This window comes from Adiantum capillus-veneris, chromosome 27 (genome assembly GCF_014529385.1).
Source record: "Adiantum capillus-veneris isolate H3 chromosome 27, ASM1452938v2, whole genome shotgun sequence".
Taxonomy (NCBI): domain Eukaryota; kingdom Viridiplantae; phylum Streptophyta; class Polypodiopsida; order Polypodiales; family Pteridaceae; genus Adiantum; species Adiantum capillus-veneris.
The window spans coordinates 102421393-102493481 of NC_140957.1; the positions used below are offsets into that span (position 1 = coordinate 102421393).

General features: G+C 41.9%; 1 protein-coding gene across 1 annotated transcript; it reads right to left on the minus strand.

Moving 5' to 3' along the window:
• Positions 1 to 38020: 38020 nt before the first annotated feature.
• Positions 38021 to 38631, minus strand: LOC147422472 (uncharacterized). Its single transcript, XM_086503466.1, has 2 exons — positions 38464 to 38631; positions 38021 to 38107 (listed from the first exon to the last, which is right to left on the minus strand). The coding sequence occupies exons 1-2, from the start codon at positions 38629 to 38631 to the stop codon at positions 38021 to 38023; spliced, it is 255 nt and encodes an 84-aa protein (XP_086359592.1).
• Positions 38632 to 72089: the final 33458 nt, after the last annotated feature.

The window sequence follows — 72089 nt, forward strand, 5'->3', positions numbered from 1 at the left end:
TAGGGGGATTCCATGACATTGACCATTTGCTAAGAGAGTTTGCTGAGGAATTCTCAAAACGAGGGATTAAGCACAATACGGTCTCACAAATATATGCTTTTAAACAGAGAGAACACGAAAAAGTGAAGGAAGCTTCACTTCGCTTCAAACAATACATTGAGAGATGTCCAGTACGTGAACGACCACAAGATGACAGACTATCTGTTCTCTTTATTGAGGGACTGAGGAACGACACTCTCAAGAAGGACTTGCACTTGAAAGCTTGTACAAGTTTCGAGCAAGTAACGAGAGAGGCATTGTACTTAGTGGATAACTGTACGGTTTATGGAGAGGTGTCAGCGGATACAGATTTTGCATCCAGTAGCTCCTCCTCCGTAGCGAGCGAGACTACCACTAAAAAGAATGTTCAAACAACAACCATGCCAAATGTAGAGCAAATGATAGAAGATGCTCTAAAAAGGATGGCACCATACCAAAAACCATTGCCAAAAACACTGAAATGGTGTGCTATTGAACAAAAATGGACAAATCATCCAACAGAGGAGTGCTATTACAACAAAGGGTATGTAAGGGAGCGCCAGTATGCACCTCCTGCTCAATTAGCACCACCTCAGATACATCCAGTACCTCGATACCCAACGGGAAATGTACCAGGACCTATGGGGATAGAAAGACCGCAACCGGTATTGGGACAACAACCACCTTTACCAGGAGCAAGACCAGTGGGCATTAGATATGCACCAACCTTAGAGAATCAGGAAGAACAAGCCTTAGTGCCTGTTCAAGCCTATTATGAAGAATTGGGTGCACACATGTTTCCGACAGTGTATTACCCACCAGAAGAACCAAAACAACCAGAACCATGGGGCATGATTGGGAATGTTGGAACACCAACAGTTACAAGTGCTTCTGATGAAGAGAGATACAATATGGACGCAAGAACCTTGATGTTCATAGCTCATGGAGGGTTAGCAGGACAGAGACCATCCTATCCACAAAGGACGAATCAAATGGGACCAAGACCAGCATTAGGACCCTGTTACAAGTGTGGAGGTGACCATCTGATGAATGTTTGCCCACATACGGAAATCATTAGAATCAACGCTTATTGCACTGAGTGTGGGGTTACTCACTTCATTGAGGATTGTTCAAAGAATCCAAACAAAGTGCAAAAGACGACATTGAATATGCTAGAAACTATTCCTACCAGCAGTGGGTCTGAAAATGAAACTCTGATACCAACGCAAGTTGTTACTAGAGCTCAAGCTAAGAAAACCACTAGAGAACCTGAGAATGGAAAGTTAGCGACTGAAGTGGTTAGTCAAGGACCGCGGAGTCAGAAAAACACATGGAAAGCTAGAAAAGCACGCATGAAGTTGAGAAAAGAACGTGAAGACGCTATTCTAGCTGAGGAACTAAAGCAAACTAAAGCTAGATTAGAAAAACTTGAGAGTCAAAACGGGAAACGAGAGATGAGCCCGGAAAGAACGAAACAAAAGAGTATCAAAGAAACAACGAGCTTAAGCTCAGGGGGATCAGTGCTAGTCGACAAAGTACACGAACCATTGGACGCACTGATGAGAGCTTACGAAGCTAGGTTAAAGAACAACCAAACACAAGAACAGAGGTGGATGACATACCCAAACGCGGAATTGGAAAAGCAGAGACTTGAAATGTGCCAGAGAATGATCGAGACTGCACAAGCCTTATTAGAACCACCAAAAGAAACAATGAATTGTGGGAAGGAAAACCCAATTCAGCAAGAGACTATCGTTTCACGGGTAGCTGAAAAGACTCCCAGTGCACAAAAGCCTGAAAATACACAAAAGGATGACCGCATAGTATTGAACACAACCGATCAGGAGATAGAGAGTTTTCATCCAGTCATACAGAGAATTTACGGAAAAGATGAGGATTACAATGAATTTTGGAAACAAGTGAGAGAGGCAAACTTTGCAAACGAGCTAAGTTGCCAAGCTAATCAGACAAATTGGGAAAAGGACATCAGGAATCCTCCCATAGTGGAATTTGAGGCAGGATCTCAAGTGGACTTGGATCTGCAATCTTACTGGGGAGATGGGGGCTCTGTTAGAACAATGGAGAGCAAACCTCATTCACTGAAATACCTTACCTTCATACTTAGGAGAGTATGAAGCAAAATCCGAGATTAGAGCACTTCCCTCACGAAGAATCTCATCAGAAAAAGTCATGGACTCGCAAGGATTGATAGAGATTTTGTCAACACCAGTGACATGCACTATCACTCTAGCTGAGCTTTTGAGGCTAAGACCACATATGTGGACCACTGTAGGAAAATGCTTGGAGAAATTCGGGATAAAAGATCCAACATCGAGATTGCAAGAGAGCATAGAGGAGCTGAGCAAAGCACAAAAGAACGCTAAGCCTGTACCCTTAAACAAGGTCGGAGAGTATTGCGAAGGTGAAGAGGGGAATACAACCTTACCAGTTGAATTCCAAGGAGTGAAGACGATGGCAATACTAGACAGCGGAGCTGGGGTAGCCATTGCTACAAAAGAAATCTGGAAAAAATGGGGGAAACCAGCAATAAGGAAGACTAGGTTGAAACTCCAATTAGCAGATGGACACATGGAGAAACCTATGGGGTTATTAGAGAAAGTTGTAGTGACTTCTTGCGGCATTGAATACGAACATACTTTTGCTATTGTCGATTTTGCCAAGGAGAATAACTATGATATCATATTGGGAAGACCATTCATGAGACAGTTGAAAATGGTCCAAGATTGGGGCTACGATCACATATACTTGAGAAATATGGAAACCACTACACGTGTGAACCTGAAAGACCATAGCTACAAAGATGTGAACCGAACACCGGTAGAGGAGTTTGATTCAGCTACTTTGGCGGGATCCGAATTTCCAGCTTGGTTAGGTAAACCCAAGGAGTTATGGATGTGTGGAGCTTCGAAATGTGGAAGTCTGAAACGAGAAGAATGTGTTTTAGAAAGGGCTATCGAAGACGAAACTTATGTAGGAGAACCCTTTCCAGAGGACACGTTTGAACCATTAGAATGGACACACATTCTAGCAACCCTAGATGTTTGTGCAATTCCGGATGGTCCCACAACGAAATTTTGCGACAAGGACGGGTACGACGTGGTTCCGTATTTCATGTTGAGAACTGTACTCGAAAAAGAAACTGAAAAGAACGATACACTGGAAAAGGAAGATGAAGAAGAGGTGTTTCACGACATTCCCAATCATCCAGAGTGGGGAAATGAAGCAGACAACGAGTCAACGGACAATTCAAGCGGAAACGAAGAAACTATAACGGATGTCCGATTTTATGATTTTCCGAACCAAACTAAACAACGCCAGAAACACTATAGAGCAAAGAAAAAAACAAAAGGGGTTAGAACCAATCCGATGCCTAGAATAAGAGGAAAAAATCAATTCCTAATGCTAGTAAAGGCTGAAGATTGTGTTAAGGATAAGATTTCTGGAAGAATGAGAGGCAGTGATCAAAAGAGCTTACGAAAAGACAAAAGAGGCTCAAGAAATCAAGTTCAAAATAATGGAACGAAAACTGAAACAGAAAAATCAGAAAAGAACAAGCCCAACAGAGAATACACGGAGTCCAAGTTAGAACGTAGAAACAAGTACCGAGAGCTCAAGAAAACTCTGAAGGAAGTTTGGACGACAGAAATTGAGAGTGGAGAGGACAAAAACGCCAAAATCAAGGAAAACATGGATGTTCCCTCTCACTATAGGAAATTCACAATAGAGGATAGGAAGGTGATATTAACCCCACCTATTCGAGAGAGGAAGGAGAACGAATCTTATGACGGACCGGAGGATGCAAAAAAAGTTGATTTAGCAGCTCCAGGTGAGACGCCTAGACCGGTGTACATAGCCACAGATTTGTCTCCAAGCGAGGAAGAGAGACTTTTGAGTCTTCTCAGAGAGTACAGGGATGTGTTTGCATGGTCTTATAAGGACTTAAAGGTAGCTGACCCATCGATATGCCAACACTCAATCCCACTGAAACAAGACGCAAAGCCTAGCAGACAGAGACCATACACATATAATGATACTTTTGCTAAGCGAATCAAGGAAGAGATAGATAAGCTAATGGAAGCTGAATTCATATACGAGATTGAACACACCGATTGGGTATCTCCGATTGTGGTAGTACCTAAGAAGAACGGAAAACTCCGAGTGTGTGTCAACTTAAAGAAAGTGAATGCTGCAACAATCAGGGACAATTATCCCCTGCCGATAACTGATCATGTTCTAGAGCGTGTATCAGGGAAAACAGCATACTCCTTTCTTGATGGTTTTTCAGGATATAACCAGCTAGCCATAGCACTGGAAGATCAACATAAAACAGCTTTTGCAACGGAGTGGGGAATTTATGCTTATCGGGTTATGCCTTTTGGTCTAACCAATGCTCCCGCAACCTTCCAGAGGCTGATGACGCATGCTTTCAAAGAATACTTAAGGTTGTTTCTCGAAATATACATGGATGACTTATGTGTACATTCTCTACTGAGAGATGAGCATCTAGAACACCTAAGAAAAGTATTTGAGAAATGTAGGACATATCGCATTTGTCTCAATCCTGAGAAATGTGTGTTTATGGTCCGACAGGGCAGAATTCTGGGACATATTGTCTCACAAAACGGAATATCCACGGATTTAGAGAAGATAAAAGTTATAGTGGATATGCCTAGACCAACCAATGCGAAACAAGTACAGAGCTTTATGGGACATTGTGGATATTATAGACGATTCATTTACATGTACGCTATAATAGGCCAACCACTTTACAGGCTAATAGTGAACTTTGAATGGACAGAGGAGTGTGAGGAATCGTTCAAGAAATTGAAAGAGGCACTCATTACTGCTCCAGTCTTGAAATCACCAGATTGGGAGAAGATATTCCATGTGCACATAGATGCTTCTGCATATGCAATAGGATGCATTCTGGCTCAGCCAGAAGAAGGAAACATGGATTTTCCTATCTGTTACGCCAGTCGACAGCTCAACCATGCAGAGAAGAATTACACCACAACAGAGCGAGAAGGATTAGGAATGATCTATGCTGTGAAGAAATTTCGGCATTATCTTCTAGCCAACAAGTTTGTGTTTTTTACGGATCACCAAGCCTTGCTCTACCTAGTGAATAAACCATGCAATACCGGGAGAATAGTGAGATGGTTCATTATCTTACTGGAATTCGACTTCACGGTAGTAGTAAAGAAAGGAAAAACACATCTTAGAGCTGATCATCTTTCGCGATTGACGAATGGAGAAGACCCTATAGGAGTAGATGACGACATGCCAGACGCGTACTTGTTCAACATAGAAATGATACCGAGGTGGTCTCAAAATGTCGTTAACCTATTAACCTATGGAGGAGAGTTCGATAGAAGAGAATACAACCTGAAACATATTGCTATTCAGCAATCCAAGAATCTTCAATTGGTTGCAGGAAGGTTGTATCAATTGGGAAATGATCATGTTTTACGACTATGCATCAATCCTGAGGAATATAGTATATATCTGTGCGAAGCACATGTTCAGGAATGTGCATTTCATTGTTCAAGAAGGAACACATATAGGAATTTGTTACAATTGGGAGTCTATTGGCCAGGAATGAAAGAAAGCGTACATGAATATGTCACTGTATGTATTGTATGTTCATCAAAACCGCCAGCCGAGTATTCGACATTATATCAGATAATGATCGCTCCAGAATGGAGTCAGTATATTGTTGAATATCTCACAAATAGAACTTTCCCAGAAGGAACGTCAAAAGCTCGTCAGAAATCTGTAGAGACAGAAGCTAGAGATTACGCTTTAATAGGAGATCAACTCTATAAGAGAGGTAAAGACAACCAGCTTAGGATTTGCGCATCAGAGTCTGAGTATGTGATAATCCTGGAGCAAGCTCATGGAGGAGTAGGTGGAGGCCATTTCTCAGGTGATAAGACAGCAAAACTTGTCTTAGCCGCAGGAATATGGTGGCCAACATTACATATGGACGCTGAGGAATACGTTAAACGGTGTGATGACTGTCAGCGGACCAAAGTACCACTTAAAAGAGATGATATGCCGCTTAGACCAATGATGGGGGCAAGAGCTTTTGCAAAATGGGGGATTGATTATGTCGGACCCATTTCACCTCCTGCATATAAGACTCATGCACAATACATCATTGTGGCTACAGACTATCTAACAAAGTGGGTCGAAGCAAAGGCAACTCAAAAAGCAGATGCCAGGACCACGGCACAATTTCTGTATGAATACGTCTTTGTACGATATGGATTGCCAATAGAAATTGTGAGTGATCGAGGCACACATTTCATAAATGAAGTGATAAAGATCCTTCTAGATGAATTCATGGTAATCCATAGGAAATCAGCCCCGTATCATCCACAAGCAAACGGACAAGCTGAAGCAACAAACAAAACCATATGCACGGTCCTCACGAAGATTGTATCTGAGTCGAGAACTGACTGGGACCAAAAGTTGCATTCAACATTATGGGCATATAGGGTGGCATATAAAACATCAATAGGAACGACCCCATATAACATGGTTTTTGGGCTAAATGCTATCTTGCCAATAGAATTCTTGATTTCAACCTTAAGGGTGGCTAAGGATCTAGAGTGGACAGGGCACGAGCTCTCTGATAGAATAGATGACCTGGAAAAGCTAGATGAGCTTCGCCTAAAAGCAGTAGCTTCCATCTACGCTCAAAAAGGCGACAAAAGGAATTTTTTGATAGGCATGTGCGGACTAAAGAGTTTAAAGTTGGGGACTATGTCCTAGTTTACACTCTGAAACAGCATGCTAAGAAGCTTAAAAAGCGAGGGATGGGACCTCTGGTGATTAAAGATCTATCACCAAGTGGAGCCGTCAAGCTTGCTACATTAGACGGAGAAAAAATGCCCAATTGGATTAGTGGATGCAGAGTGAAAAAGTATCTGTTGCCGCTAACACAAGACATGCTTCTCAAAATACATCAAGAAAAGCTGCGTGTCCAGAAAAAGAAAAAGATTGAGGAGGAAGCGCAAGCCGAGGCGAAGGAAAGAATGGAGAAAAGAAGACTACTACGTCAGAAACAGCGCAATGAAGGAGCAATACAAATAAACGCAGTCAGTATAACAGAAATGGGGAATGACAAAGAAGAACCCATCATTGAATGCAAAGTAGGGACCAACCAAATCAAAGCCAGAGCACTATTGGATTCAGGAGCTCAAGCTAACCTACTTTCACTCAGTTTGTATAGACAATTGACAAATGACACTAAACTACAAACTGCCAAACAAGAGTTAAAGAGTTACTCTGAGAATTCAATCAAAACTGTCGGATGCACAGTTTTACATATACAGATTAACCAATATGTGTATCCTCATATGTTTTACGTGGTTGAAGACCAAGCTACACAACATCCATTATTGCTAGGACAACCATGGCAGAAGCAATACAATGCAATGATTGACTGGAGTTCTAAATCAGTGCTTATCAAATACGAAGGTGAAAGTCAATCAGTTAAGTTCACCAAAGGAGAAGAGCCAACTCCAAAGGACGAATCCAAAGACAAAGATAAACAACAACCAGAGAAAAAGAAGAAGCAATGGCAACCAAAAGTTTCTATACAACCGGATTACTCTTCGACGAGGAATCTCAACAGGGATAAGGAAGACAAGCAATAATATAACAGCTCAACCTTGGAAAAAAACGGAGTCAAAGTTGGTATGGAGACCAAAAAAGGCTGTGCCAGAGAACACAAAGGTGGAAAACAGAGTCTTCAATACCAGACAACAGAGTGATCCCCGACAATCAAGGACAGTGAAACAGATCTGGATTCCAAAGAAGTTCATGACGGCACAAAGCTACAGCAAGCAAATTTGGATCCCAAAGATTTGTAAACAGGAACTCCCTTCGATACAATCAACGGAAACTCGTAGGTATTTCAAGGCGAGGAAATCAACACACAGAACAAAGCAGGTTTGGGTCGCAAAGAGTTTGTGGCAAGCACAAGCAAAGCGGAAGAGGATTTGGATTGTAAAAAAAGACAACAAGATAACGAAGAATCCATCTACTGATTCTACTACCGAAGTGCCAAAACCAACCCAAAACCCGACCACCAATCCTTCAATCAGACAAAGAGCAGCTTTATTGGAAAGACTGTTGTATCATCGCTCTACAATTGCATTGGGAACTGATGACCAAAACAACTACAATGCTTCACCCACAGACACTTCATAGTCGTCCGGGAGGACTCAGACTAGGAGGGGGGGAGGTATACAGGAGCTACAAAGCAGCTACAAGCGGAAAAAACAAAAAAAAAACAAAAATTATATTACAAGGACAGTGTCTTACATGATTTTGCAATTTTTTATGTTTGATTGTGGATATTGATAATATTTATGCCCTTATATACCTTGTTTTGCAACAAGAAGAGATCAAATGATGAATTTGGGTCTCTAGATGTGTAAATATCACTAAATAAGAGTGTTTTTGGAGCTAAAAAGTGGAAAAAAAGTGGTAATCCAAGTCCAGAAATCACAAAGAAGTGTATATTCATATACACAGGGTTACCAGCTATTTATCGTGTGTGTTTGGAATTTTTTGGCTTCAATTTGCTATTTTTCTTTATTTTTTATGATTTTCTTAATAAAAATAAAAGAAAAATAAAAAAGCAGGTGAAATGAGATCGGAAAAAAGAAAAGAATAGACGGTGATGATCCTCATGACAAGGGCAACCCAGGATAAAAATTGGGTACAATTCTGAAAAAGTTGCGGAAAGCCCGAAATGACAGAATTTTGGCAAAGTGGACAGATTTCTCAGAAACAGGTCAAACGGAGTCCAAATTGAGAAATTTCAAATCCTAAAGTGCATTTCACGACGAGATAGGAGCACATGTCAAATTTGGTAACAAGTGATCCGGGAAGCCCGAAGTTAAGTATTTTTCACTTCACTATCAAGCTCATTTCCACTATTACCTTCTTGGAGAGAGCAAAGAGCACACAGGAGCATCCGACCTTCTACCGCCTTCTACGACTGCTACGAGAGCTCAGAGGACACCAGACATGAGAGGTAGACTCGTTGCCATAAGCTTTTGATGCTTATCGTTAACTTTTGTCGCGAAAACTCACCAAAACCAAGAAACAAGAGCAGACGGGGAATGGGGAAGAACGCTAGGTAGGGGCACAACCGCCTAACCAAACCTTGCAAGAACTTAGAGGTGGGTTACCCTAGTATAGGAGATGAGTTTCTAGCACTCAAAGCTCGAGAAAGAACGACTGGAAAAACCCTAGGTCAACAGAGCCTGCAAGAGGCCAACAGAAAAAAAGTTGTCGGAACGACACAAAACTTCTCAGGAAGCTTAACAACATCGAGGGCAATGCAACCATGGAGTATCTCCGGGTTTGGATCACCAAAAGTAGGTCGGAACAACCGATTCGGCGGCGGACACACAAAGCGTCATTTTGGCATAACGGCTAAAATTGACGACCGAATGAGATGAAACTTCACGAGCAGTTTCAACTATACATGGATGACTTATGTTTGCAAGCAAAACCCAAAAGAAAGCTGATTCACTTACCGATGGTGAAAAAGACGCTTTCGGGCAACCAAATGGAGAAAGATGGAGAACGGGGAGCCAAAGTCAAAAGTCCAACCAACTGGATGGCTTCACAACATATCCAATGAGCTGGAAATGCAACTCTCGAGAAGAAAAGTTGAAGAAATTCAACTCCAAGGCAAATAGACGACTTCGGAGACTGAAATGCCTATAAGGAGGCTTTTTAGCTAAACTGATGACTTTTTAAGTTGAAAACTAGTTATCAGGGCTTAGGGCACTAGCACAAAGCATTCTTTGCACAAAAAGACCAACATTTCAAGAAAAGACATCATACGCGTATGATGTCTCACAGCATGATTTTCACATCCATTTCAACATTTGAGTGCATAGCCTCATTCCACATATTAATCACATCCTATGAACCAAGTATCATGAGAATTGGAGTTAGAAAACCCAAGGAAAGCCAAAAAGACGCAAAGTAGGCCAAAAAATTGATTTTTGGTCCTAATTTTGTCAAAATAACTCCAAACTCATTGAAACTTTGTAGGATTGTTGATTAACACATCTACAAGCTATCTGGAACCAAAAAGCACCATTTTGACACAAAAGACATCATACGCGTATGATGTCTATTTGCACTTACAGAGCAAAAAATGCTCATTTGTCATCATACATCCATTATATATATCTAATACATGCTACATATGAAGTTTGGAACCATTTGGTCAGGTGGATCACCCCATTAGCCCAATTAAGAGAAAATCCTTCATACAAAGCCTATTTTTGTCCCAAATCCAACATATTCAAGTCCAAACCAAGATTTGAGTATAAACAGTCCTTCACTAGCACATGGAGAGTCCACAGAACCAATCCCATGAAAAATTGATGAAAAAGACATCATACGCGTATGATGTCTCCAGAGCCATTTTTAGTCCAAATTCTATCCAAACTTGATAAATCCACTGAATAAGCCTATCTAAAGCCAAAACCAAGCTTATAGAGAAAATTGGTCCAAAAATGCACTAAAAGACATCATACGCGTATGATGTCTCACTATGTGATTTTGGCACCTTAGGGCTTCAACCACAAAACAGAAGTGATCTACATGCCATTTGAAGGTAATCCACCAAGTTTTACCCAATTTGGATCATAAAATCCAATTCCCTTTCAAAATTTTGCCAAGAGCCTGAACTGGATTGTACTGGCCAAAACTTGACCAAATGGGATCCAAACTCATATCCAAGCATATGATACTCATGTATACACTATCAGCTACAAGCACAACCAATATGAAGTCATTTTGACACAAAAGACATCATACGCGTATGATGTCTCCAGCATGATTTTGAGCCCAGTTTGCATATTTTTTCACCTACATTGCATCCTTAGGCCCTGAATAGCTCATGTTTCAATTTTCAAGTCATTTGAATAGTTAAAAGCTTCATTTCGGCTTTCAGTACTAAAAAGACGCTAACTTCTGAAATTGGAGTTACAGGATCCATGGATTCCGCTAAGTCATCGGCAACTAAGAGAAAAAGACCAACCATCAAGGATGCTCTTGCAGAAGCAGAACCTTTTGATATTCCAACAGAAACCCTCAAGCCAACCAAGACTTGGATGGAGGAAGCAGTACTAGAAAAAGAGGGAATAAAGATCTACCAGGGGACTTTCAGAGATCCTCAAGGGCAATCGGTCGATGTACCTATGATCCCACGAGAATTAGTGGATTATAGCAGATCAGAGAACATAAGCAGATGCTTATACTGTTGTACCAAGCCCGAAGAAGATGGAAATTATTGTGGAGGAAACCACAATAGAAATAGAAACAGAAATTATGGAAAAGCCGGAGGCCGGGACCAAGGAAAAGGAGATAGATCCAGTTCAGCAAAAGAAAGATGATTATGAGGATCTGGTAGCGATCGGATACAGTGAAGAAGAGGCCCTGGAGGCAGTTTATGGGATATCCCTACGGAAACAAGATGATCGGAAAGGGACGAAGGAAAAGACAAAGGGTACAATGGAGAGTAAAGAGAAAATGGACGAGCCAAAGCCATTGGAGGTGGTGGCAGAAAGAGCTGTCAAGTTGACAGATGAAGATGAAAAAGACATGCACATAGTGCATGAACTGCTCAGCAAGATTAAAGAAAGATCCAGAGCAAAGGAAGTAGCACTTGAGACAGCAAAACAAAAGGAAGCAGAGTTGCAGAAGAAGTTAGAGAATGCTATGACTGAATCTGAAAGTCATAAAGCATCACTCTACGACGCAGAAAACGAGAGAGACGGCTTGATACTCCAAGTAGCCGAAGCTTCAAGAGAGGTAACAAGTTCACAGGAAGCAAAGGAGCGAATAGAAGATGAGATGGAGGCATCCAAGGATGAGCTCATTGAGCTAAGGGAAAGAGTCGAACTTCAAGAAAGGACAATCATGAGACTCAGGACCACCCCTAGAGCTAGCAGAGCAGGAACAGAACAGGAGGGAGCCCTCGTACCAGCTCTAGAAGATCAGGTCAGAAGTTTACAAAGAGAGCTAAGGTTAGAGCAAGTGCAAAGATTGCACATGGCAGAGGGATCATTGGCTGCAGAGGAGAGGCTCACATCAGAAAACCAAACACTAAGGACAAAAAATGAGGCCCTCCGCAAACAGCTCCAAGACCTCCAAGAGCAACAAAGAAGAGAAACAGAGCCACCACAAGAAGAAGCAGGAGGAGCAGCTATAGAGCTACCAGAAACTGGAGAGGCAACCACAATTGAAGATCCAGCCCCAGTTCAAGAAGTGGCCTCAACTTCAAGAATCTCTGAAGAAGAAGAACAAAGGCTCCAGGACCAAATAGAAAAGTCGACAGAGGAAAGTGCCAAGGCGGAAATGGAATGGGAAAGGAGACTCCTCATCTCCATTAGACTTCAAGGTTTAGACACAAAAGTGCTCCATGAAGAGTGGATGCAACCCAGCCTGCCTTTCCCTCTGATGAAATTTGAAGTGATAAAGACGAAAAAGAGAATAGAGGAGGAGCAGTATGTCGCTCTTTACGAAGGCGACATCACAAAGGATGAACAATCAAAGAAGATTGTAGATTCTCAACCTAGATGGAGGAAAGGTTGGCTGAACAAATACCCAGCCTACCTCATCTACTTGGTAGAGGCTCCAAAGGAGATTCGGGAGGATGCAACCTTCTGCCCGGCGCCAAGAGTCAGAAGCTGGAAAGAGCATGGTAGGATAGCAGAAAAGAAGCCAAATTGGCTTAATTATCCCAGGATGCCAGGACCAAAGGCAGGAGAGAGAATAGGTAAAGCCTACATGGTGAAAACCCTAACGGGCACCATCAAACTCTTTACTGGCTCTCCTGACCTTTCGTGTCAGATGCTAAAGAAAATCTGCAGGACTCTCTTAGCATGCATTGAAGTGTTCGCGCCAGACAAAGCCACGACCTCGAGTCTACTATCGACGGCCGACACAGTGACGGATATGATGTATGATCTTTCATTGCAGCCATCACCAAAGGTGTTACATCTCTTGTACCAAAGAATTATGTTTTTGCCTAGCTTCCACATGCAAACATTCGAAGAAGCTTTCTACACCGGTTTTTTCACTCACGAAAGCAAAATATTCGGCCCAACCTTGACCATCGGCAACCTACGCTACGAATCACATTTGCAGATGCTCAAGACGACAGGAATCTATTGACCAAGCCTAAAAGTCATGTCAGGGACGACATGAACGCGGAGGGGGGGGAGTGTTGAGCCAGCAGAGGATCACACCCGCATTTTTGCTCACACCCATCATTTTGTAACCATTGATTGTAACAAATGTCTTTCCGACATTAATTTTGATTTGAGCCATTCATTAAGTAACGGGACTCAATTGAGTTTCCAGCCTGTAATCCCGACTTAATTTCACCTGCTGATGTAAATAATTAGAGATGTTCTCACCTCCAAGGCTGAGGTATATAAGCCAAAGTTTTGTAACCTAAAAAAGGAGGGAAGATTCAATTATTAATCAAAGTGAGTTTTTGAGCGCCGTGACTGTGTCTGAGAGAGAGAGAGAGAGAGAGAGAGAGAGAGAGAGAGAGAGAGAGAGAGAGAGAGAGAGAGAGAGAGAGAGAGAGAGAGAGTCTTATCTTCTTGCTACGCGAGCTACGAGGTCGCCATTGGAGAAGTGACACCGCCATTGTGTTAGCAACGGTGAGAGCTACGCACAGATACCAAGAGTGCGCGCTATCGGCTTCTACGTGTGGTAAGTTCCTACGAGCTTCGGTATGAGTTTTCTTCCAACTCGTGTGTCGGAATAGAGCGTGCAACATATCAATAGAACCACAACGAGTAGAGCTACGCATTAGTACCATCGGGGTCAAGTTTCGGTCACCTGTATTTTTCGGCCTGTCTTCATACGCGTTTACCGCACGGAGTGGTTATAGGTTGATTTAGCAGTTCAAGTCTTTAGGGTGTCGTTCTTACCTAGTGTATAGACTTCCCCTTGAGTTTGAGATCGATTCAATGATTCTAGATCCTGTTTTGTATAGCATTCGTTCGTAGTACGGATTTCAGTCACTTGCGTATTTTGGAACTTAGATTTGATTTCCTTAGTAGTGATTGTCATTAGAAGGTCGAGTAGGTGATGTGACACCCACCTAGTTGTTTCCATGCGCCTGCTGGTCAAGCTCCGTCCTCGTCTGACAAATTCTGTTGTTGGTTGAGTTCTCGCTATTTAGCTTCCGCTAGCGGCGTAACCGCCTTAACAATAATTCTTCAGGTCGAAAGGCTTTTTTCTACCTTTTGGTATTATCAATTTGAATCTAAATCCACCTACTAACTCCCTGAATAGTGATCATCTAATTTGCAAATTTATGAATGGCTTGTGCTATTCTGAGCCAGGGTCGTCCCAGTAGCATTCCATATGCTCCTTGGACATCTAACACAAGAAAGCTGGTTTTGAATTTTTTCTTATCCACCTGTATTTGCATATTTTTTATCAAACCAGTAGCCTGTACTACCCTACGGTCTATCATTATCACTTTGAATGGTGCTGTCTTCAAATCAGTGATGTCAATTTTTGTCGAAGATGTTCTCCCAGTATGATGACTCCGACACCTCCATCCAGAACAACACCAGATAAAGGTTCCCATTGTTTTCTCAACTTATAGTCAACTTGAATTACTGGTACTTCATCATATCTTACCCCTGAGAGATTTATCTCCCTTGCCTTGACTTCAACTTTCCTTTTCTCTCTGATGGACTTTGTACCTTCTAGTAAAGTTTTTCTGATATCATCTAGCTCCCCTGTCAACTTTTGGATGCGTTCACAAACCTTGACATAGATCTCATCTCTCTCCTGCCGTGAATTGTTCTTAACACTAGAGGATTTGTGACTATCCTCACAATTCCGTTCAGCTCCTTTCTGTGAGCTGGTCACTTGCTAACACTGGGATAGACGTTGATCCTTCACCAAATCAATTGCTTCAATCTTGTCCAAGTCTGGTGTGACTAGCTTGACTTCTTCCACTTGCTGACAATTGGATAGGCACTACTCCTTCACCAGTTAAATTGCGTCTGTCTTGGCCAAGTCTAATCTAAATTGCATGACTTCTTCCACCAGATCTTGTATTGCAGTAATCATAGATTTTTCAAATCCAGATGCGGAGTGCTTTGTCTGTCCCTGCTTAGAAGCTGGGCTAGGATCTTCTCAATGGTGCGAGCCTTAGAACACTCTGCTTGTTCTGGTAACTTTTTATCCAGATTCTATGTAATCTTGGCTTCCATCTCTTGTTGCTCCTGCCACTCATCCACTAACTTGGCCTTGCCCTTGGCCTTCCAAACCTCTCTTTGTTGTTTCCACTTCTTGACCTTAATAGTTACTGACTACTGGAGCTCTTTGAGAATTTCTTTGATGATTAGTCCTTTGCTTCTAGTAACTACCTAAACTGGCACTGGTTCTGGTGCCTTCACATCAGGTGTGTCAGTTTTGATTGCATTTGGACATTGAGCTACAAAATGCCCATACTTTCTAGAATTGTAGTAGTCAAAACTTCTATGCTGAAGATTCCCATACCCTCTACCTCGGCCAATACCCCCTGGGTATCTGCCTTGGCCATTAACAGTCTCACTGGTGCCTAAATTTTCTACTTTGAACTCACTAAATTCTTCCATTTTTACTGGTTCTGCATTGGTTAATGCTATCAAAAATAGATATTTGCCTTTCTTGATGTGATGAGTTCGAATGTTGCATTTATTCCAGAGATGGCCATAAGCCTTACAATAAGTGCATTGTGGAAATTCATTCGAGACGTGATCTCTAGATTTGCATTTGGAGCACCAAGTTTCCATCTTTCTAACGGAAGGTCTGATTTGGGCGATCTCAGCAATCTGTCTTGACATTTATTCAATTTTTCACGATCAAGATCCTTTCTTTTCTTTACCCTTGATTTTCTCATATGAATCACTATCACATGTACTGGAGCTGTTACTAGAATTTGAATTCTCAGTGGATGAACCACTGCTACTACTGGATCTTCTCTTCTTGTGTTCTTTCTCTTTCTTGGCTTGTTGCTCTAATTTGAGGGCCCTCTGCACCAAGTCGTTGAATTTCTTTGTTGGTGTAGGTACTTCTTGTTCTCTGACTTTCTTACTACGAAATCCATTCAAGAACCATGTTCTCATTGTCTGGTGAACTCCTTGATTTTCTCCACATAGCTTATGACATGCAATTTTCCTTGTTTAATCTGATCCAATTCACAGAGTATATCCTCATCCCCTCTATTGTCTGAATACTCCAGTCTGAAAGCTTTTAGTAATTTGTTGTATGATTTGAACTGGCAAGATGGGTAATCGTAATATAGTTTGTTGGCTGCCAATTTTAGCGTTTGGGGGAAATATTCCCCTCACTCATCCTCATCAATGTGCTTCAGCTTAGCATAGTGTTCAAAAGCTTGGATATGAATATTTGGATCATCTTTCTTACCTCCTTTGAAGACTGGAAATGAGATCTTCAATGAGGTAATGACATTATCTTCTCTAGTACTTCTAGCTTTTGAAGTATTGATGATGGTGTTTGGATTGTGGTTTACGATAATGATCAATATCAGCTTCCCAGTGACTATCTTTTTGAGTCTCAAAGTGAGTACCAATCCCTATGGCCTTATTGAGAAAAGTTGAGGGCAGGTGTACGGATGGATGCAGCAGGGTGACAACTATGCACTACGAGGCCACTTTTTGGCATGTTCGGGGTCTGTTTGAGGTCAACTAAAATGCCAAAGGTGCCCAAGTAATAAAGCTAAGTGTGGGAACTGAAAAACCTGAGAGAAGATGTTAACTGAGTCAACGTCAGTTAATAGAAGCTGCTAAAGACTGAAGACGTACGGATGCACATCGAAGATCAAAGTGAACAAGCAATAAAGATTGGAGTTACATATTTTTCACATTTTTCCAAAAAGGTCACATATTGTAAATTCCCGATTTATTTCAAGCGATTGTAATATTTTAATGTGTTACGGGCTCAATGGGAGTTCCAAGTTGTAAAGAACATGTCAGTTACTGTACCTAGGTTGCAGATACAATAAGTGTGGAGTCTCAAAGGTCTTGGGCACCGGACATTACACATTTTAGACCTTGGATAAGGTATAAAATCCAACTTTGTAAAGATTGTATTAAGTTCTGGATAAGAAATACAGAGCGTGAGCTAACAGCGCTCACTTTTCTCCTTCTCGCTCTTCCTACTCCCTCCTCGGTTATCACATTGTGAATGTTTTTGTTGCACTGCAACCGCAGTTAAGAGCTCTACGCATTGACGTAAGCCATTCACAGTATTTCGTAGCTTCTGGCATCCCTGACCCGTGGCCTAATTTCATCATAACTAGGAATTTACACTTTTAAATTGAAAACTAAGCATAGGCGGGGTATTGGGGCATCATTGCTAAGCATTTAGATGCATTCTGGGTCAAAAACGACTAGGTCAAAATCCACTGTTGTTAATAATTGCGATTTTGGAACTTGACCTAAAGTGGGGTTTGAGGGTATAGGCATGTGTGCTTAGGTCTTATAAACTTGTCCTAGAAGTTTTGTTACGTTTGGATGTCGTTTGATGCTGTAACGGATGTGAATTGTTTGTCGATGAGCGATTGGCTTTTGGTGATTTCAGTCACTTGAGTGTAGCTTGAGTTAGATGCGAGTTGTTAGTTATTTTCCGAGAGATTGACACCCTCTTGTAGCCTCTATGAACTAGTCGAGTCAGCTTTGTCCCATGGTTTGACAAATTGATCGTGGTTCTCGCTAATACTGCAATAAGATAGGATGGTGAGGTTAGACGTGTGTCCCACAGAAGACCAGAAAAAAAGTGGAGAGAAGAGGAGGAACAGCCACAACTGAGTTTTTCCTGTTTTTGGAGCCTGTTTTGGCCATAAACTGCTCATCTGAGGTCGTATTTGAGCACTTTGACATTGTAGATTGGGGTTTTGGGCCGTTCCAGACGAGATGGCACTGTCCATTATGTCAAATTCCTTACTTTTTTTCTGATTTTTTGGCTGTGTAAGTTTCTCCTATGAGTGAAGCTTCTGCTCCAATTTGTGATTGTATCTCGCATATTTTACCCATATTGTGTGAGCTATTTGCCCCATTGGTATTGGCCCAAGCTCAGTTGTATCTAAACATCAGAAATTCTCCTCTTTTGAGCTGATTTTTTGGGGGTGTGTGTGTCTCTCTCTCTCTGTGGAGTGGGCAAATGGATAGTCTCTCTCCTCTCACTCCATCGGTGTGTTCCCTGTCTCAGCCATGTGGGTTGTGTAAGCCGAGTGGTGTCCCATAGTGTGTGTGTGTATCATCCCAAGAGTGTGTGTCGGGTGATTATAGAGGCGTTGTGTGTGTTTCCATCCCACTCACATTCTTTTGGCGCCCCCATGGAGGATCTTCTTTGAGTACCTTCAGCTTCGGGATTACAAGTTGGAGATTGTAGATTTACAGGTTACAAGAACAGGTACAGGTACAGGTACAGATACAGATACAGGTACAAGTACAGGTATAGGTGATTCACACAGGTACAGGTAGCTGGAGTAGAGTGATACACTGGCAAGTGAGAGTCACTTGCCGTTGCCATGGGTATGCATCATTTGGCCCCTGTTTGAGCGCATTTTCTGTTGGTATTGTATGTTGAAATTTCCTTTGTACGCCTTTGTGGAGCCATACTTGGTTTTGTTTGGCAGTCCCAGCCATTTCTGAGACTTGGTCTGGAAGATAGTCATTTCTGAGACTTGACTAGACGAGATTTGCATAAGCTTTCATGAGAGGGTCGATAGCGTGAGGTTTTATTTAGCTGGGGGATTCTCAAATGTGAGATCCTTTCGGTGATACAGGTGGCTGGAGCACCCTTTTCATGACCTCGCCATAGGCTATGTACTAGTGATTCCTACTTGATACTCAGGTTCTATTTTTGGCAGGTTATGCATACATATACAATCTATATTTTGGGTTCTTACTGCTCCACTTGTGGGGAAAATCTGCCAAAATTTTTCCAAGTTGTGATGGCTGGTTTTTTGGTCTTTTGAGCCATTTATGCTATTATGCTGCTAAAATTCTCGCAAAATCAGAGGATAAGTCAGGTGTGCCTTCTTGGGAGCTGCATGGTTGGCTTTAATGGATGATCAAAAGGACCTCAATTCACTCCTTTTCATTTAACACAAAGAATCCAGATAAATGTTCATGTGTCTAGGAAGATTTTTTTCCAGCAACGCATAGTCTTTATGTTCGGGCCAAGAAGATTAAGAGAGATACTGGAATGCCCTTTGCCTATTGTAATTTTGATGATTAACTATGAAAACTCATTTGATGTGCATGTGTTTGTTCTTATCTAAAGACAAGCTCCATTTAAGTTTCTAGGGATTGAGTCAGTCAAAAGTTTTGGGTTCTTGCACGTGTGTTCAAAGGGGTTCTCAAAGCATTGTAACTTGGGTAGCCATGGCTTTCTCTTATCCATAATTTTATAGAAGAAGTGATGAAGATGTGGATGACTTTTTTGGAAAAGATGGACGCTGCCTGCATTAGCAATCAGATTCATGATACTGCACAGATGTTACGTCTTCTCCAGATTTTCTTGAAGAGCGATGCATGAGTTTGGTCCAAAGCATTTGAAGAGGAGTTGTGTGTGGCTAATCTACCTATAAGATTGAGTTGGGACAATCTAAGGCATGGATTGGAAGTGGAGTTTGTGAAGACAGAAGATCCTGACAAAGTGTGGCAATAAGTACAAGGTTTAGTGCAAAAGGAAGGTGAGCCAGTAGATGCGTACATACGTAAGTTTTCATTGACATGGGAGCAGATGTGCAAGGTCTTACCACCACATGTACCCCCACCTGACATGATGAAGAAGGACAGGTTCTTGGCTGGTCTTTGAGAGAATATATGTTAGAGAGTTGAGCTAAAGAAGCCTAGGACATATGAAGATGCACTAGAGGTAGCGAGGAACAAAGAGAGGAAGCTGAGGAAAATGAGCGAGCTAGGGGTGGAGTCTTCGCCCAGGAGGTCTGAGCTTCAGCCTATGGACTCTTTACAAGGTTGCATGTCAGGGGTTCATCATGAACCAGTGGTTCTTGTTACTCCTCAGGTTATGCCAACAGTGGTCACTACAGCAGTGCAAGATGATGGGCTAAGGCAAGACATGACGTAGGTGGTAGATTTAATGAAGAATCTCAGCCTCAACTTGCTAGGTAATGTGAGAAATAATCGAGGTCGGGGGAGGTTTGCAAATAATCCAGGAGGTGAAGAAAGGCCCAGGAATGGTGTTGGACAAAGCAATGGTAGGTTCTGGAGGCAGACACCCACATGTTATAATTGTGGAGAGTTGGGACTCATCAACCCGCAATGTGATAAGCCACCAAGGATGGGGGGAGACATGTATCCATTGACAAGACAAGTGCTAACTAGATCAAATGATTATGGCATCGCAATTAAGGGAGAAGAAGGAACCGGTGGATTAACCCAAGAGGAAAAGGGAAATACAAAAGTGATAAGTGTGGTCACCTTGGAGAAGACAACAAAGCTGGACGATACATTAGTGATGCCTATTAGGAAGAGGACCACACAGGACAAGGAAGGAAGAAGTGCCCCAGGTCCTAGTAAGAAGAAGGGAAAGAGCCATGAAGACGAGGATGTCAAGGCCAAGAGGAAAAGAAGGTCTTGTTGCAAGTTTCATGTTTCAGATTTTCCACTAGGGGATGGGCAGTTAAGCTATGACTTGAAGGAAGATCTGACAAGCAGGAAGGCAGATGTTACTTATGGGCAGCTTATAGATATGGTGCCTAAGCTAAAGCGATAGTGTAAGAGGATGGTTAACCCAATGGAGAAAGAGCCAAAGAGAGGTTCAGTAAAGGTGTTAGCAATGGATGAGCTACCAGAAATTTGTCCAATAGTAGATGTGTGGCACAAAAGAAAAAATCTAGGACAAGGTTATGTGGATGGTGGAGCCCAAATATGTGTCATAACACATTCATGCATTGAGAAGATGGGTCTTACAGTGACTGGGGTGTCAGGCTTCCTGATTAGATTGGCAAACCATCAAAGGTAAAATGTTTGGGTGATGTAAAGAGCTTAGAAGTGGAGGCGTATGATGCAAAGGTGGTGGTTGATTTTCATGTGATGCCAGCGGGGTTGGGAGCATATCCTATTATATTGGGCAGACCATGGTTACGTGCATTGGGAGCTGTTCAAGATTGGAGACGTGGTACAATTAGCCTCTATGGAAAGACAGGTGCCAAGAAGCTAAATAATATGGACACAAGGAAAGTATTGGAAGAGCTTTAGAAGATGAGGATGAGTCTAGTGATGAAGACTATTCCACAGTGACTTATAAGGACAATGATAGTACTACCAGCAGTGATGAGGATGTTGATGTTGCATTTCTTCTGATGGACAAAGAAACCCATGAGTCTAGTTTAGTTGCATTTGCAAATGAGGTTGAAGATGAAAGTGAAGGGCCTTATGAAGTGATTGAAGGGCTGATGCAAACCAAGGTTGAATTGTCAAAGAAGCACGAATTGATGACACAGATGATCAGTGGAGACCTCTCAGCTATGGAGAAGGAGATATATTTGCATATGCTAGCTAGTTTTCCTGATTTGTTCATTACTTCATATGAGGAGATTATAGGGTTCAAAGGAGAAGAGATGCTTATAGAGCTGAAAGAAGGTGCTAAGCCAGTGCGACAAAGGCTAAGAAGGATGGGTCAAGAGCAAATGGAAGCCTTCCAGGAAGAGGTGGACAAGTTATTCAAGGCACGGTTCATAGTCCCAGTGGAAACCACAGAATGGGTAAGTCCAGTAGTAGTCAGTCCAAACAAGGATGGAAAGTGGAAAACTTTGTGTATGATGAAATATGTTACAAGTTTGGGGTGCCATTGGAGCTACTTTCAGATAAGGGGCCAGGATTTAGAGCTAAACTGCTAGACTTCTTATGTGCAAAGATGAAGATTAGGCACCAGCATACCGCTCCTTATTATCCACACTGTAATGGCTTAAATGAAAGATTCAATGGTGAGTTGATACAAATTCTTTCAAAAGTGACAGAGCACCAAGGAAAGAATTGGGATTTGGAATTGCCTAGTGCATTATGGGCTTACCGTACTTCGATGAAAACAGGTACAGGGTTTACTCCATTTCATTTGGTATATGGAAAGGAAGCACTATTTCCTGTGGAAGTAGAGTTGCCTGCGGTCAAGATGTTAGAAAAGTTTCTTGGCCGCCTAGTGATGCATTCAAAGAGAGGCTCTTACAGTTACAAGAGGTTCAACTGGATAGGATGAGTGCATTGGAACATTATGGGCAAATGCAGGATAAGGCTTTGGCAAAGATAAATGAAAAGGTCAAAAGTAAGGGTATGACTTGGTTTTGCGCTACAACAGTAAGTTGGACAACACCTTCCAAAAGAAGTTTCAAATTAAGTGGGAAGGCACTTTCAAGGTAGTGGAGTGTTTTTCGAATGGTACATATCAGCTGGCTAACCTGGATGGAATTCTACATAAGTCAAGGGTAAATTGTTTCATGCTAGACGGATGATGGTGGAGCAAGATGAGCTATCTGTAGAACAAGTAATGTATGTGAGGGATGAGGAGACCTGTGACACGGCGAGTCTCATATCTCTTTTTGCTGCTGCTAATCATGAATGAACTAGCAGGCTAGGGATGGGCAAATTATGTTAGGAGTTTTGTGGAGCAAGGGATTGCGCATATGTACATACCCATGCATGGTGCATCGAATAAAGGATTGCCCATTTTCCAGAGTGAGGTGGTTACGTGGGGCCCACATGTGTACAGTTAGGACAGCATGTACATAGTGCATGTGTACAGGTAGGATAGCATGTACATAGTGCATCGATTTTCACTATCACCACTACCAGTGTGTTTTTTCTATAATAATGAGGAGTTGGTAGCACGACGACTTCTCGATGAATTTATCCGCAGGCCGAGGACATGAGGTAAGCAGGTGCGTCATATGGCATCTAGTGGCATCAGGAGGTCGAATGGGGTCAATACTTGCACGTGGATAAGTACGGGCACAACATGGCTATTTTTTGTGATGAATTATGCAAAAGGTCATCATGAGGACCATATTTTGGGGCTACTTCACGTGGTTGCGGGACCAAAGCTATGGCCTTATTGAGAAAATTTGAGGGCCAGGTGTGCGGATGGATGCAACAAGGTGACAACTATGCACTGCAAGGCCACTTTTTGGCATGTTCGGGATCTATTTGAGGTCAACTAGAAGGGCAAAGGTGCCCAAGTAATAAAGATAAGTGTGGGAACTGAAAAACCTGAGAGAAGACCAGAAAAAAATGGGGAGAAGAGGAGGAACATCCGCAACTGAGTTTTTGCTGTTTTTGAAGCCTGTTTTGGCCAAAAACTGCTTATCCGAGGTCGTATTTGAGCACTTTGACATTGTAGATTGGGGTTTTGGGCCGTTCTAGATGTGATGGCGCTGTCCATTTTGCCAAATTCCTCACTATTTTTCTGTTGTTTTGTCTTTGTAAATTTCTCCTATGAGCGAAGCTTCTGCTCCAATTTGTGATTGTATCTGGCATATTTTACCCATATTGTGTGAGTTGTTTGCCCCATTGGTGTTGGCCCAAGCTCAATTACATCTAAACATCAAAATTATCCTCTTTTGAGCTGAGTGTTTTGGGTGTGTGTGTGTGTGTGTGTGTGTGTGTCTCTCTCTCTGTGTGGAGTGGGAAAATGGATCGTCTCTCTCCTCTCACTCCATCGGCGTGCTCCCTGTCTCGGCTAGGTGGGTTGTGTAAGCCGAGTGGTGCCCCATAGTGTGTGTGTGTGTGTGTGTATCATACCAAGAGTGTGTGTCGGGTGATTATAGAGGCATTGTGTGTGTTTCCATCCCACTCACATTGCCTGCTACTGTTGGAATTAAGGTTGCAGAGAAAACCACACAGCTTGGAGAAGACGAAGGAAGCTCAAGGCACACAATAGAGAGTGTGTTACTTAGTGTGAAATGGAAACATAGATAGCCCTAGAGTGATGGGTGTATATACAATGCATGGGGGAAAAAACCTCCTAAAGAGGGAAAAAATGCCCCGGCGGTCCTAGTGTGTTCACACACATCACTACCACATGTATATGGTAACAAATCCCCCCTGGAGTGATGCGGTGAACGAGAGCTGTCACATGAGTAAAGGGAAGTGCCATGCTCTGAGGACAGGATCAGTCCACAAAGGGGAGTAAGCCCAAAGCTTTGCGGAAAGCTTCAAGCTTCTCACGAGACAATGCCTTTGTGAAAAGATCTGCAAGGTTGTCCTGTGTTGGCACATAAGACAAGTTGATCTCTTGTGCTGAGAGCCTCTCCCTGACATAGTGGTAATGCACCTCAATGTGCTTTGTGCGAGCATGAAAAACTGGGTTCCTCGTAACTGCCAATGCGCTCGGACTGTCAGTGTAGATAGTGTTGGCAGTGTCCTGTCCAACACCCAAATCAGCCATAAGGCGTATGAGCCATACACACTCAACCATAGCTGTGAAGACTGTCCTGTACTCAGCCTCACAACTCGAAGTGGCCACAGTAGGTTGCTTCTTGCTCAACCATGATATACATGAACTGCCAAGCATGAAACAAAAACCACTTGTGGACACTCGCGTGTCAAAACAACCAGCCCAATCTGAGTCCGAAAAAGCATGTAAGTTTGGCGGTAATGATCCCCCCTTGGGATAAAACAAGCCAAGATGTAAAGTGCCACTAAGGTAGCACGAAATCCTCTTGACAGCCTGCCAATGCTTAGACCCTGGGCTATGCATAAATCTGCTGACCTATGAGAGTGCAAATTGAATATCCGGCCTCGTGTTGCATACATAAATGAGGCAACCAATAGTAGTTTGGTAAAGAGTGACATTAGCAGGATCGCCAGCATCATGTAGACTCAACTTCAAACCTATTTCCATGGGAGTGGAAATAGGTTTGCAATCCTCAAGTCCAAACTTACATAGCAATGTCTCTATGTAACCTTTTTGACACAAGGCAATACCACCATCACACTGCTTAAACTGTATACCCAAGTAATGATGCAACAGCCCCAAATCTTTCATCTTGAAAGTAGCATTCAAATCAGCCTTAAATTCAGCAATGTGTCTCTCATTTGGTCCAGTGATCAGAAAATCATCAACATAAAGAACCACAATGAGAAGGACATCACCCTCACTCTTGACATACAATGTGCTTTCTGTTGGACTGTTACGAAAGCCTTGTTTGAACAAATGAGTGTCAGCTGTCTCATACCAAGCACGAGGAGATTGCTTCGACCCATACAAAGCCTTCTTACATCTGCACACTTTGTCCTCTTGTCCTTTTATGACAAAACCGCGAGGCTGCGTTACAGAAACTTCCTCAAATATGTCACCATTCAAGAAAGCAGTAACAATGTCTAATTGATGTACATCCCAACCAAAATGAGTTGCCAATGCACATAGAAAACGCACAGTAGTCATACAACAAGTGGGAGAAAAAGTCTCTTCATAATCTATGCCTTTTTGCTGTGCATAACCCTTTGCAACAAGTCGAGCCTTATCGCGATCGATCTCACCATCCGGCTTGCGTTTCAACGTGTAAACCCACTTCGTATCAATGGTCTTTTTGCCAGGAGGCAAATCACATAAAGTCCATGTGTCATTCTCTATAAGTGCATCATATTCTAATTGCATGGCAGCCATCCAATTTTTTGAATTCTGTGCTTCATCAAAAGAGAGAGGCTCCTCAACATCATGTAAGCTAGAAACAGCCAAAGCTTAACAATCTGATGCATAAGATGCATGGCGAGAGCCTGAACGAGTACGACTAGACAAAGGTGCATCCAATTTACTATCACACAAAGTGTGCACCATCCATTTTGGCATACCTCTAGACTGCTCATTTTCAGCCCTTTCCTCATCAAGTACATCATGTAAATTCGCATCAGTAATAGGCTGATCTAAAACATTTTCAAAAACCCCCATAGGTTGTACATTTGCCTCATTGGAACTTACATTCGTATTTCCACCACTGAAAAGAGGCAACAAAGTGTCATAAATGTCCTGCAAGCTTACATTACTATGTCTGGTACATGACAACAAGGGCTGAACAGAATCTTCCACAAACACTACATCCCGAGAAGCCAGAATACGTTTTGTTTGCAGATGATACAACCTGTAACCTTTGCTTTCAGCACTATAACCAACAAAAATACATTTGACAGCCTTATCATCCAATTTTCTACGCTTCACTTGTGGCACCAAAGCATATGTCAAACAACCAAAAACACGCATATGCTCAATAGAAGGATTTCTATCATGCCATGCTTCATATGGAGTAATAGAATGCAAAGCTTTCATAGGACATCTGTTAAGTACATAAGTGGCACACATGATGGCCTCAAGCCAAAAAGAATGTGGCAAAGCTTTACTTTTGACCATACATCGTGCCATTTCCGTCAGTGACCTGTTTTTCCTCTTAGCAACACCATTTTGCTGAGGTGTATAAGGCAATGTACATTGGTGTTTTATCCCACGACTAGCCATAAATGCATTAAATTCATGAGACATATACTCCCCCCCTCGATCCGAACGGAGGGTGCCCATAGTACATTTCGAGAAATTTTCAGCCATAGCCAGAAATTGTTTGAAGCACATAAAAACTTCGGACTTCGCTTTAAGTGGAAATACCCATGCATGCTTGAATGAAAGTCATGAAGTACAGGTAATTGCCCAAGGACGGAGTTTGCATGGGCCCACAAACATCACTATGCACAAGCTGCAACCTGCATATGGCCCGAACTAAAACATCCTTTGGAAATTTAGAACGCTGCATCTTATCCAAAATACATCCTTCACAAACATGTTTGACAAGTGCTTCAAGAGGCGGCAAAGAAGCAACCATATCAGATTTCTACAAACGCAGCAAACTGGCAAAATTCAGATGACCAAAACATGCATACCAAAGTTTTGCATCTGAAATAGCCCTTGAATCTGCAACAACATTTGCAAAATTTTGTCCACACTTGTCATACAAAGTGAGCTTATACATCCCACGGCACAAAAGCCTAGATGCAACAATTTCAACACCAAAACTGAGATCATGAACTGTACATCTATCATCCACAAATTTGACTAGAAGTCCAAGTCTAGCAAGTGCGGATACAGACAAGAGATTCTTCTTGATCCCAAGTACATAAAGTGCATCAACAAGTGTGAAGGAACTGCCATTTGCAGCAGTAAGCAATCTTTCCAACTCACTAAACCGGATAAGAGGCGTTGTTGGCACAAGTGACTGAATTCCCATGAGGGACAAGCTCGAGAGAGGTAAACAATTCACGATGTGAGGTAATGTGCTTTGTAGCACCACTGTCGAAATACCACACATGTGAATCTGCAGCAAATGACAAGCATGCATCATGGATAGCAGGATTGTAAGTCGACTCTGCACTAAAAGCCCATTTTGCATCAACATCAGCAACATAGTCTCCTTTCACAGAAGACTCAACAATGGCTGCATTTGTAGTGGAACCAGCATTTGCAGTGGAATCACCCTCTTTCTTCTTAGCCTCTTTGGCCTTCAACTTAGGACACGACTGGATCAAGTGATCATTGGATTTACAATAATGCGCTTCACTGACAACGGAATCAATGCATGAGCCTGCGCATCCTTAACATCCCAACGAGCTTGTTCTGCCGTAGGCAAAACAACTCTAACAGCTGCAATCCTTGCAGCAAGACCTGCAACATCCTCAACATCGCCTACATCCTCAGAACCAGGATGTACATCAATGACCTGCACAATGTTCCAGACACCCTTTGACACAAGAACATGTTGCATCATATAAGCCCACATAGGGTAGTTGTCCCCATCCAACCTGTCCTCAGCAGCAAACATCTTGAACACATCTGTGTTGTTGTTGTCACCCATGGTAAATGTTGCACCTGATGTGAAAACTGCCCAAAAATAGGAGAAACGGAGCGGGAACAACCTATGCTATATAGCACAAACCATAGAAGACTATAAGGCACCTATTATGCAAAAAACGGCACTGACAGAAATTTTGCACAAAATGACGAAATAGCCTGTGCATTACTGCTTGTAGGGGAAACGGAGGCCGAAATGAGCCCAAATCAAAATTCTAAGCCTGCGAACGCTCGCCAAAGCTCACTGAAATTGGAGAAAGTGAGCAGGCGTGTATTGGAGCAGCTGGCGAATAAGCCCGGGAGGACGCAACCTGCTCTGATACCAATTTTTAGAATTATGGTTGCAGAGAAAACCACACAGCTTTGAGAAGACGAAGGAAGCTCAAGGCACACAATAGAGAGTGTGTTACTTAGTGTGCAATGGAAAGATAGATAGCCCTAGAGTGATGGGCGTATATACAATGCACGGGGGAAAAAACCTCCTAAAGAGGGAAAAATGCCCCGGCGGTCCTAGTGTGTTCACACACATCATTACCACATGTATATGGTAACAGCTACATCTACATAGTACTAATGGAGCGGTTCTCCAAAATATGTATATCTCTCTAGCTCCTTGCAAAGTATCTCCACCCATACTTATGAAGCATGATTACACAGGTATTGTGCCCTATCGCTAACTTATATGCTTAGCTAAACTCCCAAACAGTTCCCTTCCATTAAACTTACATGGTATGATAATTTTCTCATGGTGAATTGGGTTATGGATATTATGCATTTTGGGTTTGTGTAAAGTCCTTTGTGTTGAGATGTCAAGCTCAGCATGTGCGACTTTTAGATGACTATCACCATCACCAACAGTCATTAGCATTGGCATGCCTTGGTGGATACACATGTCTTCACTAGTCATACATTGAGTTTGTCTACCTATCGGACTAATGGCACAATTATCTATTCACCTCACTCACAAGGGGTTCACACTAGACTGTCACACTAGTTTCCCTATATCTTGTTATTTTCCCTTATGTTTTGTAGACCTCTTATCTTGAGTTAGTTAAGAAGAAGAAGAACAAGTTTTGCCTCCGTCTTTTTTTGGTGTGTGTACTTGCGAGAGCTCAAGCTCTATCCTTCTCTCTCTTGACATGGTATTAGAGCCTCGTTGTGTCTGAGGAGCTTGGAGTAGTAGAGAAAGTGGTCTCGAGATTCCATGCAATGATCTTCAATTGAGGTGCTTCTTTTCTAACATTTTTCCTCTCAAGGTTCTATGTAGTCCTTTGGATTGAGACTACACTAGAGATTTCCATTCTTGGCATGTTTTGATCGTTGTTTTGGAGCTAAAAGTAATTTGCATGCAGAAACGATAAGGTGTGGGATTGTATAGGTCTACATTTTGGTGGTACAAAAGAGCTTCAATTCGGCTACAATGTTCACTAATACTATTTTGTATTGTGCAATAGGTGTATGTATGTATACTATGGTTGCTGGTGGTAAGTGACTATTTTCAACAGGCTGCTCAATGACTTGGTGAAGGGTTGGAAACATGTCATCCAACAATGATGGACTTAATGAGATTGTTAGTGAGAAGCTAGACAAAAACATGATCCATGCTATAAGTGTAGAATGATCAATTTCCTTATGGGTAATGGTTATTGGGAGTACATTGAAAGAGAGCATGTGAAAGGGTGAGCATTTAAGAAATCTATAAGTAAATACGTGCAAGAGGAAAATGCTCACCCTTGCACAGGGGGCGATTGCACCCGACACTTGTGTTATTTTCCTCTCCTCTCCTCTCTTATTTCTCACTATGCTGACATAGCACTCCGCTCTAGGAGGTGCGCTTGCGAATTCTCTCTTGCTCTCTCCCGCTCTCTGTCTCTCTCTGTTTGTGTATGATTTGGTTATGTGCTACACGATTCATTAGGTATGTAAATTCGTCGGTTTTATGGCTTGAAAGGAAATGTTTTTTAGGGTTCTCCGCGCTCCCGTTTGTAGCAATGGTATCAGAGCCTAGGGTACGCTCCAATGATTGAAGATCTTGATAATCAAAAGCTAAGTACTTCATCTTCTTTTTTCCCCCTTCTCATCTCACATGTCTTTAATTATTTAAACTTCTAAAAGTTAGTGCTGATCATACATGAGCACGATTGGGTTTTTTTGGATTGATTAGAGTTTCTTTCCTTCTTGTGGTAGTATGGAAATTAATGAACATAAGAAGTCCCTTATGCCTAAAGATATGCATGCTATGGCTACATTGGATTATAAAATAGATTAAACCAATCAAGTAGTCTTAAACGTGGTAGGTGCAATCACAAGTGACCCTTAAACCAATGTATAAGATCAAAGGGAAATAAGTAGATGAATTAGAGAGGTAAACGCTTAAAGCAATGGGAAAAAGATGGGAGTGGAGCCTCATTGAAATAAACCCAACAACGCTTTAACAAATGCATCATAAACTCACAAATTGTTACTCAAGAGGTATCTAATCTAACCAAATTACTACAGCTTGGAACAAGGGTAGGGAGGGATCAAATTGTCTCTCTCTTATCGCAAGAAACCACCCCAAGGGACCATAAAATCAAAGGAAATATCAAAACTCTTTGAAAGTAGTGTGAGCATGAAGCTAAGCTGAACGGAGGTGGTAGTAGACATGATAGTAGCACTGAACATGAAAAAAGATGGAAAGACTAATTTTATCTCCGGCCATGGGAACATCAATGCACAAATTTAATACTAAGCAAAATTGTGCACAATATTGAAGTGTATTCTATATCATCACCACTACGAGAAGACAACCTGCAAACAAGAATGAATGCGGAAATAGTGGATAGAGCAATAGCAGAAGATGGGTTATAGTAGATATGCAAGTGCTACCACCAGCCCTTGCCACCGTTGGCCAGTGAGGCCACCAACAACCAATCGCCACTGGGTCACCTACCATCATGCAGGTCACTTGAAGATAACTAATACCAATGGAAACCACCTGCATCTCTACCATCCAGGAAATTTTTTCTTTTTTCTCCAATTGGAGGCCCCAAGACAATCCTCTCTCATCTCTCTCTCTCTCACCAACCACAACCGTATTTCTAGGAGGACTGCATGCAACCACTACATTGAATCCTTGTTTCTCTCTATCTCTCCTATGGCCAAGAGCACACATTCTCTCTCTCTCTCTCTCTCTCTCTCTCTCTCTCTCTCTCTCTCTCTCTCTCTCTCTCTCTCTCTCTCTCTCTCTCTCTCTCTCTCTCTCTCTCTCTCTCTCTCTCTCCTCTCATTCACCAGACACAATCAAATTTTCTTTACACCACAAACAATTAAGTGGTACTGCAGTTTAGCCTCTCACCTTTTTGAGAAGCCCCAACCACTGCATCCAACTCTTTCTCTCTCATTCATCTCTCGCTCTCACTCACCGCTTCTCCCAACTAGCTACCTACTACAACATGCAGAGAACCACACAAAAAAAAATCGCATCCATGTCTTTCTCTCTCGATCGCCCACCACTACATTTAGTTTTGCATGCAACGGGTCACATTACTCAACCATCACTTGATGGTGCCCACAACTACCATGCAGAAGTGAAACTCTCCCTCTCCCTCACTCAGTCAAATCGATCACCAACCATCTCATGTTACTTCTCTCTCATTGGAATTCTCTCTCTCTCTCTCTCTCTCTCTCTCTCTCTCTCTCTCTCTCTCTCTCTCTCTCTCTCTCTCTCTCTCTCTCTCTCTCTCTCTCTCTCTCTCTCTCTCTCCATTTTTTTGCACTGTTATGCATGGCATTATCGACCAGCCATGACATAACACCCAACATGTCTCTCTTTAGCCACTCCTTGCTCCCTCTATAATTCTCTATCTCTTGTATGGCGGTGCCAGGGGCATGCTCTAGCTTTCTCGCTCTCCCCCTCGTCTACTGCATCTTCTACCCCCACAACTCTGCCCCCCCCCCCCCCCCCCCCCCCCCCCCCCCGACTACTTGTTAGGGGCTAACCACCCTAACAATATTTTGATAGAGGTACACAATATACTGCATACTACATTAATCTACTACATACGAGAATATAGAATAACATCATGGAAACAAAGAGAATGTATTGTATTATTGCATAATCATCATCCACACAACCGCTTACAAGCAATACCAAGAACAATACAACTGCATAATAGAAAAGACTAACTACCAAACTACAAGACAACGTCAAGAACTAAACTTCTTGCCTAAAACTAACCCACTGAAAACATCAATTTTTGGTGTAAAAACACCCTTAAGGTTCAAAGGTTCCATCCTTAGTTACAAACAAAAGTAAATAGACTGAGACTGATGTAACAAGGCAGTAACACCCAGTGGGCAATGTTTGCAAGACATTATAAGAACTCAAAAAACCCTTGACAAAAAACTTGAAAACCAAAATGAAGCTTGAAGTTATTGCTCTTGAACATCTATATCTTCAGTTTGAGCTATTCCTCCTGATTGTGCATCCACATCATCTCCATCTTCCACCAATGTAACCTTAGTAAATGGATCTTCTGACATTGCTTCAACAATTTTCATCAATGGGTCTTCAAGTTGTTGTTGATCACCTGTGTCATCAATGTGTGTAACTCCAATTGAAGTTGGACCCTGAACTTCATCCTGAACTACAACTTCAATTGTAGTCTGAACTACATCACTTGCTGAAGTATCCATTTGTACCTGCTGCTGCAATTGTGCATACTACTCTTAACTCAACATACTATCTCTGCAAGTTCAAACTTTCCTCCTTTGTCTCCTCCTCTGCAAAATCTTGATAGGTTTACTCACAACATCATACATTTTGATCTTCATCTGTTCCCACACCCCTTTCATATATTCCATGATTTCATTTTTCATTTTGTCTATATCCCTTGAGTTGACATACCAACCATCTACATCTAGCTCTTCATCAGACATGTCTCTAATCTTTTCTTCAACTTTCATGCAAGCTGCAACCCAGCTTAACAACACCCTATTGCTACTTTCCAAGGTAGCATTGACAGTAGACATTTCAGTTAACTATGATTGCAGTACATGAAACCACTCCACCCTCCATTGAGAAATTTTGACCGAAGTCTTTTCCCTGAATGACACCACCTGCTTATAAGAGTCCAGCTCCTGTTACATGAGTTCCTGAATCCTAGTCAATTCCTGTACCTTCTTATCCAAAAGTTCTATTTCAGTCTGTGCCTTTTTGTCATTCACATTAGGAAGAGAATCGGGTCTAGGAGGGCCTCTTTATTTGCCATGAGATTATGGAGGTGATTAACATTCTGACAAATAGGTGCATACCATGTGTGCAAGAATGTTGGGTGTGTAAGAGAGGTGTAAGAGTGGTCAAAGGATGCAATTTTCCCTCCCAAAAAGGGGGTGGATAACTTTATGATTTTTGGCCTTCCATAACTCCTACGTACGATCTTTGATTTGAGTGGAGATTGTAGATTTGTAATTTGCACGTCAAGATCTTTCCATAGATATGTTACATGATATAGTTTTGCCCGCAAGATTATAAATTTCATTTTGGGGGTGTGGGATGCATGTCTAACCTCGTCATCCTCTCTTATTGCAGTATTAGCGAGAACCACGATTAAATTGCCAGTCCATGGGACGAAGGTGACTCGACTAGTGCATAGAGGCTACACAAGGTTTTCAATCTCTCAGAAAACAACTAAGAACTCGTACTAACTCAAGCTACACTCAAGTGACTGAAATCACCAAAAGCCAATCGCTCATCGACAAAAAAATCACATCCGTTACAGCATCAAATGACATTTGTAACAAAACTTCTAGGACATGTTTATAAGACCTAAGCACACATGCTTATGGTCTCAAATCCCACTTTAGGTCAAGTTCCAAAATCGCAATTATTAACAGCAGTGGATTTTTGACCCAATCGTTTTCGACCCAGAATGCATCTAAATGCTTAGCAATGATGCGCCAATACTCCACCTATGCTTAGTTTTTTATTTGAAAGTGTAAATTCCTAGTTATGATGAAATTAGGTTGCGGGTCGAGTGTTAGACCACGGGGGACTGGACCATGCAACTCTCCACCCAACCGTGCCATATATAGACTCCTAGCCCCTAAATATAGCGCCCCTTGACCGCATGTCCATCTTGGCCCTTGGCCCTGCCCTTGGCCTGACATTACTCCCCCCTTGGAGAAGCGTTTTCTTCCTCGAAAACACAAGTGGTAGTATCTTCGTAAGAACACTGATGTTTTCCTTATTGGCATCCTCTACACGGGCCAATTGTCCATATGACCGATACCTGGTGCAGTGAGGAGATTCAATGAAACCAAGAGCAACATCTTGATTTTCAACATTGTTGTCCTTTTGCAACCACCCGTATCTAAATGGTAACTCATGATAACTCATGTGAGTATCTTGAAAAGCTCATAGCTACTGAAAGATAGAATAGGGAGTGTCCTCATGTCAGACTTCTGAACCTTTTGGAACACACAGAACCACATGTTCACCCCTAACAAAGGTTACATGCAACATACTCTGTCAGCACACCTACTAAGTCCTTGACTTATGAAACTGTCAGTATCCAAACCCACCACAACAGGTGTTCAAAGTTGAAAACCTAACCGAAGCAAATTCTAGAATAAGGAGAGAATCACCTATTCAGAATGCATTGTGCTAATGTATGCTCTTAGCAGATCCTTTAGCACGGTTTACTAACGTATGCGCTTAGCATATCCTTTAGTACTAAATAGAATACTTGTAAGCTGCCCATCCAACGTGGGATGAATAACAGCAGTAAGAGTGAGGTACTTTCCCCAACCACTTAGAGACACTCTTCCACGACTGACGACAAACTATGACTCAACCATTGAGTATCCAGCCATATACTCGATATGGAATGGAGACAACCAACTAGGTTGAATGTAGATTGGAGGTTCCAACAACCAATCACTAACATCCATACTCAGCCGTCACCTTGTATGGTAGGGTGTAAACTCATACAAAATCTGCAAGAGAGATTGCACTAGCAATGAAAAAGGGTGCAGAAAGAATAAAGTCGACAGATTTGCATGCCGCTCCAAATAAATTTGTGTTAAACACTAGGGCCCATAACACCTAGTGTGCATGCATTTAACACAAACATATCCAAACCGCAATTCCATGACGAGACTTTCCACGATACTTACGTGAAAATCTTGCAACAAAGTTGGACCATAATAGAATGTGACAACCCGGTCACACCTAGGAACCAACCATGAGACCTTCTCATGAACGTAGCATACTTTGCAGCAAAAGTTGGACCATAATAGAATGTGACAACCCGATCACACCTAGGAACCAACCATGAGACATTCTCATGAACGTAGCATACTTTGCTATATGTAGAAACGACCTTCCATTAAGGTGGTTTCACAGCACTTGTAATCACAACAAGTCTGTACTTAGTACCCGACAATTTTTGGCCACTGAAATTGTTCTTGATACTGTGTGAGTCAATTGGTCTAATGAACGGATGCGACCAGCACCTAGGGACTTCGTCGCAACACATCATTTAGAATTGGGCGCCAGTGTCAGTCCCAGAGACTCATATTCTCCACATGTGGAATATGTCTCAAGTAAGGATGCCATGAAAAGTGACATCCATCAAGTACGAGTTGTACTTGTGTGTGGAGGTAACTACGAACACTCTGCGATGCGAGTGAGAGGGACCCTCATTATCATGCTCCACACTGGCTAAACCAAGCTCCTTGAGTTCCTAGACCATGTTGTATCCCATGTGACAACATGTGCCAAATCGAACCCTACAAGTAGGTTCGTAACAAGAGAAGACAAAAAGGTAGATTGGACACTTGGCCCAAAATACTTTGTGCCGACATGCCCTTGGCATGGCTCTGTAACATTCAAGCGTACTTATACGTCTTGAAAAACCAAGTAAAGCATACTGAAAAAGGAATAACACCAAATCAATAGATGCATACCTGGAGATTTGAACGGAATGTTCACTTACCCGTATTCAAACGGAGAGGAGCACGTCTCCTACCTGAAAAAAAACAAACAGTATTGCACTGGAAACCATGGGTGTTGCCCTCGCAATCCAACCCCTTTGGTTAACATCTAAGTAGTCAAACCCCTTGGTAAGACCCTTTGTAGAAACTGCACAACTAGCAGGTAACGGTTATCAACATAGTCAACCGTATAGAATCTACGTTGTCAAACCACTTGGTAAGACCCTGTGTAGAAATTGCTCAACTAGCAGGTAACGGTTATCAACATAGTCAACCGTATACATATTGATTGGAATCAACCAAAAGTTGAATTTGTCCACTACCGCGTGGTAGATTGCGAAATTCGTTCCTTGAAAGGCTAACTGGGAGAGATCAAACTGTGATCCTCAATGCCTATGGGATGATGTAGCAGTCACCCCCCGGGTCGTACCCCAAAACAATATGTCCATAGACACTCCGTAGTGCTATAGAGAGAACATGGAATCCACACAAGTGGACTGCCTAGCTCTGGTGGACAGCCATGCTGTCACAACTGATTGCTGCATCTATACTTCCTTGTATAGATCAGCTGCTATGAGTTGAAGATTTATCAAAAAGTCAACTTGAGTGTCGCACTGAAATCATGTAGTGCAAAAATGACACTGTAAACATCCTGAATGACAAGACCCTTGTTTGTCCATTAATGTCGATGTATACTTCCCTGGGTAGATCAGTTCACTCTTGAAAACAAGCACCCAAAGAATGTGAGCATTGGGATCTTACCCTTGGCATGACAATGGCTCGTAGCCTGTGTGGCTCATAGCCCTTGTGCAAATGACTGTTCAATGGACGAACCGATGAAGACTAATTTGAGTAGCATCTTAACCATGTTGGGTTGTGGAACTTTCCTTGAACGACTATGACGTGTATAGTTGATTGCCATGCTCATGTGCATCTTATGCCTAATGTGCATCGTATCCTATAAGCATGCAACAAGTTTCTGCTATGACTCTCTCTTTGAGAGAGGTAATAGAAAAACACAACCACATCTTGATGTACCTGCCTTGCAGGGTCATGATTGTATGAAAATGACTTAGCATTGGCACTTTGCCTGTGAAATAAGTCCTAGATTTAGGTTCCTTTTAGTGTTTTTGGGTGTTGATAGCAACCAACCATCAGGTTCAACAATCCATCACTTAGTTTGTCCTTGACAGAGTTGCGAGTATGATAGCGGAAGCATAATGCATAAAGTGGTGGAATCCATGCCACCTGCTTAGCATGCCTTGCATGCAAAAACGTAATCCCTTGGCTACTATAACGGTCTCAAGCGTGAGAACCAAAACCATAAGTGCCTTGCACAATCTAAACTGGTAGGAATTCTGTGAGATGATATTCCCTATTTTGCCAGTTTTTACAAACTTGTGTGCCACGGCCCTTGATGACAAGTCATTGGGCAGTTCCTTGGCACAAGGGAGAAGCCGTGCTTCATGTAAAATTTCCAAATCACTTTGCTTTACACAATGACAGTAATTGCCAAGTAAAGTGTAAACATGAAAAATAATAAGAACATAAAATTGGCTAACCTGGTCGTTGTGGTCACCAGTTGACTCAAAAGTCCGTGGAACAAAACTCGCTTAAAATAACTCGTAGCCATATTTGCTGCACGGATGGGAGCTGTTGGATGTAAATATACATCCCTTGTATCATATACGCTCGTCTGTCACGTAATGAAATAAGCTCGAAGAATTTTGCCAAATGCTTCCCAAGTTTGTATGCTCATAGCATAAGCCGAACGTGGGAATTTTCCATGCAATATACCTGGCTTGAAGCCTTGCTTTGCATAAAGAATGTTGTGATACTAGCCGACGAATTCGGCTGTTGAGACACAGATATCATGACAAAAAGCATCGACCTTGTCGATTGATTTCAACTGAAAGTAACCAGTCTTGTGTGGAAAACATCCTCTGTCCGCTTCGAGAAACAGTGACACGAAGTCGGCCATGCCGAGCAACATGCCCCCCCGCATCAAGTCGAGCAATAGGATGTGCCAATCTCCTTGAGATTCTAAAGCATCACGAATTTTCTATGCTTTTGCATCAAAGTCAACTGCTGAGAAGCCATGCTTCGGAGCCAAGTGGTTGGGATTCAAGCCGTGCTTGATTTGAGTTTCCTAAGCAATACACAGCCTTGCTATTAGAAACATCAGAACCATGTAATACTCAAGCCATGCTTGATTCAAGCTGGCCAGGGAAGCATGGGAAAGGTATATGCAAATCCGGATTGACTGAAAACATCCGACCTAGAAATAGCACAATAGTTTTTCAAGACATGCCGTGCATGCTTGATCGTACTGATGATGGAGAAAAATCATGCTTCGGACAAGCCTTTCTTGTGGATGCATATACACGTCTAGTACATGCGCGGTTACACGGCATCACTCATAGCCCTTGCATATTATACTATTCAACAGGTACTTGAATAGTTTGATAAATACAAGTAAAAGTGATTGCTTACCTCATAATTTACCTGTATAAACTTGTCGTGTTGATCACATGGCCGGGATGCTCGAGCTTTCATGAACCTCGAATCGAGCATCAACATCGTCTTTGCCGAGTAGCCTTGCTGAATAACTTGCCCAATGTCAGCAATCACAAGTTCCAATGCAGACAAGCCCTCTTCAAGCGATGGAACCATGTTGTCGTATTCTGGATGGTCTTGTTAGCAACATCTGACGTGGTGTAGTGTCACCACAAATAGAGTAGGCCGTGCATGTACATGATCGCAAAGTTGTAGAAAATACGGCGGAGCTTTACCTTGATGGTCTGTAAAATTGCCTTGGAATTTTCCATGCGAAAACCCGACTGCCGACCCAAGAACGATTGGAGTACCGTTCATCTTATGAAGAGCTCGGTGCAGGCCCTTGCATGTCTTTGCATATTAATGCATGCTAGGGCATGTGGGAAAGCTCCCCTGCAAGGAAAAAAGCTAACAATTTTTTTTGTTTTGAAAAAACAATAAAAAATTTACACAACTGCACAGCGATGGCGAAACGGCGAGCAGCAGAGAGCCAGCACTTTCCTCGCGCTACATAGCGATGGCGGTGACGGCGTTTGCTCCTGAAACGCGATGTGATCCTTGTGCCCAGTGCTCTGATTCAACCCCACCCACGCTAGTTTTGGTGCAGATCGCCCTACGATGCAAGCCCCTGCAAGAGTCGCTTCCCGCGGCCATACACCGTCGATTTTCCTCCTTGACCTTCATGTGTATACAAGGGATCATGCCCATGACACAGCTTTTTGCTGTCATGTCAATCTCGACCTCCCCTTTTGCAACCGATCATGCATGGCATGCAAGCAAGCTATGCAAGCACGCTCTTCCTCCTCCTTCCAGGCATGAGAAAAAGAGAAAGCCTCCATAGCCTTGCATAGTCAAAGCGAGAGAGAGAGAGAGAGAGAGAGAGAGAGAGAGAGAGAGAGAGAGAGAGAGAGAGAGAGAGAGAGAGAGAGAGAAGAAAACCATGCTTCCTCCCTGTCATGGCTCCACCCTACCTCCTCCTCTCCACCTTGCTCTGATACCAATGTTAGAACGCGGGGGACTGGACCATGAAACTCTCCACCCAACTGTGCCATATATAGACTCCTAGCCCCTAAATATAGCACCCCTTGACCGCATGTCCATCCTGGCCCTTGGCCCTACCCTTGGCCTGACATCGAGGTTGTGGGTCGGCTATGCCAAAAGCTACGAATTACCGTGGTGTGTTTACATCAATGCGTAGAGCTCTTACCTGCGTTGCAATGCAACAAACGCGATTGCAATGTGACAACCGGGGAGGAAGTAGGAAGCGCGAGAAGGAGAGGAGTGAGCGCCGTTAGCTCACACTGTGTATTTCATTATCCAAAACTTAAGTAAAAGTTTACAAAGTTGGCTTTTATACCTTAGCCAAGGTCTAAAATGTGTAATGTTCGACGCCCAAGACCTTTGAGACTCCACACTTATTGTATCTGCAACGCACGTACATTAAATGACATATGCTCTACATCTTGGAACTCTTATTGAGCCTATAACATGTTACAATATTACAATGGCTTGAAATAAATCGGGAATTTACAATACGTGACCATTTTGGTAAAACGTGTGATAAATGTGTAACTCCAATCTTTACTGCTTCTTCACTTTGATCTTTGATGTGCATCCGTATGTCTTTGGTCTTTAGCAGCTTCTGTTAATTGACGTTGACTTAGTTAACATTCCCCCCTTTCGATTTTAGTGCCCGTCCTCGGGCATTGTTGAAAGATGTCCGTGGAGGCTGTGGAAAGTTTTGATTGGTTGTTGATGGGTTGATCTTCATTTTGTCGTTGGATTTGTTGTTGAGGTTCAATTTGCTGCAGCATCTTCATTGGTCTAAATAGTCAATTTTGAGAGATGATGTTACATTTGTCCATTGCAATAGCATAATGATGAGGCTGTTGTTTATTGAGTATGTACAAGCGAATTAGAATGATGAGGTTCTAAATTAAGGTCTAATACCTGGATGACCAAAGGGAAAAAACCCATTGGGAAAAAAGTGCCTTTAGGATACGCGCATTATTGGAGTACTTATAGCATAGGAAATATTAATTAAGTACTAAAGGGATTATTTGATGATAGATATGGAATTAAAAGGTAGTAAATATGAGAGGATAGAATGATGGAACATTGGTTTTGTCTATTGTAGTCCACCCAAGGTGAATAGGTGGAAGAAAAAAAGAGTGTCTAATGTATATGTCCAATAAGGGGACATCCTATTTATGCATACACAAAAATGCATGGGAAACAATATGCTGTGCAAGAAAGATTTTGAGGGGTTCTTCAGAAAGATGGTGTAGCTATAAATGCATATGACATGGCTTTGCAAGTTGGCACCCCTTTAAGAATGGTTTTCTTTGACGAGGATATGTGCTCTCATCTTACTGTGCACTGTGCGTGAGTGTTGGACTCTATGACACACCACCAAGTATAAGTTAATAGAAATAGACTCTTGCTCATCTCATCCAGCATGAGCAACACGATTTAGATATGCTCAACTCTTCCACCTTGAGCGTAGGCCTAATAACTACAATTCTTAGCACAGAGTTTAATATGACTTGAAGCTTTGGGAATAATGCTTAACTCATTTTATGGCTCAGCAGCTCGACTCTGACTATGCCAAAGAGTGTTTTTTGCACCCTGGTGACTTGACTTTTTATGTTCTTGTGCTTACTACAAACATTTCTTCAGGGAAAAGTAAGCTTTAATCCTCAAAAAGAGGATTAGTGAAGGACCAAGCTGGCATTGAAGGTTTCTTTGCCATACCTGTTTTATCATCTTTGAATATGCATTCTTGTTGGTTGGGTTGTGCTTCTTTGACTAGGAAGACTCCATTATCTGTTTGATTCTCCAAGTAGGCCTATTGATAGGAGTCTTTGATGTTGTTGTAGGCCTTTGTTCACTGTCGGCATTTGGCTTTTGACTAGGAGCATTGGAAGACTTAGGAATCCAAATCTCTTGATGACATTTGTAGCTCCTTTGTTGACTTTGCCTTGCTCTAGGTCTTGTTGGGTTTTTTAGATCTTCATGCAGGTTTGGTGTAGTTGCAGCTGGCTTGCGGTTGACTGTTAGCCAAATATTTGTATAACCTGTGTAGAATCCTTGTCTCAGAGGAAGATTCTTCAAGATCCGTCTTTTTTCTATATCCTCTTGAGAGTTGTGGTTGACTTTAATATCTTTCAATGTGGTTTTGTTGTATACCTGCTTCTTATGTATCCTAAGATATTGTCGAGGTCAATACCTTGTGGTCCTTCTTTCTTGGGAGGGTCTTGACTTCATTTCATATGCTCTAACCTACGGTTTTGGTACCCATCTTTGTGTGTTACCTTCATGGTAATCTTGTTCTTTTAAGCTCCATTGTGATGTTATCCATACCATGTGTTTGTCTTCATGTGTTGATTTCCTATCTTTAATCGAAACCGGATCTTTCGCATTGACTAAACTGCGTAGAACAAACACTTGCTTGAATTTCCTTTGCTTTCTTGAGTGCTTTGGCTGATATACCTTCGCTTTCCTGGGTGTCTCCTTAGAGGTTTTTGTTGGGTCAGCAATTGACTTGGAGTTTTGAAAGCCGGACTTGCTTGAAGAAGCTGATCCATGAGGGTTCTTTGATGTAGATTCATATGCTTTCACACTTCTTTGCTAATCGGTGGAAGTTCCACTTTAGCTTTACCTTTGTCTGCACGATTTTTCTTTGATTCTAGTGACTCCTGCAATTCTAAATCTAGCATTAAGGGTACCTGTAATTGTTGTTGGCTACCTCTTGGAGAAGAGAGTATTAGCATTTTATCTTCTTTGTAGTTCTTGTGTTGGTCTAACCACTGATGTCCAAGGATGACATATGCAAGCATTTCCTTTGAAGGCTTCACCTGAAACTTCACCTGCTCTTCATGATTTTGGATGCTATGGTTAGCAACCATTTCTTTTTTACTTGTATGAAAACCTCGCATTGTTTTGCTATCATGTTTGCATGCAGTGATCTGGAGGATCGTTTGGATGTTCTCTGCAACCATATTGTATTTTCTTCTTTAAACAGTAGAGCATTGCATCTGACACTTTCTCCTTTTGTACTATTGAGAACTATAGTTATTCTCATTGTTGGTTCAAGATCTTTGTATTTGTTTTTCTTTTTCCATGGTCTCATCTTGATCTGATTGTGTCTCTATGGAGAGTAGCTTGAGACTTTGTGTTCCAATCTGGCTTGCATCAGCTGATTCAACTGGCATTGTCTGATTAATCTTTGGACTTCCTATTTGTGTTCCAATCTGGCTTGCATCAGCTGATTCGACTGGCACTGTCTGATTAATCTTTGGACTTCCTATTTCTTTTTTTTTTTTTTTTCAACCTCATTCTTCTTAACTTCTAGCTCTAGTGGCATTCTTTGCTCAATAGCTATCGTGGTTGCCTTTTGTTCTGTTTGATATGCACTTGCTATTGCCTGGTTTGGTTTAAGCTCTTTTGAAGTTCTAACTGATGGAGATGAATCATCTTCAATAAGCTTTGCTTTGGCATCAGTCTCCATTTTAACTGTGCTTGAGGACTTTGTATTGTCGTCCACGGGTGACCAATCTTTGTCTTCATTCTTTGTTGCCTGTGAAGATTGCATCTTCATTGAACTCTGTATCTCTAGGACCTTTTGGGCCATTGGCATTCCCTTTATGATGTCTTCTGGCATATCCTTTGTTGTGATCACGTGGAATTGAGCTTTGATGATCGATGAACTTACTTCAATGGTGGTGGAGATGATTCCCCAGCATTCTGCTCGTTTGTTTCCTGATATGCTCACAAATTCAGAAGCATCTTCCAGCTGTGGTTGGCCACATCTTTTCCAAGTTTGAAAATACATGAGGTTCTTATCTAGCTAAAAATCTAGCTTTACTTCTTTTGACAGCTTTTCCTCATTCTCACCAACAATGTTGCACTTGATCGTCTCAGGATTTCTTTCTTTATTGACTGCTTTTGTTGTGGCAGTGTCCTTTGGTTGAGCTTTATCTGCATCTTCTTTGCTTTGATCACCTGCTTCAATTGATGTTGGCTTTTGGTTGTAATACGCACCTTTATTTTGCAATTCTTGAGCATTGTGTGCCTGCATTTGAGTAACTTTTGATCTTAGAAGATCCACTGTACTTTCTGGCAGAATCTGTCACTTCGGAGGAGATTTTGGTGGTGACCTTTGTGTATCTTTTTGGACTTTAACTTTCGTTAATCTTGATTTTTTTGTCACCTATTCTGGCAACTTGAGGGTTTGCATCATCTTTAGATAGTCTTTGACATCAGGTGTACCATCCACATGGGTTTATACAAGGTCAAGATCTTGCTAATATTCGTTACCATGTGCATCTTGATATGCATATGCGCACTTGGTCTCATGGAATTGTTTGAACACTATGGGATTTCTTGGCTTTTAACTTTGACTTGTGGAGATCATTTGAAACTTTTGTCCCTAATGATCTTCATAGAAGAATTTTTCTTCAGATTTGATGGTTTATGGGTCAATGGAAAACTTCCAACAACCATATGGTCTTCCAATGGTTTTTGCTTTGAAGGGGTATGCTGGCTAGAAGTTCTTGGGCTTCTAACTGGTGTAGCATTTTCTGGTACTAGAGCTGAGCTTGATGAATTTGCAGCTCCCCCCTCTCTAAAGTGATCACTATAGCTTGCTTCATTGTGAGAGCTCAAAACTGTTTGGCTATGGTTGAGTCTCACCTTTTGGGATTGTCAAGGTACACTTTGGATAGCATTATTCGTCTGTAAACCTTCTACATAGTTTCCTATGTGTCTCCATGAAACATGACAAATTATTCCCCAAGTCAAGTTGTAGATAGCATTATCTTTGCCCAGATATTATCTATCCCATGGGTCACCTATGGTATGATCTTCTATGGTTTCAGGACCCAAGGCATCATAGATGCTAGACTCTTGTCTATATCTACGAGTGCATTGGTCAAAGTATATGTTCATTTGGTCACAACATCGAAGCTTGATTTTCGATGGAGGAGAGTTTGGCTCTGGAAAATTTGTTGGGTTCACATGGGTAATATCCTTCAACTCTAGAGAGGATGGGCTATAATATATTCTTTCCTTTGAAATGAACCATCCTTTCTGATCTATCACTAGACGCACTTCTATGAGCTGGTATGTGGGCCGTTCAAACACAGGTTGATCCTTTTTGTATAGTTTTCCTTTTTGGTCTACATATTGTGCATATGAATTATGTGTACCATACAAAGCTAATTTCATTCTGTTTGATGTGTCTCTAGACTCGTGAATGATTGCACACTTGTCGAATTGGATGAAAAATCATTTGTAAATTTAATGGTCTTTTCAACCTTTTGGTGATATCTCGACACCTTTACTAAATTCATGCAAGAATTTGTTGTTCAAAGAATCAATTTTAAGCTTTTTAGGTGCCTGTGCATCTTTATGCTGATTTTGAATTTGCAATGTTTTGAATTGTGCTTCTAATGGTAATGCAGAATCATCTAATTGCATTAAAAGTGATGAGTTAAATGCACTTACATCGAGATTCGTATTTCCAATTTGCTATGTGCCTTGCTTGGTGGTTGATGTATCCCTGTTGTCAGGATTTCTTGGACAATCTTTAGCAAAATTTCCACCTTTTCATCCACAATCTGAGCAATACGCCATGACTAGTGGTATTTCAACTGGCTCTGTCATGTCAAGCTCTAGCTGAGAAGTTTTAGCTTCTATGCTTGCCAAGTTGTCAGCATCTTCTTTTAAAACATTAAGCATCAAGTTGTAGACTGCTCCATCTTGACCTTTGTACCGTTTTTGTCTTGGTTCTCCAATTAGACTAGCTTCAATTGGTTGATCTATTGGATCTTTCATTTTTGGTTCTCGATTATAGATCTGACCACTGTAGTCCATGTACAATGACCCCGATTGCATATGCACTAACTGTATGTTTTGTTGGCTTGTGCAGATTTCTGGATAAACACTTGGGTTGACTGTCTGAACTTCTATCTACACTTCATCTTTGAGCTTGCAATACCTAGCTCCACTGAAGTCTGTGAACATCTGGGAGTTCTTTAAATTTAGCTTTACTCTAATCAATAAGATATTGGCTCCTGTGTTGATTTTGCTGCTCATTAGATATCTATGGCTTTCTGAATTTGCATATAAGGCTTTATCTCCATTGTAGCCATATAGTTGTAAAATCTTGTCTGTTGCAGTTGTACCTATGTTACCACTGCTATTGGCTTTCTCTACTGTACTTGAACTCTCAGCTCGAGATAAGTCCATGTCGACTGGTTCTATAAAAATTGTCTCCTAGCAGATTTTTGTATTGATTAGCAAAAACTTTTCTACTCGGGTTTGATAAGACTGCTTTTGCCAGAGTACTTCTGGTAGTTGATTTCTCTTAGACTCACAAGAGTTGATTAACTCTAGCTGGAAAGTGTGAGAATTGATTGCAGCCTTTGAAATGATGAAAATCTAGGCCTTGAATAACCTAACCTACATATTAGATTAATATCCATTTTTTTCACTTGACTTGAATTCAGCTCTTGTCAAGCTCCCAATTCTTTGCCTGCAACCTGGTTCTTCAATCTGAGCTAAGTGAGTCAGCAAATGAGATTTCCAAATTCTATCCTTCCAAGGAGCTAAAGGACTAATCTGCAACTTGAAAGTGAGTTAACAGGTACCAATTTGGATCTGATGGAGCCCAAAATTGACCAGGGGCCTTGTATTATGTTGTTCTAACACTATACAAGCTCGAAAGTCCAAAATCTTCTTTCTGGGGCTCAAAAGTAAATAATCCCGATTATTTACTTTTCTCAGTTTCTACACTTTTTAGGCTTGTTTTACCAAGTAATTACCTTGTTGTGGTCTTAATACCCTTATAAATCATCAACAGGGGAATTTAACTGATAATATCTTCCCGATGAGTGTAAATAGTGTATATACTATTAGAAATCCTCAAAAAATAGTCTTTTTTTGTTATTTTTTATTATTTTTCTTGATATTGGGACTTAAAAAAGGAGAAATCCAACAGAAAACAATAAAGCTATGTTTTTCAATGGATTTTCTTAATTATTGGATTTTCACTTTGCTTTTTTAGCACATTTTGTTATTTTCTTTGCTTTTTCCAATAAACAGGTCAAAAATTAATAATAAATAGCAAAGGAGCTCAGACGGAAAAACTAAAGACATGGTGATGATCAAAAAGACAAGGCGGACATGCACAAAAATTTTCAATCAAATTGACAGATGGAAGCGGGAAGCCTAAATTAGGCGGCCATACCTACTTTTGCAGAATTCTTGCAGAATGAGCTATAGGAATCCAATTGGGGAAATTTTTGAGTCTGGGAAGTTCGGGTATAGATACCTAAGGTAGGCTAAAATCACCTCATTTCCACTTGTTGCCTTTGGAGAGAGAGATTTTCGACCTTCTTTGCGCGCATTTTCTGGAGTCTACAATTGCCTGTTTTTAGCGCCGTCTCACACAAGACATGAGGGGTAAGTTCTATACTTATCAATGATCCATTTTGCACGGCCGGTAGCTAGTCTAAACCCTTGGGAAAAACCCTAGAATACGAGCAGTACACGAAGAACTACGACCAAAAATCGACCATATTGGCCTGTCAGTTCAACCAAATCGGATGAGATTTGAACTGTAGCATGCCCCAACATAATAGAACACTTCTATACCAACAGTTGACCATTCGGCAAGCCTCGAGGGGGTCCCAAGTAGAAAAGCTAGGTTTTTGGCAGATTCCAGAATTGGATTGTGACTCCACAAACAAATTGCGTACGAGGTCTATACACAATGTATATGATTGGTTTCATAAAATCAATCAAGCCAAGCCAAGCCCTCTAAAAGCAGAAAACGACATGAAGGCTAGAAAGTGTCAAATTCAACCTATGAGGTTAAAGTGACTCCAAATGGGCCAAAATTGGATGAGTTGCTTCACGACTAAGTTGAGGACACCTCCATAGCCTTAACAGTTGACTGACCAACTCTACAGGCCATGTAGTCACAAAAATCGATGATTTCAGAGTCGACAAAGCACAAAGTGATGCCAGCAAGACCAAATTTTACTAAATTCAAAATTTACAATTTTTGCAAGAAAATATTGACTGCTGTAAATAATTGCGATTATTTACTTTTGCAATATTTTGGCTTGAAAATTGTGTCATCACCTGACCTATCACTTGTACACACCTATTACATGCCAAATTTCAAGTATGAGCTAGATCAATTATAACTTGGAAAATTGCCAAAAAATGCAAAGAAGTCGTTGCAGACCAATTTTTGAGTTATGAGTCACATTTTTTGATCCCAATCACCTCATAACACATACACGGGGTATATATCATGCGTAGAATCAAGTTGTACCAAAAAATGTTTATTTTGATGAAAAAGTTAATAATCGCGATTATTTACTTTTTTGCCAAAATGGGGAATGGGACCAAAGTACATGATATCCTAAGCCCACTAACCAAGTTTGAATAAATTTGGAGCTCAAAATCTCAAAATTCCTTTACATCTACTGTTTCAGAGACCTAACGCCTAAATTTGGCACCATTTTCATCCTGTGCACTTAAATGAGCCCATATTTCACTCAGAGTATGTATTTGGTATATACTTCAAGCCTATAATGTCAAATTTGCAAAAAGTTGAAAAATTTACTCAGTTGTAAATAATCGTGATTATTTACTTTTGTTGCAAATTTTTGTTTTGACTTCATGAATTTGACCTTTACATGTTTTTATGCATCTATGCATGTTCAAAAATTGATTTGAAGCAAATTGGACTCAATTTGTTAGCAATTTAGAGTGAAGGACACTTCAGAGAAGAATGTGCCAAATTTGCTAACTTTGACACTCTATTCACTTAACAGGAGCCATGCAAGCTGCAGAGAAGGCCAAGAAGAAGCTCTCACAAAAGGCGAAGTTGCAAGAGCTACCACCATACCAACTGGACCCCAATTCAGTCGAAACAGCCAAAGTGACCTATCTGTCAAAAGAACAGTTGGAGGAGAGCAACACCACAATGTTCACATGTAGATTCAAAAGCGAAGAAGGAGACTCACGTAGAACTGCAACTTCTACCAAAAGAAGTATATGATGTCGTAGCAAAGCCCAAGACAAAAGAAGCGAACAGAAGGCTGGGACTCAGAGAGTTTTATGAACAAGAGCCATGTGGAGTGGATTTCCAAAAATCTTATGAGCTCTTATCCACAATCAAAGAAGATGGGATAGCCCAGATCTTCGACCAACAAGGGAGCAAAGTCGAAGTAGTAATTACGAAAGAGATCGTGGCTGAAGCTCTCAAGCTGCCAACAGAAGGAATGCCAATGAGAGCAAGAGATAGAGAGACGGCAAGAACTTTCACCAAGGAATCGTTGCTGCAATATTTGTTGATCTTATCCAATCAAGTGGAGGAACCGGCAAGATTATACCACCAACACTTCCACTTCCTCGCCAAGAGACCACCAAGCTACACGACGCCCAATCATGCGGTTGCGACCACTTTTACACAAGTTCTAAAGTCGACAACCAGGAAACCTATCGACCACGCGCAGTACGTGTTGTCCACATTGAAGGAGACAAAGAAGAGGGTAAAATAACATATCTGGGAGCACCAGAGGTACTCACAAGAATTTCCTACCATGCTATTGGCATGGCAGACAACTTGCCACCTGCCCTAGATCAAAACACTTGGATTGTGTATGCACAATCATCCCCTTGAGCCACAAGATCTACCAAGAGAACATATAAATCTGATAAAGAATCTATTGAGAGCTCGCCAGAATGGCATAGTGGTGAAAGCTCCGATAATAAGGAAAAAAGAGTCCGAAGGGAAGAGATGAAAAGAAAAGCCGTGGCAACACATCAAGAGGAGCTGCAAAAAAAACAGGCCAGGTTTGAAAGAGAAAAGCACTCCTACAAATGCAGCCACCAAGCTCAAGGCAAGGACCCTGCAAAGTGGGTACCTATAAACGTCAAAGGGCCAAGAAGAAAGCACCATGCTAGGAAAGAGGCCGAAGATCCCAAGGATCTATTAGAAAGAATGTATCAAGAGGCAAAAACATTAAAGTAGAAAGAAGCCCAGGAAGCAGAACGAGAAGCTAAAGAGGCGGCAGAGCAGCAAGAACAAGGTGACATGTCTCCTCAACCTTCTTCACCTGCTACAGAACAACATGATCACCCCATGACAAGCCCACCACCATCACCAGCAGATAGAAACACAGAAACTGATCCCACAAAAGAAAGAGATCCTAAACAGAAAGAAGCCACTACAGATAAAGCAAAGGAACCAGACCCGGAAAGGGCAGCGAGTCCTGCACCATAGGAGACCACAAGGTTTGAGCAAACAAAAGAGCGGAAAACAAAGGAAACTCCTTCTACCTCAACATAGCACGAAACGGTCAAGGAATCCCTGAAGCCTCAAGAGGAGAAAGCAGAAGAAGGCCAACCACAACCTCAAGGGCAAGAACAACGAGCCGCCACGATGCAGTCAAGAGAGTCACAAGATACTGTTGGGACATCTAGGCAGCTCACAAGAAATGGGGATTGGCAATCAAATGATGAGGTAATCCTGCAAGTCAACGAATATGCAAGGCAAATGCAGGATATGACAGAAGAACTCCGATCAGCAGCACTTAGCAGCATCACAAAGGCTAAAGAATTGTAGATGGTGATTGAGGTCTCCAAGGAGAGTTAGAAGACAAATTAAACGTCATCACTTATGTACAAAAACAAGTGCAAGAATTGAAAGCTGAAGCTGAACAACATCAGCTAGCAAGAGATAAACAACAAAAAGGAAATGGAGGAGCTAGATGAACTTCTTATGAAGCTCACAAATGCTTGCAAAGCCAAAGATGAACAGTTCACAGAGGTTACCAAAAAACTTCTAACTACAACTCTGTCAGTTTAGAAGATTCAAGTGCAATTAGATGTAGCAAACGCCTCCCTGCAATATTCAGAGTAGCGTAGTAGCCTCGATCAAAGGGACAGATGAGGTGTACAAAGCATTAGAGAAAAAGGACAAAGAACTCGAGCTAGAGCTAAAGTTGGAGTAGTCTCAACACAGAGACCTCGCATTAATGCAGGTGCAACGAGAAGAAGAGCTGCTCAAAGAAATAGTCGAGTTAAAGAGAATCAACCAAATATTGAGAGATGGATGGCAAGAAATTCTTGAAGAAGCAGGAACTTCAAAACATCCACAGATAGATGTTCCCTCAGTTTCTTTCGCTGAGATGGAAACACAGCCAGCAGAAGGGGTAGGTGGTGAAGAGGAATTCCATGTACAATTAACAAAAGCCGATACAGTGCCAATGGTCCAACTGTCAAAAGCTGAGGAAGATGCACTCAAAGAAAAGATTACTCAGGAGGTGGATGAGTAGTGGAAAGCAGTGATGGATTGGGAGTTGAGAGTTCTTCACTCTGTCGATGTAACTCAACTCACTCCCAATCAAATCAATGCACAATGGCATCAGGAATCCCTATCATATCCTTTGATAAAGGTGAAGTTGCTCCAAGTCAAAGAGAGGCTTTACAAAGACATGCAAGTAGAAGGCGCAAATGAAGACCACCCAAAGTGGATACTGAGTTGGTTGAACAAGAATCCAAGGTATCTAATTTTGTTCACAAGAGCACCTGCAGCACTTCAAAAGGATCCCACTTTTTGTCATGTACCAAGAGTAAGGACCTGGCAAGCACATGAGGCAATAACGAAGAAGCAACCAACATGCCTGAACTACCCAAAACTCCCAGCTCCAAAAAAGGGAGCACCGACAAAAGAATACATGGTGAAAATCCTAACAAGTGCCATGTCATTCTTCAAAGGTCTACCTGATCTATCATGTGCGATGCTTTATAAATTTTGTCGAATGCTGCTCACCTGCATTGAAGTTTTTCATGAGCCAGAGCAAGCAAGCGCCCCGTGGATGTCATTCCTCGAGGATAATAAAGGTTTATGCTACGATCTCAGTGGTCAACCTTCCAAAGAAGTCCTCTATGGATTCTACATTCGATGCATGTTCTTACCTTCACATAATATTTGTTGGCGTTTGAGGAAGCGTTCTACACGGGGTTCTTCACTTGGCGAAAAAGGATTTTTGGGCCAGTGATCAGCAACCTGACATCAAGATTTGTAGGCTACTCTGTAGTAAAGCTGAAAAACAAAGTCACTATGCAGTTTTTGCAAGTGCCAGATAAAGAGAGAAAGATCAGATACGAAAAGGCTCTAAATGCACTTAAAGACTGCCTCGCCAACCGTCAACCTGAAGACTATTTTAGCTTATAAAGCTGTGTCAAGGGACGACACATGCGAGGAGGGGGGGAATGTTAGCAGCAAGCTAGCTTAGATACCATTTTTTGGAGCTCTCATTGTAGAAACACTTATTATTTTAATAAATTGAGAATATTGTAACTCCTATTTTTTGGATTAACCTTGTAATTGATGAGCCGAGGCTACAAGCTTCCAGATTGTATCAACCTGTCTTTAACCATCTTTAGTTAGAGTGCCCAGAGTATTAGTTTTGACCACCAAAAATCTTGGCTAAGGTATAAAAGCCAATTTTTGTAAGTAAATTTTTAAGTTTTGGATAATGAAATACACAGTGTGAGCTAACGGCACTCACTTCTCTCCTTCTCGTGCTTCCTACTCCCTCCCCGATTGTCACATTGTAGTCGTGTTTGTTGCATTGCAACCACAGGTAAGAGCTCTATGCATTGGTGTAAACACTTCATGGTATTTCGTCGCTTTTCGCATCTCCGACCCCCGGCCTAATTCATCATAAGTAGGAATTTACACTTCAAAATCAAAAACTAAGCATAGGCGGGGTATTGGGACATCATTGCTAAGCATTTAGGTGCATTCTGGGTCGAAAACAACTACGTCAAAAATCCACTGCTGTTAATAATCGTGATCTTTGCACTTGACCTAAAGTGGGATTTGAGACCAAAGCATGTGTGCTTAGGTCTTATAAACTTGTCCTAGAAGTTTTGTTATGTTTGGATCTCATTTGATGCTATAATGGAGGTGATTTGTTTGCCGATGAGCGATTGGCTTTTGGTGATTTCAGTCACTTGACTGTAGCTTGAGTTAGATGCGAGTTGTTTGTTGTTTTCCGAGAGATTGACAACCTCTTATAGCCTCTATGCACTAGTCGAGTCAGCTTCGTCCCATGGATTGACAATTTGAAAGTGGTTGATTTAGCATGGAGTAGATGATGTTCTTATTGCAGAAAGGAGTTCAAATGTGTGCTAAGAAAGTTTCCTAAGCTTTTTGCTAAAGACTACACCAACGTGCATGGAGTAGATGATGTTCAACACAATATCGAGCTAAAACCAAAGGCAACACCCAAGGCTCAAATTCTATGAAGGCTAGGAATCATCAAGGAGCATGCTTTACTCAAGGAGATAAGAAAGTTTCTAGCAGCAGGTTTCATTTATTCAGTGGAGAATTCAGAGTGGGTCTCTCCCATTGTTGTCACTCCCAAGGAGAACGGCAAGTGGAGGGTGTGTGTGGATTACCGTCCACTAAATGAGGCAACAAAAAGAGATCACTTTCTCCTCCCATTTCAGGATGAGATACTAAATAAATTAGTTAGTCATGAGAAGTACACTGTGTGTGATGGCTACTCAGGCTACTTTCAAATAGGGATTGCATTGGAGGATCAATTAAAAACAACCTTCATCATTCCTTGGGGTTGTTATGATTTTAGAGTCATGCCTTTTGGCCTGAAAAATGCTCCTGCAACTTCATAACTCTTCATAAACATGGTGTTTCAAGCATTCTTTGGAAAGTCCATTAGGATTTTTATTGATGATTTTTTCATTTATAGCTCAAAATCATTACATCTACCAAGGGTAGAAGAAGGTTTGAAGAAACTCTATGACATAGGAGGTCAACTCAACCCCGACAAATACCACATAGGTGAGGATGAAGTGATCTTGCTTGGTCACAAGGTTTCCTATAAAGGTATTGAGGTGGATCCTTCAAAGGCAATGTCTCTTATTGAGTTACCATCACCCAAGAGTCTTAAGGAGGTCATCTTATTCATTCAAAAGGTGAAGTATATGCCACGCTTCATTCACTTAGCTTCGGAGTTGCTTCATACTTTGCAAAAATTGACACAACAAGTAGAATTTGCATGGTCTGATGAGCTTAAAGAGTACTTTCGTAACATTAAAGTCATTTTGTCAGTGCTACCCCCACTCATGCCTCCTTGTTGGGAGTACACATTCTTTGTTAGCTCTAGTGTTGGAAAGGAAACAACTGGTGTAGTTTTATTACAACAATATCCCCACAGTACGAGGATGCAACCCATCTACTTTGCTAGTAGGGTCATGATATCTTTGTAGAGAGGCTACACAAAGGCAGAACTCATGATGCTTTCTCTCATTTTGCAGTGAGAAAGTTTAGATCCTACTTACTACCAAAACATTTTATAATCCTCACTGCAAAAAAACAAAATCCCTTGGGTGTTATCTCAAATGAATCTTAGTACTAGAATCTCAAAGTAAATTATGGAGTTGCAAGAGTTTCAATACTCTTTCAAGGTAGAAGATAGTGTGCGTGCACAATTGGCATGGATTCTCACTTATAGTGTACATGAGAAGGAAATTAAGGTGCCTGTAGTAAAGACCCTACCATTGACACCACCAAAAAGTATTCCCAATGCTTTTACCTTGTTATTTGATGGAGCTTTTTGACGAGCCACAGGAAAAGTAGGGGGAGGGCTAGTGTTTCTCAACCCAAGTGGAGAGGTGGTCATGAAAGAGAAGGTCAATCTTCGAGATTCAACTAGAAACAATGAAGCAGAATATGACACATTACTTCATGGTTTAAAGATGTGCATTGGCGAAGGTATACAATGTCTCACAGTAAAGGAGATGCACTTCTCATTGTGAAGTAGATTTTAGGCTTTTGGGCATGCAAGAATGAAATCTTAAGGACAAAATTTCATGCCATTCGTAGGTTGTTTAATCAGTTTGAAGAAGTGCAATTATAACATATTCCTAGGAAACAAAATGAAGATGCCGATTTACTTGCACAACAAGCAGTTACATGTGTTGAGAAAGAAGTGTAGGTCATCATGGTGGCAGCTATCAAGTAACCAAGATACCAGGGATTGGAGTCATTGGCTCCCATTATTGGCTACATTTTCAAGGGCGAGTTTCCACAAGACTTCACAAAAGCTCAAAAGAGGAGACTCACGAAGAAGGAAAGTTTCTATCTCTTTCTAGAAGGCTCCCTCTATCAAAGAGGGAAGGATCAAGTATGAAAAAGAGTACCAACTATCAAGGAAATTCCAGCCATTCTTAAAGTTTTGCATGAAGAATCATGTGGTGGTCATTTTGCCCAAGAACTAACCATGAAGAAGATCTTTCTTGCAGGGTATGTTTGGCCAAGCTTGCATGTGGATGTCCAACATTGGTGTAAAAGCTGTCACAACTGTCAGGGAAATGGAAATAGAAGGTTGGTGCAAGGCTCGAGGCAAATGGTGCTTGCAAATGGACCCTTTGCAAAATGAGGCAGTGATGCTATGAGTCCTCTTCCTAGAACAAAAAATGGTAAACTCTACATTCTAGTGGTTGTAGATACATGACTAGGTGGGTAGAGGCTCAAAGTGTAGCAAGGGTAAATGGGAAAATAGTGAGCAGGTTTGTCTACACTGATATTTTTTGTAGATTCGGCACACCAGTGGAGATTGTTTCTTATAATGGTCCAAGGTTCAAGAAGGATTTACTCACAGAAGTTTGTGAAAAGCTTCACATTATACATCGTCATAGAACACCCTACTACCCACAGGCAATGGTTTGGTGGAGAAGGCTAATGGTGTCATTGCAGGCATCATTAGAAAGATGGTGCAAAACAAGGCAAAGTTATGGGTTGACTTCTTGGATGGTGCCTTGTGGGCATATCGAACCACATATAGAGAGGCAACAGAGTTGACGCCATTTCACTTGGTGATGGTCAAGAGGCTTTGTAGTCTATCGAGCTCAACATCCCAACGATGCGTCTTCATGGTAGAGGTGCACAAGATGATCAAGAGGTATGGATGGATTGACTTCTTATATTAGTGGAGTTTGAGTGGAAAAGAGAAGCAGTTTACGAGTGCTACAAGAGGAAAGCTATACAAGCAAAAGAAAAGCTCAACAAGAAACTAAAGGACAAAGTGGGGGAGACTCTTCCTGTTTTTTGGTTGGTGAAAAGCTCTACTTTGTCATCAAGCTGCTTAAGACATCCGTCCTGGTATTTTTTCCTTCTAGGGATTGTATTTTTAATTGCTTTTTGCATACTCTTGGTGAAAATATCCTAGGGCCTATGGCTTTCCGTATCCACATCTTTCCGAAGCTCAAAGCTTTGAGGTGGAGGCTTTTGAAGAGCAGGTCCTTAAAGAGGTGAACCCTAGACAAAAGTAATTTCTTAGACCCTTGGGGTATGTTGGCGGATACGCCGCGACGGACGTCAGCACAGCGAGAACTCACCTAACAAGATTTGTCATCTAAGGACAAAGCTCGACCCGCAGGCGCGTGGAAGCAAGCATAGGGTGTCAACCTACAGAGGTCTCTACCCAATGTCTAAGCTACAGCCTTCAGGAGTGCATAAGAGGAGATTTCCTAGAACACTTTCAAGAGCCAAATATCCATCAAACGTTCTCGAAACATCACAGAACTTGAAGGAGACCCTACTATCACCAATAGGTCGCTCTCCCTAAGGTCTATGAACCAAAATCCCAACCCTAAACACTGGTGCAAAATCACGTAGGATGTCTGGTCGAAATTTGCAGGTCGTCGTTTCCGAAAACTAAAGTGCCTAATGTGTAGCTCTACTCAATGCGAACCCATGGATATGCTGAAATGCGAAAACAGATAACGTATGCTCACCGAATCACCAGATGAAGCTCGCGGGTCGAGCTTGCAAAACTAGATTGTACGCCTGCAATGTAGGTATTGGCGCGTAGCTCTCATCAGGGGCAACACACTGCACTTCTCCGTACTCAATTCCGACCACCAGTGCGCATGTAGCGTCAAGATGAAACTTTCACTCTCCCTTGTACACAGTACGCTCACTCACAGACATAACTTTTTTAAAATGACAAAGGGTTTTTTTCATTAAGGTCAAAAAGTGGTATACTAAATACCTTACAATATCAAACCCTAATGTTCCAATTTAACCATCTACTCAATCTAAATGTCAAAAATGGGATACAATCTGGAAGCTTCTGTAAGCCCCACTATTTACAAAGGTGAAATGTTGATTTTTCTCAATAAATGAATAATTACAAAAATAATATTCCGCCGAGCTCCATAGGGTGTGTCCCGCTGCTAACACTCCCCCCCTCCTTGTTCATGTCGTCCCCAACATGGCAGTTGAGCTTCGTCTTCAGTGTAGTCTTTCTCTCATCTTGAGAAGGGACTCATATCTCGCATGTTGAGCTATTAGCGTCGGGCCGAATATGTATGTGCTGATTGTGAAGAAGCCAGTGTAGAAGGCTTCTTCAAAGTCCTGGAGGTGATAAGATGGCAAAAACATAATCCTTTGATACAATGCATGTATCACCTCGTGAGAAGGCTGACGAGACAGATTGTATGCACATCTGTATGTATCTTGAAAGAAGAAGATACTGTCTGTCGCCTGGCCTGATTTGAAGGTCTCGAAGACTGCCAAAAGTGTTTTACATATCTTTCTCATCATGATGCAAGATAGGTCAGGCGAGCCAGTGAACAATTTGATGGCGCCCATTAGGGTTTTCACCATGTATTGCTCACTTATTCTCTCGCCTGCCTTCAAGCCTAGCAGCTTCGCGTAATTTAGCCAAGTGGGTTGGCTTCTCTGCAACAACTCATGGGCTTTCCATGTCCTCATCCTTGGTAGAGGGTAGAAACTGAGGTTGTCTCTGATCACTTTAGGTGCCTCTATCAGACGAATTAGATATTGAGGATACTTTGTCAGCCCTGCCTTTCTCCACCTGGGCTGAGAGTCCACTATCAGCTTGACTCCTTCAAGTTTGGAGATATCTTCTTTGTACAATGGCACTATTGGCTCCTCTTTTATTCGTTTTATTATTGTGGCAACTTCATATTTTAGCAGAGGATATGGGAGAGAGGGCTGTAGCCATTCACGCCGAAGGTTACTGGCATCTATCTTCTGAATAGTCATCGACTTAAACACCCTCTGCTCCCACTCCAATGCTTCTCTGGCTGTGTCTTTGACTGCCGCTTCTATGGCCTTTTGCACCTTCTCTTCTTCTTCTTGTGTCAGATCTTGTGGCTCTTGTGATGTATGGTGGTGTCCATTGGATCTGACACATTCTCTGTGTCAATACCCTCCATGGCTGCTGGCCCAGTGCTAAACTGCTGCTCTTACGTTTGCTGTTGGCCTCTCAGCTCTTCTATTTGCTTTTGAAGTGTCTTATTTTCCTCTTCTGCTTGCTCTCCCATGTTTACTAGGAGGTCGTTTAGATCTGCATTTATCTTTTCCGCCTCCTCGAGCTTTCTCTTTATGGCTTCTAACTCATTCTTCATGGCTTGCTTTTCTTCTTCTAGGCGTTTTTTCATTACCATAGACCCCTCAGCCAGCATCAGCCTTTGCCGCTTCTCTAGTGTTAACTCCTTTTGGAGCTCCTTCATTTGTTCTTCATATAGCTCATTCTCTGAAGTGGTGCCAATCGAGCTAGTAGCTCTGACTCTGGCAAGAGATGCCCGCAGCCTTTGGATGGTTTGATCATTGACTTTACTCTGATATTTCAGCTCGATCACTTCATCCTGGCTCGCTTCATGCTCTATCTCTGTCTTTTCTTTGGCATTCCTCAGGGTTTCCACTTTTTTGGATTCTTCACCAAGTTGTAGGGTTAGGTTGTCCCTTTCTCTCTCTGCATCTGTCAATGACTTGCTGATTTTCTTGTATTCTTCTTCAACTCTTTGAAGCTTGTTTTGTGCTGCCTGGTTTTCTCATTCCATCTCCTGGCAACTTTGTAATTCCGCATCCAAACTAGCTTGCAGCTTTGTTTGTTTGTCCATATTCTCTTGGCTTTGTCTTTGTAGTGTGTCGACTTCATCCTTGATCTGAACTTCATTGGCTTTGAGATTATCAATCTCACTTTTCGTGGCCATTGATCTTGCCCTAAGCCCAGTTAGCTTGTGCATCGCCACATCCCACTCATTGGTCGGTGGCTGTAGGCCCATCTCTTTTAGTTCCACTAACCGCAAGCTCTGCATCTGTTCCTTGGGCCTTGTGCTTGCCAACTCAAAGGCCACAGTGGCTGCCTCTTCTCATGAATAACCCGCAGTTAGTAGATCAAGAAATATTCTGAAGTTCTTTTCTTCTGGATCTAACTTCTCCGTTTTTGGTTCAGCTTCTTCTTTCTGCTCTTTCTCTTGGTTCTTCTCTTGCTTTGAATCTTCTTGTTCATCCTCCTTTTGTTGGGTTTGTGGAGGGCTAAGAGGAGGTGGTGATGGCGGTGGGTTGGACTCCCTGCTTGACGGTGGAGTTGCTAGCTTCTTCTTGAAGTCCCGGTCAGCCTTGGTCTTTCTCTCCCTTTCTTGGCCTTCCTGCTCTTCCAACAGCTACCGTCGTACTTCGTCCACTTCTTCTTCTGTAAAAGGGAAATTAGGGATATTTTATGTCGTAGCATCTAGAATCTCAAAATTTTTGATGTAGTCTTCAAATTGATCTCAGTGCACCCTTCGAGATGATCCCGACATGGCTTCCAGGGAGGGCTTTCACAGCTCGCTGAGATCTCCCTTGAGTGCTCTTTCGGCTCTGAATCTTTCCATTAGTCGCTCTAGCCGCGCCGCTTTTTGTGATTTGGTTTCTTTGATCGGCACTTGTACACTTTCCTTCTTTCTTTTCTTCGACTCCAGCGGCTCTTCTAGCACGGTTTCTAACCGGCGCTTCAAATGCGTGGAAACTCTGGGTACCCTGGGAGGTTCTTCTTCTTTATCTTATTTCAGCTTTAACCAATCATTCTGTGAAGGAGGTTCTGGCCAGTTTCCCTTGGCATGCAGTGATCCATAAACCACTTTTGTTATTAGCTCACCAGGTACAATGTAGGTGGGATTTTTGTTCCCCATCTTCACCAGGTTGTCATGGATGTAGACAACATAATTGATCACTTTTGGCTTGCTCTTCTGCATTGCCCAGGTGAAGGTGGTGGAAATGGCTCCAGGTGGCATTCTGTACTTTTGTGGCCGCTTTGTACACGTGGAAGTATTGGTTGTAGAGCTGGCTCATGATAGCCACTTTTGGGTTTGCAATGTCTTCAAAAGTGTAGTTGTTCTTCTTTTTGGAGGACACCTTGACTTCATCTCGGCGCTTTGTCACACTATCTCCCTTGTTGGATAAGTCAAGATCAACTGCCACCACCCTCTTTGTGATGACAATCATGGTATCCTACTTGCCTTGCAGATCAGTGACTCTGGCCACTCCATCTTCTTTGATAGTGGTTACAAATTCCCACACTGTTTTGATGTCAATCCCTGCTGGCAAAGCTTCAAAGTAGTTGTGAAGGTCCAGCTTTTCCAGATAATCTCCCATCTTGCTTCTGAAAAATTCGTTGAGCTCCCGTGGTATCATGGGTAGCTCTACTGCATTTCCTTCAGTATCTTTGAACACGCCTCGGTAGATCTTCAAATCATTGGACTCTAGCAAATCATCCTGAATCCATGTGTTGGTTGGCTTCAGGGTTCCTTTTGGGATCACAAATGGCTCTACTTATTCCTAGTAGTCTTTTATTGTCATTCTCTTCTTCTTTGCCGGTGATTTCGGCTACCATGGATCCTGTTGCACTGAGTAGTCCGAAGTTAGCGTTTTTTCCATATCAGCTGAGAAACTGAGTTTTAACTATCCAAATGACTTGAAAATTGAAAATAAAACTTAAAGGGAACTAGGGAAACTCTGCATGTGCTCATAGTATCATTCTGGCCAAAAATTATCATTTAGACATCCTACGCGTAGGATGTCTATCTTGCCTATTTTTGGTGAAACTTTGTATGATGGTGGTCCTTGACCTGTTGAACATGGCTATGTGATTGGAATTGGGTTTGGGCATCAGAAAGTGCATTTCTGGGCAAATTCAGGCTTTTGGCTTACAATTTGGGTAGGATGTCCTCAACAGGTGGCAAATGATATTCAAATGGGTTGAAAGTTGATATGCAGGCTCCTTGCACCATGTTAATGGCCCCTGTGAAGTCAGTTCTTGCACAGTAGGTCAAAATCATGCTGGAGACATCCTACGTGTAGGATATCTTTTTCATCAAAATAGCTTGAAATTGGTTCTGTGGGTAGCTCTTGGCATGTGGAACATGGCCCTGTTCTTGGATTTTGATTTGGACAAGAATTGGTGTTGGTAAGAGCATGTGTACTGTTTTTGGGCTCAAAAAGTGCATCTTGGAGGTGTTGGGGGCCAAATGTGATGGGAATGGCTTGAAACTTGATATATGGGCTTATTAAAGTGTCAGAAAGAGATCTAGAACTGAAAAATATCAGTTGGGGGCCAATTTGTTCATTTAGACATCCTACGCGTAGGATGTCTATTTCATCATTTTTCATTTGTGACCCCACAGATAGCTTGGCAATGTGATCATGAGTGTATTGTGCAAGTTTCATTTGATTTGGACAAGTTTTGGTAGGTCTATGGCCCATTATTGCCTCTATGCTCTGACTTTGCATTTTTTGATGCATATGAGGTCAATTTTTGTCCAAATGTGATGAAACTTGGTGGATAGCATGTACAGGCTATTCAGAAGCTGTGTGTGATGAGAAATGTTAGGTTTGGTGCCCAAATTTGGCCTTGAGACATCCTACACGTAGGATGTCTCTTGATGAAAATTATATTGGAGGTGCTATTGGTACCTGCCCTGAGTCCCCCTGAGTCCCTTTTAAGCATTATTTCAACAAAAAAGTCAAATTGATAGAAAGAAACTCCCTGTGTGGATTTCAGAGCCTCCGAGCCGTTTTCTGACTCTTGGAGTGCTTTTCGGCGATGAAATTTCTTGATGTTGGTCTCCATAGCTTGACGATCCCTTGGGGATTCTTGCCATATGGTTTTTGTCGACTTTGGCTTCACCGGAGCTCCGTTTGGCAATTTGTCACTTTGAAAGCACCCGTGGTTGCGTTTTCATGTCTTCGATGACTTGTGGTGGTCTACCACCATAGGATTTGGTTGTTGATGGTCTAGGAAAGCCGCTCGTGAAGTTTGGTGGCAAACGGACATGCGGTTTGGCCACGAGAGCTATTTGACACTTTGTGTGTCTGATGCCGTTTAAGTTTAGTGCCACTTTGGGCCACCGTATGGCCATGTGGGCTATATAGACTTGTCGAGCATGTCGAGATGCTCCTACCCATGAGTTTTCGTAGCATTTGGGCGCCTTTCTGCCGATTTTCCATTTGGTGGCCTCTTGCGGGGCTCTAGGAATTAGGGTTTTTCCCGAGGGTTTTCTACTGCCTTTGGTCATCCAAAAGTGGTCTCCTATGCTAGGGTAAGCCTCCAATGAAGTCTCGTTGCTTTTGGGTTAGCCGTTAGGTGGTCACTTCTACCTGTAGGTCTCTACTGCCCTCTTCCCGTGTGAACCCTATGCTAGTTTTCGTGACAAAACAACAAACATGCACGAAAAGCTCAAGGTGGTGAGCCTACCTCTCATGTCTGGAGCCTGTCAGGTGGTCGTGCACGTCGTAGAAGCTGCTAGAAGTCCCGTTCGCTCTAGGTGGCAGGAGCTCTCTCTCAAAAGTCAATAGTAGAAATGAGCTTAAAATGAAGTGAAAATTTCTTATAATGGGGGTCCCCGAACCACTTTCCATGAAATTTGACATGTGCTCCCAACTTCTTGCGAGATGCGGTTTAGGCTCAAAAATTTCTTGATTTGGACTTCATTTGCCCAGTTTACGAGAAATTTGATGTTTCGGTCAAAATCTGGTCAAAACACGCTTTCCGCTCCATTCACATAATTGCACCCCCATTGTACCATAGGTTGTCCTATAGTCATTGATCATCCCCATATTTTGTTTTTTTCATTACGATCATTTTTTACGTGCTTTTTGTATTTTTGAAGTTTTTCTGCCGAAAATTAGTAAAATTAAAAGAAAATAGAAAATTAAACCTAGAGAAATCCCCAAAAATCATAATAAATCAAAAACATTACCGAAAAACACTATATACACTCACATGCAATTTCTATGGACGGAGTTCTCCGTATTTTCAATATTTTGCCCGAAAAATGGCTATTTTTACTTATATACACACACCTAGGGGCTTGATTTGGTGTTTGGCCCCATATACTTGTCTATTCATGCTATATAAGGGCATAGTACTTGGGTTAGTCCAAAAAATTTCGCAATCAAACGACAACCCTTAAAAATAGTCAAAGAACATGCCCTTTTCTGCTCTTTCTGCCATTGGGTCCGCATTTGAGAATGCCTCCCCCCCTCCTAGCCGGAGTCCTCCTGGACGACAAGTTATCGCCTCGGTGTATGTGCCGTACCTGGGTTAAAAAAATCGTGCTAATGCTTGGTCGTGTAATGTGGCCCTACATGATGCATACTCAGTCAATGCATGGAAAAATTAATGCTGTGCAAGAGGAGGGTATAAGCAATATGCTTATTGGCACTCGCCGTCGAGGTTTCCTGTTTGTTGTTGATTTGGTCGGTAGATTCTCTTTACAAGTAAAAGTTGTAACTCTGCCGCTCTTTATTTGATCGTATTTCTTGCAAAAGTCACATGGTTTGCCACTATTGTCGATATGGCCGTAGTCATCTCCTTGGAGAGAATTTTCGTGGCAGAATTGGCCATAGACCTTGTCTCTTTTGCTTTCCATTTGTAGCTTTTCTTTGGAGGTTTTTTTAGGTTTATTGCTACTTCCGCAGTTTTCATTGTTGTGCTGCTGATTGGCACCCACATAGATCGGTTTGCCGGTTTCATATGTAGTGTGTGTCTGTATGCCGATTTCGCTTATACTGAAGGGAGTTCCTGTTGCTTTGGTTTCGGGATCCAAATGCGAGTCGCACTTAAGTTGTCACTGAGGATTCTTTTGGGGATCCATATCTGTTGTATTCCCTTGGTTTTTGGTTGAACTGTTTTCTCCTTTTGACTCATGTTGTTGTGTTGTGGTTTGTTTGCTATGTCACCTCTATCCTTCCGCACCCATACTTGTTTTTCTCGTGTTGCTAACCTTGATCTTTTGATTGCGGTCAATGTTGTTTTATGGTTGGAGTGAACATGGTTGGTAGTTCCCTGTTTGGTCGCCATGGGTATCGTGTTGTTCTTTAGTGGCATCCATCCTTTTGGTTCTTTATCCAGTGATTGTTTTGCTGCCATCTGGTTCTTGCGGGGTTGATGAGCAAAGGCTACCACCTGTTGTTCTTGTGCATGCTGAATTTTGACCGCATCTGCATTCCAATCTATCTGCACATTATACTCTTTTTGCCAAGGCTGTCCCAACAACATGGGGTGTTGTGCGCTTTCATCCTCGACCACAGAAAACTTGTGTGGGTAAATATATTGATGTAGTTGTACATGCAATATAATCCAACCCAATGTTTTTAGCGAATGTGATGTACTACTTTCCAGCACTTGTGGAGTAGGATGTAGTTGACCTTTGAGCTTGAACTATATAATTTGTAAGAGATTAGATTTGCTTGAGCTCCAGAATCAAGCAATGCCGTCGATTCAACTTGATTGCTACCCACTTTGACTGCAATTATTGGCTCCACTATGTCTTCATCAAAATTCGTTAGTCGAATAGCATTTATTCTAAAAGGTGAGCCACACTGTTGTTTTTGTCGTAGAAGCCGTCTTTTTGCCATGTGTTCTTTTGCTTCTGCTTGAGCTTCTTCTCGTACCCTCTGTTTCTCCTTCATCCGCTGTTTTTCTTGATGGATTTGTTGAAGCATATCTTGTGTTAGTGGTAAATGATATTTCTTTAATCGACACCCACTAGTCCAATTTGGCATTTCTTCACCTGCTAATGTAGCAAGCTTGACAGCTCCACTTTGTGATAGGTCACTAATCACAAAGGGTCCCATCCCTTGCTTTTTAAGTTTCTTGGCATGTTGCTTCAAGGTATAAACAAGTACATAATCACCTGTTTTGAACTCTTTCATGCGCACATGCTTGTCAAAAAAATCTTTTTGTCTTCTCTTTTTAGCATAGATCGAAGCTACAGCTCGTAAGCGAAGTTCATCTAGCTTTTCAAGATCATCTATTCTTGAAGAGAGCTCATGCCCTGTCCATTCTAAGCGTTTTGCTACTCGTAGAGTTGGAATTAAAAATTCTATGGGTAATATAGCATTTAGGCCAAACACCATGTTGTACGGTGTTGTTCCTATTGATGTTTTGTATGCTACCCTGTATGCCCATAGTGTTGAGTGTAACTGATGATCCCAGTCTGTCCTTGACTCTGATACAGTTTTAGTGAGAACCGTACATAGTGTTTTATTTGTAGCCTCGGCTTGTCCATTTGCCTGTGGATGATATGGAGCAAATTTTCTATGTATGACCATGAATTCCTCTAGCAGATATTCAATGACCTCATTAAGAAAATATAGTCCTTGATCACTGACAATTTCTATTGGTAATCCGTATTGTACAAAGACATTCTCATACAAAAATTGTGCAGTGGTTCTTGCGTCTGCTTTTTGTGTTGCCTTGGCTTCCGCCCATTTTGTGAGATAGTCCGTAGCCACAATGATATATCGGGTATGGGTGTGATATGCAGGGCGTGAAATAGGCCCCACAAAATCAATACCCCATTTTGCAAATGCCCTTGCTCCCATCATTGGCCGTAGTGGCATCTCATCTCTCTTTATTGGCACCTTGGTGCGCCGACATGCATCACAACACTTTACAAACTCCTCAGCATCCATATGCAATGTAGGCCACCATATTCCACCATATTCCTGCCGTCTTATCGCCTGAAAAATGGCCTCCACTTATGCCTCCATGTGCGTGTTCTAGAATCAGCAGGTATTCACTTTCACTTGCACAAATTCTAAGTTGATTGTCCTTACCTCGCTTATAGAGTTGGTTCCCAATTAAATTATAGTTGGGAGCCTCCAGCAATATAGCCCTTTTTCGTGCTCTTGTTATGTTTTCAAGAAACGTCCTTGTGGTTAAGAAATCAATGATATATTGACTCCATGCAGGTGCAATGTTTACGTGAAACAATGTCGCGTGATCCACTGGTCATTTGGCACTACATATAGTGCAATTGTTAACATAAGCATATGTGTCAGCATACATAGTTTACCAATAAATCTCTAATTGTTTCAGTCTCTGGTGTATTTTCATTGTTGAACAATGAAATGCACAATCCCGGACGTGTGCTTCTTCAAGATAACACTCGAATTCCTCCATATTTATACATAATCGTAGAATCTCGTCCGATCCTAGATGATACAGTCGTCCTGCAATCAACTGGAAGTTTTTTGTTTGGTCTAGGGTGCTGATTGGCAAAATCATAAAACTTGATATTCGCTGTTTTCTCCCCACGCTCGCTTGAGCTATCTGAACACTCATTATCTGCATCATTATTTACCTCCAGATGCTCATAGGAGTTATAAAACTCTTCTTGTTCTGGTGGTTCTACAATCTCATCTCCTCCTCGTATAAGGCTTACCATGTAATAGGGTAGCACATCATAGCCATCCTTATTGCAAAATTTTGTCGTTGGACTCTGTAATGGTACAGACATCCAACATTGCTATTATGTGTTCCCATTCCAGAGGTTCCAAGGCATCTTCAGGAAAAGGTTCCGGAATATAATCCTTGTCCTCAATAGCTCTTTCTAAGATGCATTCCTCTCTTTTTAAGCTCCCACAATGTAAAGCTCCGCACATCCATAGCTCTTTTTGTTGCCCTAACCATGCTGGGAGTTCGGACCCTGCCAATGTAGCTGAATCAAACTCTTCCACAAGTGTCTGGTTCACATCTTTGTAACTATGGTCTTTTAGGTGTATTTTGGTTGTAGTCTTGCCATGTCTGAGTTATATGTGGTCGTAACCCCAATCCTAGACCATCTTTAATTGTCTCATGAATGGTCTTCGCAAGATGATCTCATAAATTGTTCTTTTTGTCGAAATCGACTATTGCAAATGTATGCTCATACTCGATTTCGCATGAGGTGACAATTACTTTTTCTAAGAGTCCTAAAGGCTTCTCCATGAACCCATCTGTCAGTTGCAATTTCATTCTGGTAGCTCTCAAAGCCGGTTTTCCCCATTTTTTCCAGATTTCCTTAGTGGCAATAGCGACTCCTGCTCCACTGTCTAGAATAGCTTTGGAAATTACTCCTTGGAATTCTACTGGTAGCGTGGTGTTTCCATCTTCCCCCTCGCAATATTCTCCAACCTTGTTTAAGGGTACTTGCCTAGTGTTTAATTGAGGCTTGTCCAATTCTCTGATCCCTTCTTGAAGCTTCGAGGTGGGGTCTTTCATTGCAAATTTTTCTAAGAATTTGCCTACGGTGGTCCACATGTTTGGTCGTAACCTCACGAGTTCGGCTAATGTGATTGTACATGCCACAGGGGTGGACAGCAACTCAATCAACCCTTGTGAATCCATCACTCTGTTAGAAGAAAGTCTTTGGGATGGGATTGCTTTCACCGCAAACTTGGCTTCATACTCTCCTAGGTAAGAGGGTAGAGTTTTTAGTGAGTCTGGTTGGCTGTGCCCCGAACTAATTGATCCCTGGTCTCCCCCTTGCGAATGTATATCAAAGTTCATTTGTGATCTTGCCTCAAATTCTTCAATAGGAGGTAAGATCTCATTTTTCTCTTTTCTCGTGTTATTCATGTGGTAACTCACCCTGTTAGCTTCGTTGGCATCAGGGATTTTCTTCCACAGGTCATCTAGACCATTACAATCGCTACCTATTTCTACCAATGTTTTAGGCTGGAACCCCTCACTTGTCTCATCTTTTGTATTTGGCACTATGATATGCTCTCCCCTAGGCTCAGAGGCATTCGTGAGTCTTTCCTTCGTTTCTACTTGTTTCTCTAAAGTTGGTTTGATAGGGGTTGGAGCTGGTACTTCATGCCAACTTGCAGGTTTACCAAGCGGGTTTTCTATCAAGGATTGAGTTGTTTCAATCATCTTTCGACACATTTCCAACCTCTGTTTTTCTATTTCAGCATATGGATAAGTCATCCATCTTTGCTCTTGGGTTTGGTTGTTTTTGAGTCTGGCTTCGTAAGCTTTCAAAAGTGAGTCTAACTGCTCATTTTACCTTTTTTGCCAACACTGATCCTACACTTTTGGGTTCTGCTATTTCCTTCGGTGCTATGGTTGCCGCAGTGTGTGAGCTTAGACTAGCTAGATCCTCTAACTGCTCTAATCTATCCTTTGTGTGTTTTAACTCCTCGGATAGAGCCGTTTGCTCTCGTTCTCTCCTGGCTTTCATACACGCCTTTCTAGCTTTCCAAGTGCTTCTATGATTCTTCACTTCTGAACTTGGGACATCGGTTTTTGGCTCTTCAATTATGGGTTCATTCGTCATTCTTTGAGCTTGGGCTTGTGTCACTGCCTGAATAGGTATTATTGTCTCGTTTTTTGACCCTCCACTAGAAGGCACTTCTTCCAGCATGTTCACGGTAGTTTTTGCTCCTTTGCTCGGGTTCTTACGTCAATCAAGAGTTAAATGAGTAATCCACACTCGGTGCAATATGCGTTGACTCTAATGATTTCATCATGAGGACAGTCTCTTATCCAATGGTCTCCACCACACTTGTAGCAGGGTCCCTTACGTTGTTGAGGTGATCCTTGAGCTCCTCTTTGTTGGTATGCATGTCTTTGCCCTCCCATGCATCCGTTGGCTATGAACAACAATGTTCGTTCATCCAAGCTATATCTTTCTTCTCCTGCTGCCTGTGCAGTTGTTGGTGGTCCTTCACTTCCTATCATGCTCCATGGTTCTGGAGTTGAGGGTTCTTCCGATGGATAATAGGCAAGATTTGCAGCATATCCATTGGGATCTTCATAATATGCATGCATAGGCACCAAAGCCTTCTCTTCTGGTTCGGTTATTGTTGGTGTGTATCTTATGCCGACTGGTCATAATCCTGGTAGGGGTGGTTGTTGCCCCAACACTGGTTGTGGTCTTTCTACACCTACAGGTCCTGGTAGATTGCCTGCTTGATACTGAGGCATCGATGGAAGTTGAGGAGATGCTACCTGATCCTGGGAGCGTAAGGTCGTTCTCTCACATACCCCTTGTTATAATAACATTCCTCCGTCCCATGGTTTGTCCATTTCTGTTCAATAGCACACCACTTGGGCTGTTTAGCCTGAGGTTTGGCGTACAGGTTAATCTTTTTTAGCACTTCCTCTACAAGCTGCTCCTGGCTTACAGCTACTTCTCCTTTCGGTGCCATCTTAGCGGACTTGCTTCCACTTTGTTGTGAGGATGAATCGTCGTCAAGATACTTAAATTCACCCTCCTTGTAGACCGCACAATTGCCTATGAGGTAAAGAGACTCCTTAGTTAACTCATTTAACGTTGTGCTCCTCTTCATATGTAAGTCCTTCTAGAGATCTGCATTCCTCACTCCTTGGATAAATATAAGCATAAGTCTGGACTGAGTTGGCAGTTCTTCCACAAGGCAGAACTTAACATATCTTTTTAGTCGTAGGGCTGCTTTTCGCACAGATTCCTCATCTTTCTGTTTGAATTTATGGATTTGTGAGACTGTATTATGAGCTATCCCCTTTGTGAGAATTCCTCAATAAACTCGTCAAACACCTCCTCCATAGACTCAAAGTCTCTACGCTCCACAGAGTCAAACCAAGTAGCAGCATCCTCCTCTAGGGTTAGTCCAAACCCTGCAAATTGTGTAGGGAAGTCTAACACCTCTTCAGCTCTAATTACACGCACAAAGGCTGCTACATGATCTCTAGGATCTTTGTTTCCCGTGTATTTCTTGTTTACCCATTTTTGCACTTGAGAATGTCTAATTCTACGATGGTCTACAAATCTCATCATTGGATCTCCTCGTCCCAATCTATATACCTTGTCTGGCCTTCTGTAGTGGGCGGGTTCCTCTCCCAGTGGTGCTCCTAAGCCGTAATTTTTGACGGTTCTTGCAAGAGATGGTTCATCTCTTCGACCTCGTTCTATGGGTGGTCTTCCAAGGTCTGTTGACCGTTCAGTTTTTGGCTTACTCTCACCCTGATACCGTGAATAGAGTGGTGGTTCTTGTAAATCCCTTAGCCCTCGTGCGGCTAGATAACCATCCCAGTTTTGGTCTTGTTATAATGTTGCACTCTGTTGAAGCCATGCCTGCAACGATGGTTGAGTTGCTGGTTGGTTCTGGTAGTTGAACATCTATTTTGTCGGGCAGAATGTGAGGTCGCGTCATACTCTTCTGAAAATGGATTTGTCGACTTGCTAGGGGTGTAGGTGACCCTTGGCACTTCTTCGGGGGCATATGTTGATGTCTCTAGAACTGTTGCCTTTTCTACCTCCTCTGGGAGAATACGTTGTATTCTCACCCGTACCTATCAACAAAAACAATATCCTTCCCCATAGCAATTTCATAAGAGAATAAGTAAAGAACCTTGTCTTTGCTTAATTCGTTTGAGTAGGGTTCTTTGCATCAAAAGTAAGAGACTATTCCCTCGCTCTCATGCTTGTAAATTCCCAAATTCTCATTATGGGTTGAGACCTTGGTTGTTTTCTTATCATACATAAAAAGAGCTCCAGGTCGATCAATGTTTGGAGGCGGTTCTTGAGTTTCTGAAACCATTTTCCCTTTTGCCACGTTATCTCCATATCTATTGTAATCCTCAAGGTTACTAACTATCAGATAGTGGTTCGTCTTTTCGTCTCGGAATCTATCTCCATCATCATAGACTCGAATTATCTCCAGTCTCTGAGGAGGTCTTTCTTCAATACAAAGACACTCGCGTCCTTGATAGCCAGAATAAACTAGGGCTCCCCTCGAGTTTGTTCCTTCTAAGAAGATTATAGTGAACTTGGAATTGTTCAAAGGATTTAGGGAGGTGCTTCCTCCTAGCATTGGTCCTTCATTGGAGAAACCCCCTGGCTGTTGACTACCCATCATGAAGAAGGACTTATCGAATGAAGTGTCAGTATCACTACCCTCCTCAATAATCGGTGCTAGTGGGTCTAGTCTTGCCTGAGTTACACTCTCCTCGGTGGACACTAAGCTACCCTGATCAAATGCCACATTTTGGTCTCTAAAAATGTGTCTTACTGATCTTAAATTCATCAAACTTAGCAATGCAACTTAGCACAAATCCAACCACTCACCTGGAAAAGGATCAGTTTCCGCACAACTTCTTGCTTTGCCGCTGAATATACCTATCAACAAGCGTTCTATTTCGGCAATCGAATCAAAGCATTTAACCGCTAGAGGTGGTTTTAGTAATGATTAATATAACTGGAGAGTTAACCTCAACGACTACTATATTTTATACACTTCTGATGTTCTTGATTAGGTCTGCTAATTTGGAACTGCACTTCCCTCGGATGTTGGTCAATTTACCTGAAAAGTTTTAATTCCGTCTTTGCTCTGTCAAAAGGTCAAACAAGGTCCAAATTCACTTCTGGAAGAATTTCTAGAACTCTTAAGTCAATTGGAACATCACTCTATATCCTCAGTCAGTTTTTCACTTCCCTAAGCTCCAGTAGACATCCTACGCGTAGAATATCTCCTGCTCTGTTTTGCCTGGTTTTTGCACTATAGACTGCCCTTGATGTGCTGAGTCCACAGTTGTTTTTACTTTTTGATTTGGACACCTATAAGCTGGTCAATGGATCAGAAATCTGTTCCAGCAGCCTGATGTTGGTCTGACTAGTCAAATCAACTCCAATTTAGACCAAAATTGACTAGGAGGCTTGCCTCAGGCTATACAACACCCTACTATGCCTACAGTCAGTTTCTGGCTTCAATTTCATACATTAGACATTCTACGCGTAGCATGTCTAATAGCTCAAAATGACTTCAAATGCAAAGCACAGATGACTCTTGAGGTGCTGATCACTTTGGTATGTTCAAATCTGGGTTTGGAGTGCCAAATCACATAGAACACATCGTACGTGTAGGATGTCTTTTTGGCGTGTTTGACCCCAGACTTGAGCCACAGCTTCCCCTTGATAACAACAACCCAGTGCTATGCTTAGATTTTGGTTTGGATTCCAAAAGACTCCAATTTTAGCTATTCTAGTCCTTTTCAGTCAAAGATGCTAAAGTCTGCTTAGAACCCAATTTTCTCACCCAATTGAGATGAAACCCTTCTCAGGCACTGAATAAATCATGCAAATCATGCTCATGCAGCCACTGTATGGTTCTGGTCTTAAAATAATGCCTTGACACAATTTGGATAGGATGTCTGGAAATTTCTGTCTTTCTGGCCTTATCCTGTCAAGATATGGTCAAATTTCCACTTTCCAGGTGAAAATAGGGTAAAACCTACCTTCTGAGCACACTGGTCAACTCAAAATTTCAAAATTTCCACCAGATGAGCCTATAGACATCCTACGCATAGGATGTCTCCTGGCTTAAAATTTATTTTTTTTCTGCCAAAAATGCTCCTGATGCTCTATAGCTCTCTCAGAAACACTCACAGCAACTTTTGAACTTCACTTCAGCTTTC

Bases quoted from the DNA above. Each gene is read 5' to 3' on its own strand.
- LOC147422472 (XM_086503466.1), bottom strand. From the start codon at position 38,631: ATGGTTCCATCGCTTGAAGAGGGCTTGTCTGCATTGGAACTTGTGATT. The intron at 38,108-38,463 runs GTAAATTATGAG...TGTATTGCTTAG, and splicing joins AACACGACAAGTTTATACAG to GAAACTCAAATCAAGCACGG.